Source organism: Zonotrichia leucophrys, chromosome 10 (genome assembly GCF_028769735.1).
Source record: "Zonotrichia leucophrys gambelii isolate GWCS_2022_RI chromosome 10, RI_Zleu_2.0, whole genome shotgun sequence".
Taxonomy (NCBI): Eukaryota; Metazoa; Chordata; class Aves; order Passeriformes; family Passerellidae; genus Zonotrichia; species Zonotrichia leucophrys.
In genome coordinates, this window is record NC_088180.1 from 18,610,839 (window position 1) to 18,682,239 (window position 71,401).

Consider the following 71,401-nt stretch of genomic DNA (forward strand, 5'->3'; position numbering starts at 1 on the left):
GGAATCTCCAGGTTTTCCTCTGTGATCCCTGTTGGGATTCCATGTGGAATCTCCAGGTTTTCCTGGGCAGGTTTGTCACTGCCTGCACTCTGTGATCCCTGTTGGGATTCCACATGGAATCTCCAGATTTTCCTGGGCAGGTTTGCTCAGTGCCTGCACTCTGTGATCCCTGTTGGGATTCCATGTGGAATCTCCAGGTTTTCCTGGGCAGGTTTGTCACTGGCTGCACTGTGAGATCCCTGTTGGGATTCCACGTGGAATCTCCAGGTTTTCCTGGGCAGGTTTGTCACTGGCTGCACTCTGTGATCCCTGTTGGGATTCCATGTGGAATCTCCAGGTTTTCCTGGGCAGGTTTGTCACTGGCTGCACTGTGAGATCCCTGTTGGGATTCCACGTGGAATCTCCAGGTTTTCCTGGGCAGGTTTGCTCAGTGCCTGCACTCTGTGATCCCTGTTGGGATTCCATGTGGAATCTCCAGGTTTTCCTGGGCAGGTTTGTCACTGGCTGCACTCTGTGATCCCTGTTGGGATTCCATGTGGAATCTCCAGGTTTTCCTGGGCAGGTTTGCTCAGTGCCTGCAGTGTGAGATCCCTGTTGGGATTCCATGTGGAATCTCCAGGTTTTCCTGGGCAGGTTTGCTCAGTGCCTGCACTCTGTGATCCCTGTTGGGATTCCACGTGGAATCTCCAGGTTTTCCTGGGCAGGTTTGTCACTGGCTGCACTCTGTGATCCCTGTTGGGATTCCATGTGGAATCTCCAGGTTTTCCTGGGCAGGTTTGTCACTGGCTGCACTCTGTGATCCCTGTTGGGATTCCACGTGGAATCTCCAGGTTTTCCTGGGCAGGTTTGTCACTGGCTGCACTCTGTGATCCCTGTTGGGATTCCATGTGGAATCTCCAGATTTTCCTGGGCAGGTTTGTCACTGGCTGCACTCTGTGATCCCTGTTGGGATTCCATGTGGAATCTCCAGGTTTTCCTGGGCAGGTTTGCTCAGTGCCTGCACTCTGTGATCCCTGTTGGGATTCCATGTGGAATCTCCAGGTTTTCCTGGGCAGGTTTGTCACTGGCTGTACTGAGATCCCTGTTGGGATTCCAGGTGGAATCTCCAGGTTCTCCTGGGCAGGTCTGTCACTGGCTGCCCTGTGAGATCCCTGTTGGGATCCATGTGGAATCTCCAGGTTTTCCTGGGCAGGTTTGCTCACTGGCTGCACTCTGTGATCCCTGGTACTGGTAACTGATCAAACATTGCTGGTTTTACAAATAAAGATACTTTTGCCATAAAAACATCGAGCTAGGGGAGCATGAGGCACTCGTGCTGGTGTGACCCCTGCTGCCTTGTTTGCTCCCTGTGTCAGCCCCAGATGTTTTCTGCAAAGATTTGGAGGAAGTGGCTCTGAAGAGTGGTAGCTTTCAGAAGCCAAAAATGCTCTCTAAAGTCAGGAGATTTTGTTAAAGACCATAAGCTTAAAGCAGATAAGTATGCTTTCAAAATTCATTGTTTCCTGGGTGTTTTAGAGTCATTGGATTATTTGTATCTGTTTTCTTCCAAACTTTTATTCTGTAATTGTGATGGAGAGAAGCTTCTTATTAAAAACTCTGAAAACAGAGCACTCTGAAAATTGCTTTTATGATTTCAGAAGCTTCTCATTTGCTAATAATACAAGGAATTATCCTAGAACAGCAATAGAACTATTTGGCCATCATTCCAGAAAAATAATGTATCTTTTGATATTAAAGACACAAACATGAATTAAATAGCATTTTGAGACTTTTGAGATGAAGTTCCTATTGCTTCATCTTTCATAAATCCTCTCATCATTTGATTGGGGTTAGTAATGTCTATGTGTCCATCTTAAGAGCCAAAAATGGACAAATGAAGATAAACACTCAAGGAATTTAAGCTTTCATTTTCATCTCACAACTTCTGTAACATGGTTAGGGTTTGTCCTGATCCTTCTGCTAAAACTCTTCCCCAGTACCAGGCAGGATTTGTGTCTGGGCCTCCCTGTCTGCCCCAATCCATCCCTTTCCCACATCCTTCAGCTGATGGAGTTTGCAGATTATTGGAGAAGGAACAGAGGAATGGGATGGATGACTTATTTATTACATCATGATTCTGTGCATCTTCAGTGGGACTAAAGGAAAAATCAAAAAGAGGGAAAGAAAATGAGTGAAAGATTAAAAACCAAAATATATTTAAAAACAGAGAATGAAAGAAAATAATTCCAAAGGCTGATTATTATGCTAAAATAAATCTATATATTCACCTGGGATAGAGGTAAGAAGCAGTGAAGGAGTGGGGAGGAAGGTGGGAAGAGCTGGGCTTTTCCCTGAACCCATCTCCTCATCTCCCTGCAAGTTTTGTGTGGAAATGCCTGTGATCACTCCTTAGGAATCCTTTCCTGTGTTCCTTCCTCTCCCCATCCACACCAACAGTAAATCCCTGCTGTCAGTCCTGCACCCCTGTGCTGAGCACTGACAGCTCCAGCCACCAACAAATGGTGCTGCACATTTTCCTTATGGTTTCCCAGCACTGAGTGTATGATTTAGATCCTTCAGCCTCCCAAGTGCTCCACTGGGTGTCCTTTAATATTGCATTATATTACTCATGATGCATAGTCGATTCCACTGCTTCCATTTACTTTAGCAATGATAAATGGCACAAACTGGACGAGAAGTTTATAAATTTTAAGTGCTTTGTAGGCAACAGTTACCCAGAGAAATTTTCAAACTGTTTGTTACTTTGGGTCATGGAAAAATTGCTTCCAGGAGCTTGGTTAATGAGTTTCAAAACAGGGCAAAATGCATGAATTCTTTATGACTAAGAAGCATATTAGTGTCAAGATTTTCCCTTCTGTAGGAATCGTCAATTCTGCACAGTTAATATTTAAAAAGAGTTACAAAAATAGAGCAGAAAAACTCAAGGAACTTGCAATTTAGTTTTTCTCACTGTAATGGCCTCCTAAAATCTGTTCAGCTGCAGGGGCAGGGCTGGAGCTTTGTGGCCCAGAGGATTGCTGTGTATGGAAAGCTGGGGCAGCTGCAGTAACCTGTGCCCTGGTCAGAGTGGTGTCACACCAGCCTGTGCCATCCCTCTGCTGTGTTTGGGGTGTCCCAGAGTGGAGCGAGCTGCAGTTTGTGCCCTGGGGTCTGGCAGTGCTGCTTCCCAGGGGGGATTGGGCACTCTGTGTGTTCCTGCTCCCTCTGGCTGTTTGTGGCCATGGATGAGCCACACTGCAGGATGGAAATGGGGCTCCTGGCCTGCTCTCTGTGCTGCTGGGATGGTAAACAGCAGCCAGCAAAGCAGGAGGACAAAGGAAATTGGGAAGGAGTCAAGGAGCATTTACAGAATAGAGCTCTTTCCATTTCCCATAAACAGCGAGGTTCGGCACTCAGTGAGAAGAGGATGGGGTGATGGCTTTGCTGCATGGAAATGCTGAACCTTGGGGCATGGAACACAGCCAGAAATGTCCATTCCTATTTAACCCTTGCAGGAAGGGACACTTGTGTGAGAGCTCACAGTTCCCAAAATTAGTCCTGAGGAAATCGGGTCTGCCCAAACCCCAGCAGTGCTTGAGAGAGGGGATCATGGCTTTAAACTGCCAGAGGGCAGGGTTAGATGGGATATTGGGCAGGAATTCCTGGCTGGGAGGGTGGGCAGGCCCTGGCACAGGTGCCCAGAGCAACTGGGGCTGCCCCTGGATCCCTGCAAATGTCCAAGGATGTTGGATATCGGGGCTTGGAGCAGCCTGGGGTAGGGAAGGGTGTCCCTGCCGTGGGGTGGAACGGGATGATCTCCAATGTCCCTTCCAACCCAAACCATTCCGGAATTCCGGCTCGGACGAGCGAGCGGTGCCAGGAGCCGGCAGCGACCGCACGATGGCAGCGTGGGATCGGCGCTGCGGCCGCGGGAGCGCCCGGGGGCACCGGGAACCGCCGGGATCGGGGATGGAGGACCGGGAACCGCCGGGATCGGGAACCACCGGGATCGGGGATGGAGGACCGGCAACCGCCGGGATCGGGGATGCGGGACCCCGCCGAGGGAACAGGGAACACCCGGCATCGGGGATGCAGGACCTTCCCGGGACTGCGAAGGGAACCGGGAGCATCCCGGGAACATCCCGGGGGAGCCGCTGCCCTGCCGCAGCAGCAGCACGACACAAAACGCCGCTGTGCAGGATAATCTTTAGCCCTGTGTTCTCCCACTGCAAGCAGCCGCTGCAGCGGGTCAGGGTTATTTTAAACGAGACTTTGACATTTTGCTTTCCTGTGTTTTGTGGTTTCCCTGCCCCCGCAGCCCAGCCTTTGTGGGGGTGGTGGGAGAGGTGGAAGCCCAAGCGATAAAATGGGAGCTCAAAGGAATATCGCAGTTTGCAGAGGCTCCTTTAGTGCACAGCATCCCCAGAGCCGGGCAGGCCGGCACGGTCCGTCCGGGCTCCAAAGAAACCCCCAGTAAAGAGCCCAGCCTTCAGAGCCGTGCTGTGAAAGCCCGTGGGTGATAGGCACTGGGGAGGATCTTTGAAAGTCCATGCAAAAATAATGCAGAACTGCTCATATCAGATCCATCTGGTAGAGCTGCACAAAAACATCCAGCCAGGCTCTCCTCTATTCCCTACAAACTGTGCTTACATTATATACATTGTCCCTATTGTGCATTGTAGGGGATGGTCTCTCTCAAATGCCAGCATCTTCTGGCTTTCATTTGTTCCCAGACCTCCCACCAAGTGGCTGCTGATTGAAACCCTTTTTACTCTGCTGCCAGGTTTAGCAAAAAGGGCTTGGTGTACTCCGGGCCTTTGATCTATCTGGGATGAACATTTTCATTGAAAGAGGTGGATGAGTCACTCTGTATTTGACACGGAGCTATCTTGGAATACCTCTGGATTTGCCCTTTCAAGCTCTTTTGTAGGTTTTTTTTTCTTTTTTTTTTTTTTTCATGTGGCTATAAATATTTTTCTCTGCGAGAAGCATGAAGCTCTTTTTTGGAAATGAAAGAGCCCTATTCCAAATAGGAAAAACACACTTAGCTAAGGTTTGTGCAGTGCATATTTAGTGGTGGAAGGTGCTGTGTTGGCCCTGCCTTGCTTTTCAATACAATATCCTGCAGTGTGAAATGAATGGCTGTATTTAGAGGTATCTGGAAGTGATGACTGATGTTTGGAGAAGTTACAAGGCTTTTCCTTTTCCACATGAACTCTCCAACCTGGCATTTCCACAGCACTGAAATACTTCTGGGGCTGAGATCATCTGATTATTATTTCCTGTGTCATGTGCAGAATTTATTATTTTGTTGAATATTACAAATATATTCTTAAGTTGCCTGAGTTTGGGGTTCTTCTGCAAAGTTCACTGGCATAACAGGGATATTGGACTGGCAAAAATAAGTTTCTCTTCTTGGATATTATTTTGCTGTGATTAGTGAATGAAAGTCACAAATGAAGGAGGGGGAAGGGAGAGTGAAATTCCCTAAAAATACTATGGAGATATTCTGTAAAATTAAAATACATATTTTTGCACTAATAACTGCTAAAAGCCAGAAATTTGGACTTTGTATTTGCTTCAGTGTCCAATTTTTTTTTTTCCTCTTTGGGAAAGGTGAACACTTCTGTGCTAATGCAGGATTATTCCTGGTCACAGCAGAATCAGTGCTGCTACTGGGAATTGCAGGGGGCAATGGGTTCATTGCCTCAAACATTTTCATCAAGATTTTAAATTTATTTTATACCTCTAAAATCTGAAACAAAACAGATTAAAATCTTAAATTGCCCAAAGGAGTACCAACCCAGGGCATTCTGTGATTCTATAAAATCCAGTAAAAGCTCTTCAGATAAATTGTGACATTAAAATGCCAATTAAAATGTGTGTGGGGTCCTTGCAATTCAATCAGGATATCACCAATAGTGAGAGTTATCTCCCATCTCAGCTGTTGTTTTAAAACTGGGCTTAATTCTCTAAAAACTGACTCAAATGCCAGATAGGTCTCTTGAGCTGCCTTGTGTGTGTTCAGAGTCTTTTTGGGCTCTTTTGCTTACAAATAGAGTGGGAGAATAAATAATTTTTAAAAATAAATAAATATTGGCATCTGCATTCTTGCAATTTGTGTATTTGTAACACCACCCATATTTCTTCCTCCCTTGTTTTGGAATACTGCATGGTATGTGGGTCTTCATTAAGGGATATTTTGTCCTTTGGCTTTTTCTGCACATGATTACACAGTAGCCATCCGTTCCCAACATCTGTGTTTATGAAAACCTTTCCAATAAATCTGTGCAGAAGGGAACTGTCCACATTTCCTCTGAGTCCTGCAAAAGATGCTGTTTTTCTTTGTGATGAATTGGTTAAAGATTACCCAGCTGAGATGTTTGGCTTTGAGGTGAATCCTCAGCATTGCTGCAGAAGCGGATTGGAAATGGACCTTGGGCAGGCAGTGCCTCCAGGGCTGTCCAGGACACCGAGTGCAACCCCTAAATCCTCATCCTGGATGGCAAAGCCAGCTCAGGGTGCCCCAAGGAGAACATCTAAGGAATGACCTGGGCAATCAGTGCAACCCCTAAATCCTCGTTCTGGATGGCAAAGCCAGCTCAGGGTGTCCCAAGGAGAACACCTCAGGAATGGCCTGGGCAATCAGTGCAACCCCTAAATCCTCGTCCTGGATGGCAAAGCCAGCTCAGAATGCCCCAAGGAGAGCACCTCAGGAATGATCTGGGCAATCAGCTGGTTTGTCTGTGTGCCACCCTCTGTTCCTGGGGGTGGCTGGTGCAGCTCCCACCCTCCCCACTGGATCAGAACCCCTTGGCACAGACCCTTGGTGTGGGATTTTGGCCACATTGCCAGCTCTGTAGCACAGGGCTGTTCTCAGGCAGATTTTTGGCTCCCTGATTGCAGTCACATGAGGGTGCACAGCTCCAGTTGTGGCTGTGGAACAAAAGCCACCAAGTGTCCCAGTGCAGGGAGGGAGCCTGTGAGAGCAGCAGCAGCCAGGCACAGCTGTGTGCTCTTGGCTGGGCAGCTCCAGCTCCTGCTCAGCTCTCACACCCAGCGTGTTTTGGAGCTTTGAGTCTCACCAGTGAGGGGCAGGCTGGGAGTCAAACCCTCCCAGGTGATGCCAATCTGGGCAGAATCGTTATTGGTTTATAGGAACCACCTGAAAACCATTACAGAGCTAACGAGCTTTGTCAGGGGCAGCAGTAGCTTGGAAATCTTTCTGTGGGTGAAAAGGTTTGAGGGAGCTCACCCTGCTCTGGATGTCCCCAAGGCCCAGCAATTATGGAGACAGCCTGGACAGTGTGTGGATTTTGAAAAGCTTCACCATTCAGCTTTTGATCAGTCAGGTAATGCTGCCTTTAACTCTTGGGGTGCTTGTGCTCTATGGTCTGTGGCACATTTACTGCAGACTAAATTCTCAGCTATCATCAGAACTATTTGTCTGCTCTGCAAAGCTTGCAGAAACAGAGGCTGGTGCCCTCCAAACTTCTAGATTGAGGACTTACTTACTGTTTTTCTTTGAGTAACTTTTGTTAACATTGGCAACAGGGCCTGGGTTAATTTATCGTGGGGCTGGGAGTGTTGAGCAGGTGTGAGGACAGGGGTGTCTGAGGTGGTTTTTTTATTTCTTTCTGTGTCTGTGCTCAGTGGCTTGGCCAGACCCAAGGATGGTGCAGAGGGGCTGGGTTTGGAGTTGAGTCATTTGACCTGAAGAGTTGCACAGAGATTTATGAATCAGGAAATGGTCACTGTTGGATTATGCTCAGTCAGATGGTATTACAGCATAAACCCTGACTCTTTGGGGCTGAGAGCACCTTCAGTTTTTCTAGCTCATAGTCACCAAGAGACAAAACCTGAACTACAAACCTGCTTCTGTTCCTGTGTGTTGTCCCTACAGCCATCACAGGGCACTGTGGAACCTCAAAAGATATTGAAGAAATTCTCATTGATACTCACTTGCTGGTCCTTGCACAAAGGATTTGTTCTCTGGCAGTCACTTGCCCATCAATAAAACTGCAGTATTTTGTTTCTAATCCCAGGGAGGGCCAGTTTTCATGAAATTAAGGAAATGTCTTGCTTTTCTCTGATGTGAAAAATCAGACTTTTGAGGGCAGTATATCATTACCTTCAAATTCCTAGGACTCCCCTTTTCATATAAGTAGTCCTGAGCTGAAAGCTCCCTGAGTATTAAGAAACAAACATTTTGCTCAGTTTCTCCTCCAAAGTCTCAGCAATTCAGTGGGAAAAAGGCTCAGGCCTTTGTGGAGATGTCGTTATCTGTCAGCTCTCTTTAAATTCCTTTGAGGGATTTTTATAACATTGTTTTTCCTTTCTTCTCATTTGTGTTTTACATACAAGTCCTGGTATTTTGGTTTAGCCCACAAACAACATGAAGCCTTAATTTTTCCTGCCTACTGCAAACCAGACTTTTCCCCAGCATCAATTATCCGGAAGGGAGCTGCGGATGTGAAACCACACCAAAAAGTCTGAAGCCCATACAAAAGTATTGGAGTTTCTTGTAAAAGCCCCTGTTCCTCAGTGTGTGTTGTCTTTGGGCACCTTGTTTTTCCCAATGGCAGAGGTGTTGCCCATTTTGCCATTTTCTTCCTCATGGTGGTTGCTCTGGCAAGCAGGAGATGTATGGTTGTTGTTGAGGAGAAAAGAGCTCTCCACAGCTTCTGTAGAATTTCTTATTTTTATTTATGCCAGGGAAACCCAACCTAGAGTTGAGGTTATGACAAACTGGTTGTGTGCAACTCTTCCTTCCAGTGAGCAGTGCACTGAAGTTTGGTTTCTAGGAATAAACTTTTCCAAGCCTGGACTTTGTTTAAAGGGATGGAAGTGTTTGTGTGCTGTGTGTGGGTTTAGCAGGGATGGCTGATGGGACCCTGTGGAAGGCATTCCTTGGTCACCCCTCTGCAGCCCAGCAGTTTCACCTGAGCTGCCACTGGTGGCAGTTCATCAATGCTCAGCCTGTACAATGGGGTGGGTACAGCCCACCTGTCCCAGGCTCTGGAGCTGCCTCAGGTGATGGCACCTGCAAGGATAAACTCCCCCTGGCTTGCCAAAGCTCCCTCAGAAAGAATCCACAGAGACAGCAGCAATAAATGCCATTCAGATCTCTCTGTTGTGCACCAGAGCCATAATGCCCAGTTTATTTCTTATTGTTTGTTTCTTACTAAGCTGCAGGGAGCAGGGAAAATACAGTCAGGAAGAAGTTCAGTCCACAATGCTCTGATATTTGCATTTTCTGCCCCAAAGCATTTGCTGCTGGGAGCCACTGGAGACAGGATGCTGTTCTATATGGACTTCTGATCTGATGCAGGTTGATTGTTTTCCTGCTTTTAAATACTTTAGGGCTGGATTTTGGCCAGATCTCCTGGGGCCTATATGAAGATAACAAATCAAAATGTCTTCCCCAAGGAGCAAACAATTTAAGCAGAAGACAAGAAAGACACAGGAACAGAGACAGTCTGGGGAGTATTAAGAACCAAGTTTAAAATTTCCAGCTATTAATGAGAAAGGGTCTTTCATTTTTCATCCAGCTCTGGGGAGGACATCTGAAGAGTTTGGATTTCAGTTTCACGGTCTGGGAAGCCGTGCTGGCAGCATTGTTGTTTATCTCTCCTGAGAAACAGCATGTTTCAAGTTGATTCTCTATCGAATAAAGGTTTAAGAAAAATATTTTGTTTGCTGCTTTCTCAGCTGTGCACAGTATTTGTCTTCATCCTTTGCTGGTATAATATTATAATAGTTTCTTGTAAGTGCTGATCCTTTACTGCTGACAGCTGCTGAGAAATGATGCTGTCATGAATCATGCTTGCAAACACAGTTCTGTGATGTGACCAGTTCTCAGCCCCCATAATTAACAGCCAATTACTTCCTCTCTGAGAAGCCAAAACTCCAACAGATGAAAGAAATAGTGTTGTGGGAGCAGATGTGTTGTATCAGTTCCTGTGTCCTTTGCAAACAAACACTGGCTTACATGGGAGTGCAGCAGTGGAAGTCCCTAAAACCACGCCTGGCTTTGGCCATCTGGGCTGGGAGTGTGAGGAGAGTGAAAGGGAGGAGGAGGAGGAGGAAGGCTCCGTCCCAGCGCGGCTGCAGTAACAGCAGGTCCCCACTGCGGAGCTCTGTGCCCGTTCCCTGGAGGGCACAGCCCGTGTTTATTAACGGGGGCGTGCACGGGGAGGGGGAGCTGAGGATGCCAAAGCCCGGCTGGGACGGTGCCAGCCCGGCTGCAGCCTTTGTTTAACCAGCACAGCCACAGCTGAGCCTTCTCCAGCTGCAGCTCCTGTGGCACAAACCAGCGTGGTTCAGGAGGCAGAGCTGGGACTGGGAGCCAGCACCTCCTGAGCAGAGCCTGCAGTCAGTCATTTACTGTCATTTAATTTACTGACTTTTTCTCCTCTTTATCAATTGTTTTATAGCAGAATTTCATTTTTCCTGGTTCACTTGTGCCACCTGTGCAGGACTGATTTCCTGGGAGCAGATTTAAGCCTGTAAGATGTTCCCAAACTTTTTGCTTTCTCTTTCTTCCATCATTGTTTATGTGCAGTACTTGACTGAGCAACTAAATTCTGCATCCTGAAAGGCTGGCTTGGAATAGGTAGAGTAGATTTAACTCTTCCTACTTGAAGAGTTAAATCAGGATTTCAAAAGGAGCATTTGCTCTGGATGTTTCATTATCAATCTTCCACATAGTCCTTGGTTTTGTTGACATCACATTCACTGTCAATAGTAATTTATATCATGAAATGTATGCAGAGACAATAAGGACCTAAAATTAACTAAAGGGTTCTCTTTTATTTGCTTTATCATAGCTGGTGTAAGGGTGATGGTGCCACCAACCTCCTTTCCATAAATATGTGATGGAATTTTAATTACAACTTTATAATGATCCTCAAATTGTAAGAATAAAAGTGGGTGTGAATGCTGTTGTAGTAAATCTGTGTGTGCCATGAAAGGAGCATTCTTAAATATTCTGCAGTATTTTTTAGCTCTGGATCTCCTCAAAACTGCTACCAACTGTCCGGTTTGGAGAAAGCTCCTTTCCTGCCTCTGCTGCTCCTATAAAATGTGTTCAGAACATTTACAGGAGGCTGGGGGAGTTAGTATTTCTGTAATTCTCTAAACATTTGAAAATGTAAAATATTTGCAGATGTAGTGCCATATGTAACTCCATAACAAATTTTTATTCCTTGTATACTAAATTTCTGAATAGCAAGAAGTCTCTTGGCTGGCTGCTCCTCAGCTGTGAGACTTTGGGAGATGCTTTTTGGGGATGAGTCATGCAGGCTGTGCTCCCAAGCCAGGCTTCACCACCTCCCGCCCCTCTTTGTTGCTGCTCTCACATCACGAGCGGTGCAAAGCCAGAGCCTGCTCCTGCCTTTGAGCATCCTGTGCTCAGCTGCCTCTGGGATTCAGCTCTGGGATCAGCCCCACTTCACAATGGATCAAGGAACAGGCTCTCTTGCCTTTTAACCTTCTGTAATTTGTACCAAGGCTTTCCTCTGCAGTTGCAAAATCTGCTTTGCTCACCAGCAAACCCTGTCAGCCTGACCAAAACCGAGTTTCATAATGTGTTATTTGGGTTATGAGAGTCTCCTCTCCCCACCACCCCTCCTCCACAGGATTCTAAAAGTTTTGTGGAGTTTAATGTGGCCTCTCCCCCTTTGGAGCTGCATGATGCTAATGAAATAACTCACAGCTCATCAGCCTTATCCGGCTGGGTTTATGGAGCATGGGGCATTCAAAGTCAGGCTTTCTGCTCAGCAGAAATCCCCACATCTAATGAACATATAGAATAGACAGCAATGCTTTGGATGAATGTGAGAGCCTGAGAAAAACCCCAAAATTGCCTTTTCTGGTTAATATGCCTGTAAGGAACGTGATCAACTTCCACAGGGCTCCAGAGGACCCAGGCCTGCCTTGTGCTCCTGGGCCACTTCCAAGTGCCATCCCAAACCACTTCCTCTCTGTTTAATGTTTTCCTAGCGTGCTTCCTTCCCATTTATCTTCATCTCCCTGCCACTGGCAGCCCAGGGGAGAAAGCAGCTCGTGCTGCCCATGGAGATGGGGATGTGGTGCTGGGTGGCAGAGCTGCCTGTGCCCTGGAGCATGGGGAAAAGGGATCCAGACTGGCCATTCCTCCCCATTCCCAGAGTGCCTGGTCCAGGGCAAGAGGAACTTAGCAGCCCCTGGTGTCCCTGTCAGAAGGACAGACCTGGAAGTGCAGTTCTGATTTTGGAGATGGCTTTGGGTTTTGTTTCTGCTGGGTCTCAGTTTACAGGAAGAGCTTTGTCAGTCTTTGGTGAGAGCTGGACCTCTAAAACCCATTGCTGGGAATGTTGTACCTGCAAAAGTCCCAGAGATTGCCCTGGAGGCTTCACTCACAGCACTGCTGGAGAGAGGGGCTCATTAGGCAGAATTGCTGTTTTCAACTTTCTATATCCCATGTCTCTTAAAACCATTGTAATCAGTTTATTTTAGGACAAGCTGTCCAATGACATCCTGGTCATTAAAAAAAAATCAACAGGAAATTCTGAATATGAGTCATGCTTTTGTCTTAGTGCTCTTCAAGGATTTTTGGAATTTATTAAAAAAAAAGAAAAAACCCAGAAATCCTTGATGTTGACAGAAACAACCTCAAAGTCCAAGTACTGAGAAGTCCCTTAATAAGGAAAGAATGTCTGTAAACTCCATTATTTACTTGGTGTCAAGTCTTTCTGATTAACCAAAACCCCACAACTCTCCCAAACCCCACAGGCTCATCCTTGGCTTTTAAGGGCAGACTCAGTGTCCTGGATATTTCTCTTCCACCTGGGAAAGCTGAGTTTAATGCTTTGGTGGTAGGAAGGGTCTGCACTGTGGGACACTGCAGAAATCCCAGATGTTCCTGAATATCAGATGCTTTAGGAACATGCAGGGATTAATCCTGTGCTCCCATCTGGAGCTCACAGGCTCCTGATAAATGCATGGATGTAGCTGCCAGCTCACTGCATTCCAGGGGCAGCAGCAAACTGCTGTGGAGTGTATGGAAAATGGGAGCACTTTGGGAGGCACTGAGACTCTACAGAGGATGGAGCACTCAAGCCAATCCCTGTCACAAGGCTTTTAATAATTGAAGACCAGGAATTATTCTCAATCACATGAAAAAAGCTTATATCAAAGCAGTATTGAAAATTTGTTGTAGGGAGCTGCATGATTTCCCTTGCCCTCTTCATGCCTTTCACGAGGAAGCAGCAGGAATTCTGCAGAGGGATGGAGACGAAACCATCCATCCTCTGGTTGTCCTGAAGTCCTTTGCCAGGAGATTTTAGGGCAGTGCTTGTTCTCAGGAGGGGCATCATCTGTTTTTTGTGTGAGATTAGGCTGCTAAGTGTTCATCCTCAAGTGAAGGACTCGTAGGTGATGGAATAAATTTCAAGTAAAGGTGAAGCTTGATTCAGACAGGTGTTGACCAATGCAGAAACACTTTTACCAACCCCAGCCACTGTGGAAAACCCTGTCAGGCTCTGGCATTGCAGCACTGCTGGAAGAATAACAAAAAATTGACAGGGAAGATAGCAAGGTGAGCAGCTGGTGGGGTAAGGGAGCTCCTTGGAAGAGGAGCCTCAGGTGGAGGTGGCCGCACGTGTGTCCGTGGCCAAGGTACCAGCAGATGGTGCTCCACAACGCGGAATGTTCTCCTCCAGAGCTCTGGAGGGCCGCTGGTTGCAGCCCTGTCGCTCAGCAGCTCTGTCACCCCGGCACTGAGAGCTGGCCTGGAGTTGTTGTGCATCCAGGCTTGGAGGGACAAACGCGTGGCGTGGGCAGAGCGCTGGGACAGGAGAGTCCCCAGGCAGTGCCTGAGCACAGCAGCGGGAGCTGGGTGTTGGCTGAGGGATCCCCTTGTCCTGTGGGACATGGACGTGCCAGCATTGGGGAGCACACCAAGCTTTGCCCTGTGCTCCTGACACCTCTGGAGCACCCCGGTCACATTCACTCCTGTGCTGCTCCTGCCGCTCCATTTCTGCCTGGAATCGCTGCTGGGACAGGGGAGTCTGGGCAATGTACAGCAGGAAAATCTCTTTGGTCGGGGCTTGTTGCTGTTGCTTTGCCATGGGTTTGTTTTTTTTTTTAAACCCCTACTGTACACTTGGAAAAGGGATCCTGTGCCCCGAGTCAAGTGAATTAATGTTTTGTAGGAGGAGGGTGTAATCGTTTATTAGCATTGTGCTGGACAAAGTTCTTTGTCTTTGGAGATTTGGCCGAGTGCCCAGACTCAGGCAGCCTCTGACTTTTGCTTTAGTCTCGAGATAAACTCTCAATGAAACAAGGCTGGAGCTGCCCCAGCTGACACGGATCCAGGGAGCAAACCCTGTCAGGAGGAAGGGCTCGGAGCAGTGCCAAGCCCAGCAGAGATGGCAGAACCTGTCACAGATGTTTGGGGTGCTGTGGGATGTGGCCTGAGGGATCTGCTCACAGCCTGAGCCCGGTTCTGGTCGGGTTTGACTCCACTGAAGCTGCTCTGCTCGTCCCTGTGACCAGATCTGATTAGAAGGGTCATTTTTCTATCATCTGTCTTTTTAATATTTTTTTTCCTGTGGAGTATTGAATTTACCAGTGCCCAAATATCACAACGTCCCTGGCTGGTTTTCAGCACTTGACTGTGGGCTCTGTTTCCTCTGGACACTCAGCCCACGTCTGACTCGGGCTTTGTTTGAAACACACCGGCAGCTTCAAGGGCAGAGCCTTGAGCCTGAGCGCCGTTAATTCACTCTGAATGTCACTTTGAGCCTTTTCCCAACGTAATCTCTCCAAAGGTTAATCATAAAGTGAAGGAATGTGCTCTGGCTCCTGACACAATGCCTGACAAATATTTTCAGCAGGCCACCGCTAAAGAAACACAGGTGTGGTCTCGCTCTTAATGTCTCCGTGAGAGTGTTGTATCTTTGCAGAAACAAAGATAAATTGAGAGCTTAACCCATTGGCTTCTTGGCATTTAAAAAAAATTAAACTTCCACTTGTCCTGGTTTTGCTCATCCATAATTCCCCGGGGGAGATCGTGTTTCAGGGGGATGAAATACACTTGATGTCTTTATGAAAAATGCAAACAATGTGTTATTTCTAATGATGCTGGAGGTTTTCTGTGCTGTTGAGTTCAGCAGGATGCTCAGAAGCCCAGTATTTACACAGTGAACTTTAACTGTTTTGGACTTGGAAACAAACAGTTTAAGGAGTTTAAATAATCTTACTGAAATATATTAATGATTTCTGGGATGATTCATTATTTTTTTAGTTAAGTTTTATCTATCATCCAGCATGCTTTTTTAAAAATAAATGGAAGAAAAAGGAGTAATTCTGAAATTGTTTCAGTTTTGCTTCAGTACCAAAGGGGACACACAAATCTGCTTTTAGTAACTGGGGACATCTTGGTTTTTCTTTTAAAGTGCCACACTATTTTTTCTTAATATAACTTGTCATTTCCTTCTTTAGAACCTAGAATTAATAGATTTTGTTTTGTTGTGTTTGTTTCCTGAGATAGGATTGTATAGAGGGAAATGGGATGTTTTATGGAAACATAGGAAATCTTTCCAGCTCCTGTCCTGGTCATGAGCACAGCTTTTACTGAATTATGTAATGTTTACTGTGTCTTGCATCCTCAGAGTAGCTGCACGTCAGGAGTTGATATTGTGCTGTGGGGAGGAATTGCACTGAACTCTGGTGCTTGCACGAGTCATTAGAGAGATGAAAGGAAGCCCAGTGCAGAGTGTAAGGAGGTCTCTCACACAGCAGCTGCTTTCCTTGTGCAAGCAATTTTTGGTTTATCCTTTTAATTGTCACTTGAGGCTGCTCTCAACCCAAGCACGTTCCTACCCTTTCCCTGAACCCTCCCCTCGGAGAGGGACAGAAGGCAGCAAGGAGAACTCTGCTTTTTCCCACCACAGGCCCCTTGGTGTGGCTCTGGGAGAGAACACTTCAAAACCCTTTATCCCCTCATGTTTTACCTTTGAGGAGATTGCTGTTTGCATTTATGAATCAAAACACTGCTTGAAACCCCTCAGTTGAATTTTGGTCCCTCCACTGCATTTCTCCGTGTGTCAAGCAGCGTTGGTTGCAGAAAGTTATGGTCTTCTAAAACCTGGGGCAATCACACTTTGATCAGGGGCCCAAATTTTCTCAGCTCTTTGGTTTTTATCCTTTCTGTGACTCCATGAGGTCATCTTGTTACTCCCTTATCACAGGTGTGAAAGTAAACCCCCAAAAGAGAGAGAATTGTCCCCATTTCATAGAAAGTCTGTGGCAGGCCAAGAAATGAAATTCAGGTTGGTAAAACCCTGGGTTAGAGCCTGAGCTCTGGCCCTCCTTCCCCTGGGGAAGGTCCCAGGGAGGGGAGGTCCCTGCTCATGGAGCACTCTCACAAACCCACCCAGGAATGTGAGTTTTAATGCCATCCTTCAGTCCCTGGACTTTCACTGAGGAATTCTTTCCCTGAGACACACAGTCTGGGCCTGACATGAAAAACTGATTAAAGTAGCTGAAAAATAGAGCAGTACTTTGCAGTTTCCTCAAGGATCAGTTCCATTTTCCAGTGTCTGAAATCTGGTCAAATTAGAATGTTGCCTTTTGGAATTCTGAGGGGGGAAACCCCCTCCTACTGATAGACACTCATTCAAGGCGTGCTGCAAAGTGACCATTATGATATTTCATTTGTCAGCATGTGCTGCACTCACTTGTTCTGGATCCCTTGGGCAGGCTGCCTTCAAATCAATATTAATTATGGACCACTAGACAGTAGCTAATCTGAAAGAAAGAACAGGTTTCATTTAACAGCTGACTGATGGTTGCTTCTTCCTTGGGGTTTGGTTTAGTTCTGGTTCCTTTTTTCCCCCCTCTTTTGAGAAATCTCCTATCACAGTATTGGAGCATTAATTGTGGTTTGCTTTATTTAGTAACATTTTTAAAAAGTATCACTGTGTTTTCCATAAATCTAACATGGAATTCAGAATATCCAGCATGCTCCTGACTGAGATTCTGTAAGATCCATCAGCACAGTTCAGCCCCAGCTCCAATGCCTTCAGAGAGCTCACCCCTGGGTAACATTTTCATTCCTCCTGGCAGCTGTCCAGTGAACAACAGAGGAACCTGACAAAAGTGGCTTTGAAATGTGTGTTTATTGCATTGTCATGGTGCCAGAACGAGCAGTTTGTCTGGAATTTGTAAAACTGCTCCTCATCCTGGTGTCTGAGGTTGTGCAGAGTGATCTGTGCTCGCTGAGAGCTGGATGGGCTGCCTGAGGCTGACAGCTGATTCCTGACAGGGTTGGATGTGTCCTGCTCCTCCTTCACTGCCAGTGCCAGCTGAGACAGACCTGGATTTTAGAAGGTTTATTAGCAAGCGTGTCAGTAATCAGTGAAGTGTGGATATTGGATATAAATTTGTTGTTGTGAAATTAGTTATGTAGGACGAACAATCAAATTAACCACTGAATCATTAAGGTTGGAAAAGACCTTTAAGGTCATTGGATCCAACTGTCACCCTGCAACACCCCCACGTCCACCAGAACCAGGTCCTCAAGTGCCACATCTACCACGTCCCTGGGCAGTTTTTTCCAATGCTTTACTACAGGGATGGGGATGTGAAAGTGCTCAGGAACTGGAAGAGAAGATTGGGGAGTTCTCAGATCTCCCAGTCCCTTGCCATGGTCACCTAGACCAACATCACTCCTGACAGCTGTTTGTCCATTCTCAAACCTCCCATGGTTACAGTTCATGGTCTCCCCAGCTGGATCAAACCAGACTTTCACCCCAGGGCTCCAGCAGCTTCCTGGCAGAATTTTATTATCTTTTTTTCTATTTTAGCTCTGTGACTCTGGGGCCAAAACCCATGAGAAGCCTAACTAGTGCTTCTCTTGAGAGAAGAAACATGGAACAATAACTAATTTCCATCTTGCTTCTGGTCAGTGCCTCAAATCTGGCACGTGCCTGGCAGCTCATGAAGTTGGAAGTTGTCTCAGTGCAGTTGCAAGTGCTGATATTTAGAATTTTTCTCCCATGAGTCGTTCCTGGATTTGCAAAGAACAAAGTGTTACTTGATCTGGCCAGAGTGTCACTGCTACCCCCCATTGCTGCAGCTCTGGTTGCCTCTTAGCCCTGCCCCTGTGCTTTTCCAGCCGTGGGTTTTGGGCCTCCTTTCTGGAGATTCCAATATCTATTAATCAACATTCTTGGGTCTTCCTTCATCGCCATAACTCACTCGAGCCTGAGCAAGAAGAAAACTGTCAACTCTCCCTGTAAACTGAGCCACCAGAGTCCTGAGTAGTGCTGGAATTTTATTTATTGAGCAAAGACTCTTGGATTTCTGGCTTTTGCTTTGGAATGGTAGCCGGGAAACTCAACCCTGCTCGCCGTGTCCCTGGGGAATGGGGCCTGGATTGAGCAGGCAGGGCAGGGGTCAATCTCATGGCAGAGGTGGCCCAACCACAGCTGCTTTTCAACAGCTTTTAAAGGAAGGAGGGTCTTCATGGAGCTTAGCACAGAGTCCTCCATGCCAGGGAAGGAACATCTGCTGAAGGAATCATAAGGGAGAGACAATTCCTGCTGCTCTCTTCCTTATTCCATAGCACAGTTTTGCATCTGTTACCTTTAAATCCCAAAGAAAAACCTTTAAAAAACAATTTCAGTCTTAGGTGAAGGTATGGCAGAAACTCACTTTGATTTTTGGGGTTCCATTTTAGGCAGCAAACTGTGAATACTTTGAAAATCATAACACTTAGGATTGCATCCTAAAGACATTTTGGGAGTGGTGTGGTTTGTGTGCTTTACATGGAATGTCCTGAGCTGAAAGGAACCCACAGGGATTGTCAGACACCCCAGGAATCATTTCCTTGCTTGCTTTGCCATCCATGTCCATGGGAACAAGGGTTCTCCCCGATGAGAGACCAGCAGTGCCATTATCATATAGATTTCTTTGAAAATTGGGGGGAAATGAAACAATGCAGCAGTGTGAGCACTGAGGAATGCTTATCTTTCCATTCTCAGTGCTTTAGGAAATGTCCCTGGGGAAGCTGTGGGAGGTAGGCTCTAAACTCTCCAGACATTTAGATTAGGGGATCTAAGAATTTAGGGAAGTCTGAAATTTTTTTAAAAATTGGAATGGGCATCATGTGCTTCCCATAATCAAGCATATCTAAACATGATTGTGAGTTACTCATTAGGCTATATCAGAAAAACCTTTAAAATTAATCTTTGTTATCATTCTGTGGTCCACTTTCTCATATCTTATGGTCCTTAGTTGAAAACACACACAATTGGGAGCAGAAGTGACTTCCCTTTTTAAAAAGGCTGTTGTAAAAATAAAAGTTTTGTGCTTCCACTTGTATGAGCACAGAAATAAGTACAATTGAAACATAAAAGCAATAAACAAACATTCACAGCTTGGACTTCTCTTTTATTTTTGTTAAAAAAATTTAAAACAAACTAGGCAACACTCCAGGAAATGGTTCTTGGTGTTTTAAATATATTGTTTTAAATTTAGGTGATCCTTCACTTTATTAAGTGGGTGGGGGGATTAAGAAACATTGTTGTACATTACCTGTTTATAAACTCTGCCTCCAGAAATAACTGAGGGGCACAATTCACATCAGCACTATCAGAAAGCAGATCATCTAAATCAAAGCTTAAAGCTGAAATTCTTGTTTACCATTGTAACTTCACCTCATTTACTGTGTTTCTATTCAGATGAAGATGTAAATAAGATACAAAAAAGAAATTGTTGTAGGCCGGATGTGAACTGAGATGCAAACCCGTTTTCCAATGCTTTGTGTCCTGGTTTTGACCTTTGCTTGTGCAAATGCCTGCCTGGATTTGCAGGCACAGTCACTCAAACCTCCCTTGTTGTGTTCTGTACAATTTTTGCTTGGCTCCTCATGGTTGTTGAATATCCAGAGAGCTGTGGCTGTCCCACCCCTGGGAGTGCCCAGGACCAGGTGGGACAGGGCTTGGAGCACCCTGGGATGAGGGAAGATGTCCCTGCCCATGGCAGGGTGAGGGGTGACCTGGTCTGTAGGGTCCCTTCCAACCCAAAGCAGGCTGGAATTCTGGGAATATCATCAGGATGGCTGAAGCTGAGCCACCTTCTCAGGCTGGTGCTCTGGGTGATCTCAGAGATCCCTGGCCCAGCTCCTGTTGGCTTGTGGACTTGGCTGGCTTGGGTTTATGAAGCTGAGTTGCCAATGTTGCCCATCCTCCTGAGCTGGAAGCATTCCCTTGCCTTCTCCTGCCTGTTTGTATCCATCTCTTTTCCTGTTCCAAACACAGGCTTTGGAGCCAGAGCTGTCATTTTGAATAGCACACTCTCAGTGCCTGGTTGATGACCAGCAGTGCTGTGCATCATTGAGATGAGTCCCAAGCCTCCCAGAATTGAATGTGCTGGAGAATGTGGGTCTGGGAGAACCCAAAGAGTGAGACATTACAGTCACTGAGGGAGTCAGTCACATAAAAGTACAAACAGCTCTTGGGTTTCCACACGTTCCTTGCACACCCAGCTGGGCTTGTCCACTCCTCAGGCCGTGGATCTGCACACTTTGCTGGATATTTGCATTCTTTGCATGTTAAAACTCTGGCTTTTTCCTTGAATTCTTCCATTAGCAAAGCATTTTACATTCCTCTGCCATCTGCAGTTTAATATATATTATATATAAATCTGGATTTATGGGAAATGTCTTTACTTATTTTTCAACTTCTTTTGGGACATTTATTGGAGAAGATGCATTTGGCCTGGGAGGCAGGGCTGGGATGCAGGACAACTGGGGTTTGCTTTCAGGAGAGGAGGTCTCTCTAGAGAAGCAGGATTGTCTCCACTGAAGATTTACTGTCTGGCACAGCCCAGCACAAGCCTCCAAACCCTCCAAGAAAGAGCCACAGCAAGACTCCAAGACACAAGGCCACAATTTTCTCCCTTTCTGGGAGAATTTTTAATCTGGGCCAGCACTTCATTTTGGGTTTGGCTCAGCAGTGGAAGTGGAGCTGCTCTCTAATTTCTGGATGTTAGATGGTGACCTGGTTTTTGGATGTTTGCTGTGTGGACATGTTGCTGTAGTTTAATAGGAGGCTGCCAGGGAAAACAAGCAGCAAGGAGACAGAGTCCCTGGGTGAGCCACCCAAATTCCTGGTGCTCTTTGGGACAATGGCAGGACTGGTGGCTTGGAGGAGTCTGGCTCAGCCTCAGACTGTATTTGCAGAGCTCCTGTGGGTGAGCAGGAATGGAAGGAACAAAGCAAGTCTGGCCAGATTATAAGGGACCCCTTTCTGCAGAAATTTGGCACTGTGTGAGAGCCAGGTTACCACACGTGTCACTTGGAATGTTTTGAAGAAACCAATACTGCTGGAACTCTTTAACCTGTTTCAGAGAAAGCAAGGTAAATGCAATTATTTATTGGCTGTGGAATGCTGCTGGTTTTTGGGTTTACAGATTAATCCCTCCCAGTTCCAAACTGCCTGCAGGACTGAGACACTTGATATAAGCTGAAGTGAGAGAGGAATCACCTTGTCCATGTCCAGCCCACCTCCAGGTATCATTTTCCCTCACAGGACACCACCATCCAAAGTGTGAGTTAAAAGTAGGTGCTGCAGAGCCTGTTCTAGCCAAGGAACCTCCTGGGAGCACAGAGGATCTGAGTGCCATGGGAACAGGACAGACACTGATGTGTGGTTTTCCCAAACGCTGCCCAATCGAGCCAAAGGCTTGGTCTGGTGCCCTTTGGCAGCTGCTGAGGTGGGAGCATGATTTACCCCCTTGCAGTGATACTAAAGCTGTAACCTATATCTACAAATTAAAGTCAAGGATTTATGAACCTTGGAATATTTTACCCAAGCCTCTGAACTGCCAAGTGGAACTATTCTGGGCTGTAGCCCAAAAAATAGTTTACTGAAATTCCACTGCTTTAATGATGACTTTTTTTTTCCTATAGAAAACAATATGAAACATTCTGCCATCCAAACATAATTACATTCTGCATCTGGAATTTGTTGATGTTTCCTTTTGCTGCTCATACACATTCAATTCAATGAAATGGTTGGTGAATGCTGTGTATCCTAAATCGTGGTTGCTGTCGGTGGTTACAGCTCTTGCATTACAAAAGAGAGCTGTTGGATGGTGAATTCCAGTGGCTACTGTGTGGAAGGAGCCCTGTTCTGTCCTTTTTCTCAGAGGGTTTGCAGAAGTAGGTCAGTCAGGCTGCAACATGTCTGGGGAATGAAGGTGAAAGCAGTTGGGTGTGCATCACTCCTCGTGGTCTGTGCCCTGTGTGCACAGCCAGGGCTCCTGCAGCTCTCCCTCAGCAGGGATGCTGGGATCACACTGGGAATGGCTCCTGCATCTGCACCTGACAGAGGCAGGAGTGTGAACCTCTTACAAAATGTTTGGGGGTTGCTGTGGCTGCTGGGAGAGCAGGGAGATGCCACAGCCCCCAGCCTGCCAGTGCCCTGAGGAGAGCCCTGCTGGAGCTGGGCTGGGGAGATTTTATTTTGTGTGTGTTTTATTTCTTTTCTGTTAGCCACAGCCCCAGGCATGTCCAGGAGAAGTGTCCCATGATGAGGATGGGACAGGAATTGGGAGATCTTCAGCAAGCCTGATGAGTGAATCTCTGTTCAGCAGTTGTGCTTAGACGGGAGAAAAATGTGAGAGCAAAAGTGATTCGATGGAATTCCAAGGATCCTGCTGGCATGGATTTCAGCAAACCTAAGCTTCCCTTAGCTCTAAAGAGCTCTGCAGCCCTTTAACTACAGTGGAAATCAGGCTGGCCTTGGGTAGGATTGTGTGTGAAGGGCATTTTCTCTGGAATGCCTTAATCCGATGTGGTTGAACAGGAGCAGATCCACGAGAGTCAGAAAACCCAGGCTGCTTCCTGCCTTCTGCCCGTGCTCTTCAGTGCTTTCAGGGTTTCTCTGTGTGTTTGTGTCTTTCAGCATTTTACAATGAAGATCCCTTTCAGCCAGGGCTTTTCTGAAGTGATTTGGCAGGGCTGAGCTCCGTGCTCCTCACTGTGAGCTGAGGTTCAGCTCTGTCTGTCAGCAGCAGCCACTTCAGCCCGGGCTGAGGATGCAGGCTCTGCAATCCCCCCGGGCTACCTCTGCTAAAGCAAGATGCTGACAGGTGAGGGAGGCACATTGCAATGCCTGGAATGAAACCCAGGGGAGTAAATGGACCTTAAACCTCCTCTGTGCTTTTATGAAACCTGCAGTTGGCTTTGTAGTTACCTGCTCAGTGTGTGCTGCTCTGCTGCCCTTCACTTCCAGACACTGAAGTTTAATCAGAGAGACCTGGCCAGGAAAAACATCTTCAGGGAAGCACAGCAGGACTCACAGAAGCAATTCCAGGAAATATTTCAGTGGGGCAGTGCAGTGGTGTTATCACCAGTGTGTTACCCCAGCAAACTGCCCCTGTTGTGGCAGCCCCTGCACTGGGTGAGGGCTCTCACCCTTCCTTCTCCCATTGGATCCATGGGATCAATCAGGGATCTGTCATCTTGTAAATGAGGCTGGTAGGGCTTGAGAGAAGGGCAGAGGCCTTGATGAGCAGCCCAAAGGACACAGCAACCTCACCTGCACCAGCAATGTCCACAACAAACACCAGCCCAGTAAAAGCACATCTATCTCTGCAACTTATATCCTGCCCTCTGAGAATACTCCCATCATCTTTTCAGTGATACCCTTGGAGTTCACAAGCATGAATCAAATGCCAGGATGTCACCCTGGCTGGCAGGAAGGGGAATTTAGGAGAACATGAAGCACAAATCCAAGGTAAGAACTGAGAAAATCCAGTCCCTGCAGTCACAGGTCACTACAGCCTCTCATCTGTTCTGTGAATTTATAAACAACCATTTTAAACCACAGTAACATTTTTTGTGTGGTTTCTCCCATCCTGTTGGAAGGCTGTGCCAGAATCTTTCTGCACCTTTTTCTCATTTCTAGCAGAAATTTATTAAGAGCTGGCTTGTAGCCACTGCTTGTTGTGCAAATGTTTTCCTTCAGATTGGATGAGCTCTTCCTGCTGATTGCCCTTCTGATTTATCTGCAGAGAGCCCTGGGTGCCTCCTCTCAGCCTCACTTCTGGTGCATCCTAAAGGTGCATCTCTGCAGTGCCTGAGGGAGTGGTGCAGAGAATTCCAAGCTACTGGTTCCAGGTTGTGGGGAATGTGCTTTGCAGCCAGGTCCAAGAATCTGTCTGTGCTTCCCAGCCTGGGTTTGTGTCCAGGCGAATTCCAGGTGTGCTCCCATTCAGCTTGGACACAGCAGCTGGAGTGAAGGGAAGATGAAAATGTGGAGGTTGTACCCTGAATGTTCTCCTGTCCCATCACCTTGGCTTTGTCAGAGCTTTGCAGCAGATCCTCCCCAGCCCTGCTGCCGTTCCGTGTGTGATCAGGCAGGAAGGGCTCACCCAGCCCTCAGACTCCAGCAAACCACACACGGCTTGGTGGGATGGAAAACGTGGGAGTTATTAAAGTGCAATCACATCTCTGCCCATGCTGAAATTTGCTCAGCAGACAGGAAGTTTCCAGGAATAATTCAGAGCTCAGTGTGGTGCTTGCCAGGCAGTGTCTGCTCAGAGATGGGACAGAGCAGCGCTCACCTTGTCTGTCACTGGGAGATTTTCTGTGTCCTTTACAAGCACTTGACACAGGGAACTGTGCTCACAGCAACAATTGCATGGTAATGCAGGTTAATAGGAGTTCATGTGGCTCAGGCTTGAAACACTTAGCTCTCCTTTTCTGTCTGCCTGACAGCTTTATTGCTGCAAATACACTGAGGAGCCAGTTCAATAAGCTGAACACTATCAAAAGATTTTTCTTTATGGTCTTAAGAGGGCTTATCTGTAATTCCTGGCTGCACAGTCTTTGAAAACTATAATGTTACAGACAGTGATTTTTTTTTTCCCTTTCTTTTCTTTCTTTTTTTTTTCTTTTTTTTTAACATGTGGTTTATTTTGAAATAAAGACCTTCAGGGTCATCGTTAACTCTTTTTCTCCCTCAGGTCTTTCAGGGAAACTGCAGATTTGACACAGTTGCTTTGTTTTATCAGTCAGTGGCAATTTCATTGAATTGCTCAATTTGAAAGATTGCCTCAACAGTGCAGAGAGCTGAAATATTTCATAGTGAACTGAACAAGTTTTGCTGCCATTCCCTCCACTGAGCACAGTTCCTACCTGGCCAGGGCTGCACTAGTTTGAGATTGCTCAGTCACCTTTCATTGTTATTGCAGTGATTTGCTTGTTCTAGCTGAGGATTTGCAGTCCCAGTTTGCATCAGGAAATACTTTAATTTCTGATCCAACCTGCTGCCATCATGCTCCCCTCTGGATCTGGCAATGAGTGGCACACATAGGACAGGAGGGAGCATCATGGCAGGGATGGGATTCTGCCATGGAAAACACTGGCTGGCAGCCAAGGAAAGATCCCTGCCCAAAGGCCTTCCCTTCCTTTTATCCTCCCACTTAGGAAAGGCACAAAGGGGCTGAACTGGTGGGACTTGAGCATATCCCACCCATGGGACTTGGTGATGTGGGCACACATCCCAGCCCTGCATGGGAGCACATCCCCAGCTGCTGCTTTGGGACTCTCACAGGGATGCCTGATGCAGCATCGAGCTGCAGAGGATGAGTCAGGCTGAGTGTGGGCAATGAAACACCTTCCCTGGGGCTGGCAGGAATCCCCAGGGGCAGAGAGGAGCTGCAGGAAGCACCAGCCCTGCTGCCTTTGATCCAGCAAGGGCCACACCTGAGTGTTATTTGTGTTATTTGTTATTGACACTTTTACCTTCATCTGCAAAGCCTGAAGACTGGTTTTGAAAATGATCCTTCATTGTGTCATGGGTTCCAAAGGAGATGTCTTTGAAAGCAGTACCTTGAATCTCAACATCACTTTGTTATGCTTTTACAACTCAAATTTCATCCCTAGAAGAAAAGCAAGGATTGCATGTCATGAGTAACTGCAGAAAGATCTAAGTAGAATAGGAAAAGCCATTGAATTGAGTGCTGACACAACTGGGATGTATGAAGTAGCTGTAGCTGCAAATGTATCTACAGGTAACCAAGGCACTGGAAATGTTTGATGATCAGTGTGCCCTCTGTGGTTCTGGGCTGTCTGGAGAAAGGTGACTTGGAACTTCTGTGTTCTCACCACCTGAAAACTTCAAAATTCTTCAAGGTACCCAGGCTGAGCAGTTGGTAACTGAAATGTTTGAAATCAAGCAGTTTCTGTAAAAATGTAGGGTTTGGTTTTACAAAATGGCAGTGCTGATGTCAGAGTGGCTGCTCCAAGGTGGGGGTAAGCAGGAGGAAGGAGAGGTTGCAAACCTGGCTGTACATTTTTCTGCTTCATCTCATTTGAAGGAATATTTCAGATTATTGTCAATGAGGAAGATGCATTTTACACAAAGTCCACGTGGAGTCCAGCTCTGAGGCAGAGGAGGAGGCACTGCCTGAGCCAGGGGTTATGGGGAAACTTGTTCTGACTTTGTGTTCACACACAATTAAACCTCTGCAAGGCAGCAGCTCCCAGGGGGAGCAGCTCTCACTGCTGAGAGGGAGATGAGGGGGAGAACAGACTGTTCTGCTCCTGCTTTGTTTCTGGACACCAGGGAAGTGCAGCATGACCTTAATTATATGAAGTGGGCAGTTTCGACATCTTTTTCAAATTACAGAAATGGCACTCTCAAATCCTTGGAGTATTCATCTCTTTTTAGCTTTGGTGAGCTGAGGAACTCCTCACAGAGAGATGCTCCTTCCACATCCTGGGTCTGCATGGGGCTCAGCTGTGTTCCAAATCCATTCTAGTCTTGGAATACACTTCAAAATAACACTCTGAAATTCTTGGTTTCTTCCTCTTCCAAAAGCAGAGCCATCAGTGCTTACTGAGAACAGGGCTGCAGCCAAATAAATACTGTCTTTCTATAGCAAGCCACACTTTTGAGATATGATGTTCCCAGAAATGGTAGCAGGCTTTTCAAAATTGAAAACCTCTGGACATTTTATTTATGCTCCTCTGTGAACAAATGCCTCATTTGATTGCTTCTAAATGTTGTGTTTCTGGAATGAAAATAGAGTACTGGCATTTAATTCTGTATGTGTTATTATTTCAGCTTAGGAGAAGGCTGGGAGATGTTTTTTTAAAAAGACTGGATTGTTTTAAGATCATTGTAAAGCCAAATGTTTAAATACTGACTGTTTTAACTTACTTCCACCACTCTTCAGTAATTGGTAGAAAGCCTGAATCTTTTTTTTCTGTGACTTCTTAAAAAGTTTTTAGTTGACTGAAAAGTTTTTTTTGTCAAAGTCTTGGCTAACTTGATGTAGAAGACCCTGGTGAAAATCTCTTGCAATCTGGGGTTTCTCTGATTTGTGGTGTTGCCTCTTCTGATAGTGAAAAATCAACCTGTGGGCAATTTGCTTGCCATGAAGCCATGCAGAAGGAGGATTTGGGGATATTTTGGTTTACATGTCTGATACAGAGGTTAGGAGGAAAGGGAGTGGATGTCAAGCACTGGAATATAATGCTCTGAAATGAATATTTCTCTGATTTTTGGGAAAATGTAAATCTCCACCTGATGTGGAGCAGGTTCTGTCCATGCTTTGCATGTGAGCAGTTGTTGGTTAGCCAGGACCTTTACCTGGCACCCAGGTTTTTGCTCTTCTGTGGACCTGGACTTGTCTGAAAGGACCTTTCAACTATCCAAAGGGCCAGGTCAAACAGTTTTTTCAATTTACCTTTTTAAAAATGTACTGAGAAGTAAAATGATGTTCTCTATCAGGTGAAATGTCATTATTAGTCTGTGCTAAATTCTGCTGTCGCGTGTCTGAGATGGAGGGTTTTTTTTTTCTGAGATGGGATTTGCATGGTCAGTTGTAGGAAAAACACAGGTATTTACATTCCTATTCCACTTCCAGATCTCCAGCTTGTCCTAAAAATTAAGGGATGTTTTGGTTTTGTTTTTAATAAGTATTTTTATAGTTACCTGAAAAGCCTGAAATGAGGAGCGAGTTAGAAAACATCCATCCAATTTTTTCTGTGTGCTGAAAAGAGTTAGAAGCCTTTGAAAAAACTTTGTGCAAAGTTTTTAATTGGCATTTTAAATGTTTATAGCTACTTTACTCATAATTAGTGTCTAAATTTGTCGGCTCATATGGCATAGCTGCAGCTTCTTAGATCAGAAATACTTTCTGTTTTCTCTCCAGCTGGTTTCCTGTAAAGGGCTGAATTATTCTAGCTTTTATGGGTCATTGTTAAACATGGCAGGAAGGGTCATTGTTAAAAATGTTTTCAGAACTTTGATAACCAGTTTATCAACTGATTCACATGTTTAATCAGTTAATAGGTTTTCCTTTTCAGTGCATGGGAATTTCTTTGTTTATCTTAACTGAGTAACTGTTTCTACAGTGGAAAGAACTGTAGTTGACTGATAATCTTTTCAAATATCTGGAGTTTGCTCTTGTGACACAACTTGCCTGGACAGATCCTGCACTGTTACTCCTAAGTCTGTGTTAATAGGGAATATTCCATCAGAGCAAGGGTTTGCATGGATGCCCCAGAGGGTCTTGTATTGTGGGAATACAGGGCATGGAGCAAAAGTCATCAGGCATTTTATGATAAGGCTTTTGAAGGTGTTTGTTTATTAAAAAAAGAGGGACAGGTGCTTTTGAGAAGTGCCAAACATCCGTGGTTCCTCCAATACCTCGTCAAGAAGTTTTTTTGCAACACACTTTATCAAAAGTGTCACAAGGCATGTGTTCAGCATGAAATACCTCCAAGAGTCACCATCCTGTGGCTCTCTGGGCACCTGTCTGGGGGCTGCTCCACCTTTCTGCTGAAAAACCTTTTTGCTAATCTCCGATCTGAGCCTGCCAAAGCGCAGTTTTTGATGTTGCCCCTTGTTCCAGCATCTGTCTCAAACAAGAAGTTTGGCTCTGTCATCACTGTAATTTCTCTCCAAGTGAGGGAGTTGTATCTATCTCCTCTTAGATAACCTGTTATTAAATCACCATCTCTTCATCAGGCCCAAGAGGCCAAGGCCACCCTCAGATGAAGCCCCCACTTGCTGAGAGCACTCTTGGCTCAAGTTCAGCTTGAGGAAGGTTTTTTTCTGCCATCCCCCTTGTAATAAGGCCAGTCTGCTCCTGTGTTTATAAACAAACTCGAGGCCAGGCAGAATTGTAAACTTTAGTTTGCTTTTTTCAGAAAATAAATTCAGTGATGTTTGCTTTCTACATAAAGCGCGACTTAGCATGGAATAATACACAGCAATAAAGTTGCAAAATTTGAGTTTACATGACATTTATCTGCCTTGAAATTGCAGATATTTGGAGAGCCCTGCAACCCTCAGCTGGGTTCACAGGAGAACTGTGTTCATGGAGTCACAGCAGTTCCTGGGAATTGGCATTTGTGAGAAAGAGTCAGCAGCTTGTTCTGTGTATCTGGGATATTTAGATGTATTCATTCCTGTTGCTACATGAAGGAAATGTGTTGAGATGAACACAAACCCAAGTAAAACCCAAATGACACTGGAAACCCAGACATGGGGGTTTTGTTGGGATGCCCTGGGCTGAGGAAGGCACTGCACACATTGTGGCTCACATCTCAACTGTAAATTCCTCCCATAAACAGAAAAGAGGTCAAATTCTTAGACATAAAAAAGGAGTTTTTTCAGTGGGGGTGGTAAAACCTTGGCATGGGTTGCCCAGAGGGGTGGTGGATGCTCCTTCCCTGGAAGTGTCCAAGGCCAGGTTGAAATTGGTGGAAAATGCCCCTGCTCATGGCCTTTAGAAGGTGCCTTCCAACTCAAACTGTACCATGATTCTTTGAAATGAAGTCTGTTCTGTCCTGTTGAGAGAGTGCTGGGAATTCTGATAGAGAGCCTTGGTTGGGAAACACGACTGGGCCTGGATATGTCCCAGAAAAAAGGTTTCTGGAGCCTGCCAGTCCTGGGTTGTGTTAAACCAAGGCAGGATTGTGCTGCCAGCCAGTGACTGCTCTGCCACTGATGTGAGGGAGAATGAGCAGGGGGAAGGCTGCAGGGATTTGTTCTTTCCTGTGGCCACCAAAAAGCTGGAGTTTATGGGAGGGAAGCAATGGGATCTTGTGGATGTGGGTGAGAAGAAAGCAGAAGGTCAGGTGAAGGCAGTTGTAAAACATGTGTTGATTCAGCCACTGTTTCATATGGAGCATTAATTCAGTGTTTTATTTGATAAAGCAAAAATTCCTGAGCCTCGAGCAGGATATTTAACTGTGAATATTGAAAGCCAGGGATACCAATCCTGCTTATGCTGTTTGAGTAGTTACCTGTTAGAAAAAATATTTTATCAAAAATGATGCTTATTTTAAAAATACTGCTGTGAAATGTGGGGAAGATAAATGAAGTGTTACATTTGAAACCTTTTTTAAAATTTATTGTCATTTTTCTGTTCTCTTTAACTAAAAAACTGCTCTGTGGTGGAGAGCCAGGAGCAAATATGATCGTCCAATTTGTTGCTGGAGCTTTCTGAAATTTAAACCCAATTCATTAGGTACAACGTAGGTGTAGAGCGTGGGCAGTCATTAGGATTTCAACAGCAAATAATGCAGCCCATGAAACATCAGACTTATTTCCTTCTCATGTAAAACACAGTAATGCGTTTCACCCTGGCTAAATGTGCTCTTGAGCTTTTATGTCAGAGTGAATCATGATCTAACGCTCACCAGATTAAATCTAAACGTTGCAGTATTTCCTTTCTAATTCTGGCTCTTCCCACTAGGATAATATTATTTGTCTCGTCAGTTATGTGCAAGTGTGAATGAGGAGATGGAGTTTGTACATGTGTGCAAACACCCATGGAAGCGCGGCCCGCGGGGCCGGGGCTCCGCGAGCAGAAAAGCCCTCTGGATAATTAGGTAAAACGCATAATAAGATCCATGTCCACGGGGCCAGCGTGGCCCAGAAGACTTTTATTTGTGTGAATTCCTGGTACAAACGGGAAGGATCTCGCTGCCTCTCCGGGGAGGACCTTTGGGCCCATGCCCGGCGGGCCCCGAGCCGCCGGCGCAGCCGAGCGGGCCCTGAGCGGCTGCGACAGCGCGGCCACCGCGGCCACCTGCGCCCGGCCTCGTTAGGGCCCCTCAGCCAAAGCCACCGCCGCAAACGGGCCCAATTAGCAGCCCTGAAAGCCCCTCTCCAGCCAGCCATCACTAACACTCCAGATAAAATTTGACATCTTCCCCCCGCTCCCCCTGCCCCAAACTCCAATTAATTGAAATGGTTTTACTGAGGGAGCGCGGCCCTGCTGAAAAGGCAGAGGACTTTGCTTGGGTAATCAGCTTAAATAGCGGCCCGTTTCCTGCCCTCGCTGCTCCACACTTCCCATTTGGGAGACATAAATACTGGTTTTATTTTAAAATCTTTTTTATCTCCAATTTCCTCCAGTTTTTTGATGGGCCTCGTACACAACTCCGTTTCAAAGGGCAGGATGGTGCAGCCAGTAAAGTGGATGCAGACAGGAACTTTTAAGTTCAATGTTGATTGCCTTTATTGGAAGGAGGGGGTAATGAGGGGTTTCACATGGAAAAGGTACATCTTCTCTGACAGTCACAAACTGGTGATAATTAGGAAGAAATCCACAGTTTCATTCATTTTTCTGCTTTTTAAACACTCGTGCCTAAATGAGCATTTTGAATCTTCTGCTGCAATATATATATATTAATTTATCAATTTATATATATATATGTATATAATAGCTGAGCAATAATTTTTTTGAAGTTAAAAAGAGGTAACAGCTCATTGTGTACATTTTTATAAATATATTCTCCTGAAGCCATGCCAAGATCTGGGCCAGCTGTAAGATAAGCTTTGAAATGTCAATATTCTGTAAAGAAGTTGTTAAAGAAGCGTCTGTAATTCAGTATAATACATAGTTCAGTTTCTGCCAGGGCTGGATTCTTCACTTTTCATTACTCAAGGGAGTTGCCATGGAGTGCATGAGCTTTGTGGGGTCAGGGTCTTTGCTCAGGTGAAAGACTTGAGTGTGTTTAATTTTAGAAGGGTGAAGTGTGAAAATATTCCTGTGCTTCAAATTATGTGTGCACACCATTTTATTCCTGTATTCACCATGAATTTTTTGTCCATCAGACATAAACTGATGGGGAAATTCTGTTTTCTAGGAGGAGAATTAGGGATCAGTTTGGGATCACTGCTGTTGGGTGTGTTTGTTTCTTTTAAATGGCCAATATTTCTCTAATTTAACATTCTCTCATTTTCTTAACAGGCAGTAGGAGTTGGCCTAGAGGACAAACTGCCCTCCAGCCACAATCCCACCCTGTGGCTCATCCAGAGCCTTGGGAATCAGGCACATGGTGACCTCCAGAGATGGCAGCCAGCAGCAAACCCACAGGATCTGCAGTGACAGAGCAGGTCAGTGTATCACCCTCTTCCCACAGCTCTCAGAAATTCCCTCTCACCCTTTTTAGGGATCTGCTCAAACTGTCCCAAGGTTTTACACCAGAGGCTGCAAAGTCACACTGCACAGGAGTCAGAGAATCATTCATGGACTCCACACAGATTTCTGGAGGCAGGTACATGTCACCTGTCAGGGGAGGTTCATCCTCTCTTTAAAGCCCAAGTCAGGACCCGTGTGGCTGCTCTGGGATTTGCATGGATTGGCAGGAATTGTGTTAGGAACATGGTGTGGAGTTGGCAATCTGTGTTCAGGACCCAAATGAGATCTCCTGAGGAGTGCTCAGAAGCTCCTCCTATGTCAAGGAGAAGTGATCTGTAGGAAAATCAAGCTTTTCATCCCACCTTTTTATTTCAAAAGGAAGGGGCTGGCTGGTGTTGATGTTAATCAGATTATTTGACTGGAAATGGCTTTGGGTTCCACATCCAGAATTTCCCATCCAACAGCTGGACCCAGCTCAGCCCCTGCAGGGGCACTAAAATAAATTGACAGACGTGCAAGAATTGCACAAGAACTTCCAAACTCTTAGGAAGCTGATAACAGTCAAGCTTTCCTAAGCATGAACATGTTAACAGTAATGGTTGAAGGGTGATTTTTTTCTGGGAGGGAGGTGTCATGTTCTTCATCTCATGGCAGCAAAGTCAGGATCCCTTTCCATCTGTCCAAACCAGAAATGGATAATATCTTTTCCTGACTGGGTTTTAGGGGAAAAGCATGCTGTGTTCCCAGGTGTTTGAGAATTGAAGAATTACCTTTTTTTAATGTATTTTATTGATGTCAGTTTATACATTTATTACCTTTTTTTAATGTTAGCCCTGTGTGTTGCTATTTCTCCAGTGCCAGTTTTCTAGCACAGTTTAATGATGAATCATGAACATTAACTTTATATATGTGTAATGCTTTATATATATACACATATATATTTATATAAAAATCTGGGTGGTGGCAGGGAGAGACGAATTCTGTCTGCTCCATCTTTTGTTTGGATCTAGTTGCCATAGGAACACTAGGATCAATTTTGACAGACTGAAATACTACAAATTACACTGTCGGATGACCTCATTCCAGAGCTGGCACGTTGGATTGCAGCATTGCTGAGAGGAAAAGCGTGAACGCTGCAGGAATTTCTGCTCCATGGAAAAATGTTATTTTTGGATTCTTCAGGAAGGCGTGCACATAAAACCACCGGTTCCCTGGTGAGTGACTGGTCCCTGAGACCAGCACAACTTTCATCTTAATTTTTGGTTGTGGTAGGTGATGTCATATTTGGCCATACAGTTCCTTAAGCTGCAACTGGCATCTCACTGAGAAAGACCTTCATGTTTTCCTGTTAAACACTGAGGCAACTGATTTCTTACAGGAAGACTGACAGAATGAGTCTTTCTTCCTTTTTTGGTGTCATCTGCTACCTGTGTGCCTTGGTATTGATGCAGCTGACATTGGTTTTGTGGTTTTTTACCTTCCTGATCAATTAAGAAGTATTGAACTATGCCTTGTGTCTCAAAACTGGTTCATGCTGGAAACAAGTGCCCCTTTAATTCCTGAGCAGTGTGTTTTGGGATGGATTCTCAGTTGCAATAGGAGATCCCTGCTGCATGGGGACAGCTGTGACATCTCTGGGTTTTCCTTCCATCCCGTTTCCATGCTGATGTGGGCCTTGCAGTTTCACTCAGGGAAATGTCTCGTGCAACTTTATTGCTGTGTAGTAAAATACACATTTAGTCCTGGGTTTTATTTAGACTCATTTATATGTTGGTATTATTTGTACACAGGGAGGCAATGTCTGTGAGCTGGCAAACAGTTCAGCCATTCTGTTTTTCTTCTAGTCAAGAATATTACTCTTGCTCTATCTAATCTAGAGTTGTAAATTGCAGCAGAGGTACAAATCCAAAACAAACATTCTGAAGAATTTGAATGGAGTAGAGCCCCAATTTCCATTTCAGTTCTCTCTCTGTTGTCCAATTTGTTAAACACAAGTGGTCCCATGTGCGAGTAGCATGACTGCCAGAAGCACTCTGCAGCCATCTGCTTTTCTGGTAAGTCTTTGATTATTTCTCTGTCCAGTTTTCTATCCAAAATTAGAACTGGCAACTCAATTGGTTGATGAATATTGTATTTTTTATCATTTAACATTTCCAGCTTATGGCTAGGAAATGTCATCAAGGTCATAAAAAGCACCAGAAATGAACTTTCCTTCTCTAGACCAACTTCACCATGGTAGAACTTTTTTACCACATTGTTTCAGCCCTTCAAGAACAGCAAGAGAATTGAATAGAAAAAGTTTTGCTGTTTAAGGGTAACACCAAACTGGAAGGAAAAGACAAAACAGCCTGGATTAATCTGATGAGCTGTCTTGGACATGTGAAGAGTTGCCAGGCACTGATAGAGGCATTCACACACAGCTGAATTTAGAGCCAGCACTGCATATAAACTTACAAACCCCAACTAGGGGACTAGAAGGAACCACTGGATCTTTAGAGTCTGTGGTTTATTTGGGCTGAATTGTGGGGTTTAACACATTGAAAGTGGCTCTGAAGGGGGCACCCCAGGGGATTCCTGAGTCCTGGTACATGTTGTGGGCAGAGCCCTGCTGTGTTTGTGCACCTTCAAGGTTTCAGTTCACGAGTTGCATCAGTTGACAGAAACTGAAAGGTTTTAGATGCTTAAAGCAGCAATTCTCCTGCAAACCCTGTGAGATAAGCAGAGGGTGAGTGAGAACTCTGGGTCATTGCCCTTGTATTTACTGCATGAACTCCCTGGTGCATGACACGGGGCTGTTGGGTCAGAGCGTGCCGGGCGTGTCCGAGGTGTGAGCCAGAGGAGGCAGAAATGGATGAGCCCTGTGCTGCAGACTTGGCCACTGAGATTGCATGGGAAACAGTAACTGAGTATTCATTTGGTTGGTTTTTTCCCCCTTTTAAAATAAATTGCATCAGAATTTTGGTCTGAGCCAGCTGCATCTTGGGAAGTGCAGCAGGTTTGCAGGACAATGGTTGAAATCTCACATGCCATATGGAGAGGTTTGGTGTTTCCAGCACCACCTCAAACTGCAGATGGGGTGGGTGAGGAAGGGAAGGGCTCTGGGGTGCAAGCTCACCTTGTGAAATGTGCCATATTCTGATGTCATTGATGGGGAGGTGGCTGGTCCTAACACAACCTCAGTCCATACATTCGTCCTTGGCATTTTTCTGTCGGTGTAGACAACATCAAAATGTTTCTTTCAAACCTAAAGATCTCTGGAAACTGAACTCCCTTTGCATTTCCAGGACTTTGCTGTGACTGGGTGGGAGACATTGGTTTCTGTGGCAGTGTTCTGCAGAAAATCAGGAGTTCACCAGACTCTGGTGCTTTCAGGGTGCTGTTGAGGGAGGGCAGCTCTGGCTGGGCTGCAGCTCTCCATGCTCAGGCAGCTGATGGCCACAGTGACAGGGAAGGGCAGGCACTGTCCAAATACACAAAGACTCAACACATTAAAAATATTTTTGTTTTAAATTATAATGGAGGAGAGGAATAATTTAGCAAGTGGGGAATGTGGTGGGAGCCAGCCAGGCTGGGCTTTGCTGATATCTGAATTAGGCTGTTTAAAAATGTTCTAAATCCACCAGAAGGTCCTGAAAGTTCAGTTTCCCCAGTTTAAGTTAGTGGTGACAGGATTGGGCCCTCTATTACTTTTTAATGTGGTGTTAAAAATGACTTTCCCATATTTCCAAAGCCATTCTTGAATCTTTTCAAAGCACATTGTGAAATCATTGTGTGCATTACTTGTCCATATGTACAGTAGGGAAATACAATATTTGGGCTTTTCCCTTTTGTTTGGCTTCTGCAAAAGAAAGGCAAACTAAAAATCTTTGCTCCTCTTCCCATCTGATTTTTTTCCAGGTAGAATGATGGCAGACATGCTCAGCTCAGTTCCATATAACATACTGCTTACTGGAATAACCAATTTAGTTCTCTGCCCTTTTACTGTAAACTTGGGGGGTTTTTAAATGCATTCGTGATTTCCTTTGAACCATTTATAAACAGGTTAGAAATACCATTTCACCACTCTATTAATAATCAGGGCTCTTTATATGGGTTCTTTAGGAACAAACTATGATAAACAAACACCTCCAAACTCTTCCTGCTGCACAAATATTCACTGCATTGTTTGGTATTCCTTAGAGCATTCTGCCTTTGGTCAAAATGTTATAGTCAGGGATTCAACTGGTAATTGTTATTTCCAGGAAGATTTTTGTTGTATTGTTCTTTTAGAGTACAAAAAGAAGTCATTTTTGCAACAGCATTCATGGTGCGTGATAATAAAAAACAACTTTAAATATTTTTGGACAATTGTGAGAGCTGGGATGTTGGTGCCAGATGCAGAAGGCTGCAAGGTTTGCCTGCTCTGCCTGAGTGCAGAGAGGGGTGGTGTCACCCCAGACATTCTCTCCCAGGTCTGGAGGAGTTCAGCAGCAATGAACATTTTCTTAGTGCTTTCTTCTTTTTAAATGTAAAATTCAGGCACCAACTTCTCAGCTGTGATAACCTTTTCATGAACTGTCCTGGCTCTTAGGTTTTCACCTGTTAAAATAAAAGACATTTATTAAAAACCCCAGTCACAATAACACCAAACCTGTATTTTTTTAGGGTATAAATCTCCCACTTCAATTGCAGGAGCCTGTCAGTGAATTTCTGACACCAAGTTATGTTATTTAATGAGTGCTATTAGGTAGTTCTGTCACTTAATAGGATTGAGGGTTGGAAATGCCATGTAATATCACTTCACTGGAGAAAAAATCAACAAACAGCCCTCACTAAAAACCTTGTGCTGCCTTTGAAGTCGGTCGGAGCTGCTGTCACTTCAGAGGGAACCCGCAGGGCTGTTTTCACTCCCATTTTAGGGGAGGCAACAGTTATTCTTGGCAATTTACAGTAGGGGCACTCAGAGCAATCTCCCACCATCTGACTGGGAGTGAGGAAACAGAATAGTTATGGCGAAAAAGGGCCTTTGCAGGCCCCTGTCCATAATTATCATCTCCTCCTAGGAAATGGCAGTATGGGCTCTGCCAGGTAAAGTGCTAATGGCCATTATTGTCACGGGTTGTCATTTGCACTCAGGTGCCACCCAGAGTCCCTGGGTGAGGTCTGGGCTGCCTCGTGTCCCATGGAATCAGTGGGAGCTGGTTTTACCCTGACAGCTTGGTGGTCATGGAGTCACCTGTGTCCCTTTGTGTCCCCCGTGTCCCTATGGCTGCCCTCTGAGCTCAGGCTGCATCTTTATGGGAAGAAGGTGTGCAGGAAAGTGACAACAGCCAGGAGAAAGCAAGATGGAGACTTGGCAGCTGAAATTCTGGTTTAGGTATTATTTTGCAACTTAAATCCATCAGATTTTTATCTCCTGGTGTTCTCCCCTGTAAGGAAAAAAGGCTTTTTCTCCAGGGAGGATTCCTCACCTCACTGGGAGAGCAGACACCAACTACAAGTACTGAGGAGAGCAGAGGGAGGAAATGTCCTGCCCTTGGAGCCTGGGCTGAGCGTGGTTGGTGGCACTCTCTTCATCCAGAAAGTCAAATCCTCCCTTTGATGCTGGTGAACAAAGTGTAGCAAAGGAACTAAAATCCCTCTGCAGCAGCTGAGCAACTGAAGTCAGTTAAAATCAGAAAGATTAGATTCCCTGGGAAAGTTTAATGGAAAAAGGTGTTCTGCCTTTCCTATTGGTTTCATTTGGAAGTCCCTGTGAGGGTTCTGGGGTTAAACACGCTGTCAGTACCTTCATGAGGAGTCCCACATGTCTTCAGCTCTTTCCTAAACTGGGCTTCCTGTGTTTGCAGGCTGTGAGCTGCTGACTGGTGCAGAGGATGACTTTGTGTTCCATACATTCTGAATTTCTCAAGGCTACAGCCCTGTGTTCACTCACAGGATGCAATCTGTACCTTCTGGAGCCTGTGTGCAATAGCAAATAAAATCCCAAACCATTTGGAATAAGGGCAGCTACAACATTATATCCAAACCAGTTGTACTGGTTTGCTTCTGTAAATCTACCAGACTGGGGGGAGAAATGAAAAATGCTGGATAAAAGGTGAAATATGTGTAATACAATAACAATTAGAGACATCAAAACTTTTTAAAGGCATGGCTGTGGAGGGCCAATAGAAGGAGCCTGTGCTGGTACTGGAGACAAGGAGCATTCCAGCAGTGAAATACAGCTGCCCTGACATCCCTGACACCAGTCCCTCTCACCTCAGGGCAGTCAGGATTCCATCACAAACCCCACTGAGCCCGTTCCAGCCCCCACAGGCTCCGTGCAGTGGAGTGAGAAGGTCCTGCACAATGGATGCAGTGTTTCCAGAGGGATCTGGAAGCTGGAATTCGATGTTCTTTGGTCCTAAGCTGTACTTCAGGGGTTGAGATACACTCCACTTCTTCCTGTAACAAATCAGATTTGTCACTACTTGAAAAAGTGCTGATAGAGACCTAGGGAGAAGTTAAACCCTCTACAAAACTTCATGAAATAATAGCAATGGCAATGTTTAAAAAGTGAATTAGGCTGCAATATCCTTATTTCTTCCCTTATTTCAACTGTTTTCCTGCATGTGGCAGGTTTTGGCAATAAACCTGGATCTGGGAATTGAGGCTCTTTCAAAGACAGGACTTTTTACATTTCATTTTAGATGCTTCAGTTTTGCAGAACTATTCAAATTTCTGTGGAGCTGTTAATTAGTAGGTGTCCAGTTCCAAGTGGTTCCAAGTGGGATTTGTGATTGAGGAGAAAGTGGGTTAGGCAAAAAATGGATTTGTCAGTATTAAGTTTGTGCTCTATTGCAGCTGAAGACAGGCTGCATAAAACTTGTCCTGTGGGTCAAAATAATGTGTGTGTGGAGAGAGGGAAGTGAAATCCCAGGGTCTGAACCCTCAGCATAAAGAAGGTTTATTAAGTGCAGATCTTTTTTTGGACCTGGACACTGGGATCTAAATAGAAAGTGCCCAGCTAAGCTCAGTAAAATCCTGCTGGGATAGGTCATTTTTGGAATAATCCAAACATGACTTGGGCCAGCTCTTTCTGTTCAGGAAGCTGCCCAGGTCCCTGGTTTAAACCAGACCCTTTTTAAAGGGATTTTCTGTGTAAAAGCATTGCCACATGCAACCTCTGTATGAAATCATTGGATAAATAGCTTTACTGTAGGGATATCCAGGTTGAGCATACATCTATTCCCTCTGATTAATTTATTTTTGAATTCATGGAATGCAGAAATGCATTTCACACCCATGAAATCTTGAGGGCAAACAGTTTTCCGTTGGGAGATGTTTCTGCAGAGAGTGAGATGGGAAATGAGTGAAGGGTGATGTTTGTGTTGCCTCAGGGGCAGCTGCTCAGCTGGACTGACAGAGTTACCACTCATCACATCACCCCAGAGCCAGCACAAGCCTTCTGCCTCCTTAGACATTGGCCATTAATATTTTGACACATATTTTGGTTCTTTCATCTCAGAAAGCAATTACTGTGTCCAGTAAATCAAAACCACAACCGTGCGAGGCCTCACCCTGACGGGACCACCTTGCTAAAACCACACTTAATGTGATTCTAATTATGAACCACGTGTTGATAAGGAGCTGAGATTTCGGTGTCCCTTGTGAAATGTCATCCTTGTGGCTCAGAGACTCTGAGCCCCTGCTGGGAGAGGCACGGGGCAGTGCCACTGGGCCTGAGTGCTGCCAAGCCTTTGTTCCCTGCTTCACCCTGGAAAACCATTCATGAGGGTTAAACAGGGCTTTCAAAGTGCAGCATGAGCTGATACAGCACACTGAGCCAATGGGAATCTGAGAGAAACAATACAGGAGTCTTCTGTAGAACACTCCTGAACAACAATCTTCTTCTTTTGAATCCCCACATTTCTTATGGGAATCCATTTCTCTTTTAGAATATTCTCTTTCTTAAAAAGATGTATTGCTTTGGAAAAATGCCCAGAGTGCAGTTTGTGGTGGTGGTGTGTCCAGAAGATGTTCCCAAAAGCAAGCGAGGCTGCTGTTAGGTGTCACTTCATCCTGAAATAATGATCTGCTGTTGGCACATCAGAAATCCCATCCCACTCTCCTCATCTTCCAGATGTTTGCTGCTGCTGCCTCCCTTGCTCCAGCGTCAGGGCAATAACTTGGACCAGAAAATGGATCCAGCTAAGAACTAGCCAAACAATAAATAAATCAATAAATAAGTCCCCAGGTTGGCTTTAGGCCAGAGTGCAGTGCCTCTGTCCTTGCAGCAGGACAGAACCTTTAAAATTTGCCCACAAAGATCCGGGTGGGAGCCACGCTAAGGAATGGGAGGAGCTTCCCAGTGGGAAATGCTAAGGAATCTCCAGGTGGGATCCATGCTAAGGAATGAATCACTGGAAGTTTGACTCCTATCCCAAAGGAGCTGCTCCTGGCCAAGGCCAGTGGCCACAGCCACTCACCAGAGCGGTTCCTCCACGTGGGAGCTGCCCTGCATTAGCATTTTTTCCATGGGCTGAGGCTGGCAGAGACAGGTTCCTTCCCATTCTCCTGGACGTGCATGAGAACAGCCTCCAGGAAGAGCTGGAGGCTCCAGAGGCTCCACGAGGAGCAGCTCCCGAGGCTCTGGCTGCTGTCCCAGCTCTCAGGAGCTCCAGTTCTTGGGATGCTCCTGTGCAGAGCCTGGAGGTGATTTACAGCTCCTCTGTTGGGAAACAGCTCTTCTGTTAATGGGGTTTCCTAGATAACCAGGAAATTTTGGAGTCTTCTGGGACTCCTGGGTTGAAAGCCTTTGGATGTTTATTTATTTTTCCATTTGAAGCAATGCTCCTCCTACTTGTATCCTAAATAGGAAGCACTTCTGTTTCAGAAGAATTTTTTTTTCATATATTCTGTATAAAAGAAACACAAGGGTGAATTTGGTTCTCCATCTCCTCCCTGGCCATCAGTACATCCATATTAAGGACTTGTTTGGATTTTAGAAGATACATGACTGATTTTTTCAGTTCTAAGAGGGAGGTTCTGGCTTCTCCAAATCCAGCTGTGATGTGGGGTGGGGATGGCTGGTGGTGAGACCCTGAGCAGAGCAGAGCTTTTCCTAAGGCCAGAGCCATTAGGCTGAGCCTGCTGGGTCCCTTCCAGGCAGCCTGCGTGATATTTCCTCTGGAGTTTCAATTGGATTAGATATTCATCTTCTCTTCCTGTCCCAAACTGTTGTTTAGTGCTGATGTGTCCTCTTAAGCCACTGCCAAGTTCCAGCACAGTGGTGGTGAAGCCAGTCCTAGTCTGTGCTGGGGTTTTAAACATTGGGAGGAGTTTAACCCTTTGTATCCATTGAAATCAGGGGGATGTTTGCACCTGAATCTCTTAAAGGCTTTGGGAATTCCAGCACTGAGCCAGCCTGAGCCCAAGGCAGCTCCAGACCCTCCTCCCTCTGCAAGGTGCAGAGTGATCATTTAGAATCTCTGGGAATATCTGCAATAATAAGGGTTAATATTTCCCTGGCAATTTAATTGGCAGAAATGTTTCATAAATGACTATTGTTTTCCAAAAGGAGCAGATTCCTTGTGCTGTTGGGTTTTTAAATCCTTGGAGATACAATGTATACATACACCACACTTGGTTATCCACATAGACTTCATTTATTTGTGTTTGCCTGCTTAGTGCAAACTCATTACTCTCCAGGAAAGTCCTTTGTTGACACAAAAAGGCACTGGGGAAATACAATTTTTTTTTTACAATAAAGTCTTGTATTCATATAAAATGTTTCTCATTGGTAAAACAAAATAAAGAACCCAGAAGCACTGGCATGCAGAAGTTCACAGCTTTTAATACAGTACATGTGTCATAGCACAGCGTGGCCACCTAATGAGGGGCCTAATACATTTTAAAAGTCTAATAACAGGACAGCTCAATGACTTTGAAAAGCCTTAAAAACTCATTGTCTGAGAGCATGAGGATGAATAACTAACAAGCTGAAATGTATTTACCTTTAGAACAATATGTTTTGTTCCTCTAAGTGCAAGCCTTTGATCCATTGAAAGTGCTCTGCTCATTTCTAAGGCAGGAATCAAACTGGAATTCAAACTTGGTTAAGGAGCTGTATTACAAGAGCATTTTGCAATTAGAAAAAGGCTGAAAATGCAGCAACCTGCTGCATCCTTTAGGAAATGCACCCCTAAGAGAGAGTTTGGATTCTGGGAGCTAACACACACAGTTTCTGTTCAAAACCCCTTTGAACAAAACCAGAATGGTTCGAGTTGGAGGAGACTCGAAAGCTCCTCTCACTGCACCCCTGCCAAGGGCAGGGACACCTTCCCCTGTCCCAGGTTCCACCCTGGCCTTGGGCACTGCCAGGGCTGGGGAGGCCTCAGTGAGGAGTCCCAGGTGCACAGGGAGCCTTGGGGAGGATGAGGAGGATGCCCAAGGTGCCAGCCCTGCCACAGGGCACCGTGCTGGGGATCCGTGTGCAGCACAGTGCATACTCTGTTCTGCACTCCGGCTGCTACTGGCTGCTACATTTACAGACAAGAAACACCCTGCGTGCCAGAATGACATAAATCTGCTGCTTTCCTGCAGACTAAACCTCACACTGGGGAGGTGTGATTACCTCATGCTCACCTCTGCACCTGGGGAGCACTGGGGGCCAGCAGGGAGCCGAGCCAGCAGAGCTGCAGCTCCCGTGTGTGCAGGGCAGAGTTCAGGGCAGGGGCACCGCGGGGCTCCCAGGGCTGGCACTGTGCAGGTCAGGCTGCCCAGCACTGCCCAGAGCCAGCTCTGCCTCTGCTGGGCACAGGGACAGGCCCTGCTGTGTCCCCGTGTCCCCAGGACAGGCCTCGTGTTCTTTGTTATATGTTTGAAAAGATTTTATTCTATTATCAGTCTCAATGGAAGATGAGACATAAGAGATGTAAAACTTAACACTATTCCATCAGAAGCCAACCTATGTCTTGGTTATAATACTTTATAAATCAGCCTATTAGCTTTTGCCACACAATGCTGCTATTACTTCTAACAGTAATCACAGAAAAAAAGCTGTGGGAGCTTTCTGTCAAGTTTCGAGAATTCTTTACAAATCCATTTCTCACAGTGGGAGTGCCCAAGCTCTGTCACCTGCCCATACAGAGTCCTGGTTGCAGCAGGGACCAAACAGGAGCTTTTCTGCAGGGAAGGGCAGCAGGTGCTCAGAGACAATAACAACCAGATCAGGCCAGCTTTGGTAGTGACAAGAAGGGCTTTTTTGGCCCAGGCAGGGCTTTCACAGTCATTTTTTGTTTGTGTTAAAATGGGATGATTTTACATCAGAATAATCTTTCACGAAAAAGAAGAATGCATTTACCTTTCATTAAGTAAAAGTTACTTTCTCACTGTAGTGAGCAATCAAAGCAAAGCCAAGACTGTTCTCCCTATGGAACAGAAAGCTGACCTGTGATAAGGACCCCTCTGCATTCTTATCTGCTCCACTTTTGCAAAGCATTTTGAGCAGCAGGAAACCAGGTCAGACTGAAACTTACTGAATTTAGAGGAAGTGCTGCAGGGTCTCCCCTACAAGCAGCAGAACACCCTGAGTGTCTCCCCAGAGCCCTAAAGCCAGGTGGATTTCTGGTGTCTCCAGAGCCTTGCAGCTCTCCCAGCCATTCCAGAGGTGACTGGAGGATGGCCAGTCCCTTCACTCTCATGGCACCTCTCTCTGAGGCTGTTTGGGAGCTGGTTTTCCATGGAAATGTTGGTTTGATGCTGTGTGTGTGTACAGACAGACGCAGCTGAAGCTGTTCACCAAAGGAGTGAACACTCCCCGCGTTCTGTGATACAGAGGAGCTGCCCTGACAGGGGAGATGCCGTGAATATTCTGGCTTTGACAAGCTCTCACACCTTGCTGAACACCCCAGAATGCACTCAGGACTGAGGCACCACCACGACTCCACCACAGGCTGTGTCACAAACCAAACCCAGCCAGGCTTCCCCAATTGCTGTGCTCCCAAATTACTGGGTTTACTTTCACCCATCTGCCTTCTTGGTGCTCCTCAAGAATTTTGGGACACTCTCCTTCCCTCTGTTCTTTTCCACTGCTCCTCAAGTCTTGCCTACCCTGCAAGGCAGAATATTTTTACATAATTGACTTAATTAGCCCAATCAAAGGAGCGATGGTGCAATGAACTGAATATTCAAGCTTTCTTCTCCAAGAATGAAGCTGTGCATGTTCACTGGGGTTGCAGCTCTCCTTTCATCCCCTGCCAAGCACTTGACTTGGTTTGTATCGTGACTTGATAAAGAAATGACATCATTAATACAATAATAACAAATCATTTCGATGGAAATCAGGGGACCTTCTACCTGGATCATTTTAATGATTGCCCTCCAGCTCACTTTTTCTTTCAAATAGCATCTTTGCATCCAGTAATAACTATTTGCTGATTTAATTCAGATTATCTTGGACTTGATGAAGGAAGCAAATAGGGCAGAACCCTTCAGAAGCTCCAGAATCCAAAGAAATCAGGTTATATTGCCTTTTTTCAGGTTCTTGCAGTTTTGATTCAAGTTCTAATTTTGGGGTTTTTCCCTGAGTTTTTGAGATTTGGAATCCAAAGTATTCCTTTATCATTGTTACCCTTGTTCAATTCCCAGATTATTTTATGCTTTCTATAGGAAAGCAATGTTTCTCACAGTTCAAGTTGTCTCTTCAGTAAAATAAAAGGTTTGTGGTGTGATCTGAAGTCAGGTGAATTTCTCTTGATGGAGAACATTCATTGGGGAGAGTTTCCTGTCAGCTGGGACTGGAACTGAACCTTCCAACCTCTTTTCCTGCCTCTGCCTCTAAGTCACTGTCTGGATCTTGTAATTTAATTAACTTTTTAGCATTTGCCTGCAAAACAGGAATGATTATTTTATCCTCACAAAGGAGTGTTAAGAAATTTAATTAAACTCTGCCTTTAAAGTGCATCCCTTCATACACTACAAAAGATCAGTGAGCTAACATATATCACATGCATTACATATAAATAGCTTTATTCCAAGAGCATTAAGGGAATGTGTACTTTGGAAAAGGCCTTTGTGTTCATCTCCACTGTGGCAGGATTTTATGTCAACTCACTTCTTTGAGTCAGAAAGTTAAACGTGGTAATTAATTTCTTTTTGTGCCTGAAAGACAAAGCTCCACAATTAGCAATGTGCAGGTGATAATTAACTCTGTTCAGTGACAATCTCAGCTACCTGGTCGTGGCTGATATTTTAGGGATGGGCAGCGAGGAGCTGAAATTGTTGTTCAAAAAGATGATTTAGTCCTGTAGGAATGCAGTCATCTGAAAAGTACCTATGATAGATGGGGAAAAAATGCTTCATTCTTCCATAACGAGGTCTCTGCAATGGCTCCCTATGATCCACATAACACATGTCAAAAACTGAGTTGACGTGGCCCAAGACTTGGCAGGTTTGAGTGCCAAAGCCATGCAGTGCTCTGAGGAGCTGAGGCAGCCCACACTTAGGTGATAATTTATGGCTACCTGTAACCTCCTCGAAATAGAAACCATTCATATTCTCTCCAGGGAAGGGAGAGGTGACCAGACAACGTGAGTTCAGCCAAACCAAGACTTCATATAACTCCGCAGAAGACAAACTCTGGTACTGACATTAACAATGCTGTGGGCTCTCAGAAAGGGTTCGCCTGTAGGTTTTATTTATTTTAGTATTGTTTGCTTGTGTCATTTCAGAAACTGGCAGTTTATAAGAGCTGAAGTCGAGTTTTAACTCTTGGACTTTGATTCTGTTTATTTAAAGCATAAAAAGGCCTCAAGAGCAGCCCAAGCCAGGGCAGGGCCATGCAGTGGGGTTTGTGCTCTCCTGACTCGCTGAGAATTCCAAATGCGTGTGCTCCTGACACTGTCAGTCCCTGATGCTGTCAGAATCTGTCCCAGAGCTGCAGAATTCCTGCAAACACTCTGCTCAGCCTGCCCTGTGGATTGGCATGGCTCTGCCCTTCCCTGGAGAGCCCCTGCCAGGTTTGGGGGTGCAGGCAGGGACCGCATCCCCCAGGGGCTGGGGTGCTGCTGCCTCCCCTCACACAGAGCTGCTGGGGACTGGGGGACAGCTCTGGGGAGATATCAGCGAGCAGGGCTTGGTCTGAGTCCTTGTGCCACGGGCACTGTGCCACCCTCCAGGTGTGGGGCCTTCAGGGAGAGTCTGAGCCCTGCTGGGAGATGGATGAGCTCAGGCTGTTGGAAAGGAGGAAAGGAGAGTTCTTCCTCCACTCACAGCTCCTCAGCCTCCTCGTTCCATGTGTGACTCCCACAGCTGGTGCTGTAAAGGAGTGGGATGTTATCCCTGCCCACAGTCACACACTGGAGTTAACAGATCCAGACTGAGAATCTCAGCTCAGCCTTTTCCTCCATCCTGATTTATTCATGTGCTGAGATCAAGGATTACACATCAAATTCCCTTAATTCTGTGGGTGCTGATGTTAATTTTGGTCTGAGCTATTCTCTGCGTTGCTGTTTATCTTTGCACATCTGCATATTTATACATTATTATTTATGAAAGTTCTTCCTCATCCTCCTGAAGAGGGTGAAATACTGGAAGGGGACAGGGTCTGTTTATTCCTCGTACAAAGTAATGCAATACAGCTTTTAGATATCCCTGAAACTCAGATTATTAATTCCATTGTGTTTAACCAGTGAGGAAAACTTTATTGTTTTACAGTTCTTTGTGGTTTATTAACTTCTCTTTTGTGGACCAGCAGGTTTAAGTCTTCTCTCTCTCTTTTTTCTTTTTCTTTTTTTAAGTTTTCTTTTTTTGTAACTGTTAAGCAATTCCACCTGGAGATGTGAAAACTTCACAGGCTATAAAGCTTATATCCTGCAAATCTCCCTATCCAATATTAAAACATCTAAAGGAGGGGAGGCACCGTTGAAATATTTTGAGCTATGTTTAGGAATGAACACAGGGATTGGATTTATTCAACAAAATAGCCTTTGTGGTTTTAGGAACAGCCCAGTGAATGAGTCTGGTTGCAATGGAAGTATGGAAAATATCTTTTACCAGGTAGTGGGATGAAAGAACTTCTTTAAAACTGGGTAGAGTTAAAGCCAAATGGAAAAGATCTTAAAAGCAGAAGGGACAGTGGCCAGAACTGCCACTGCCTTGTGTAAATCCTGGAAGTCCTTCTCTCCCACTGATGACCTTTGAAAAGATGCTTTTCCTTGCAGAGGGGAAACATCTGTTTCTCATGTAAGTTAATACTTAACCTAAGATACACAGTAGAAATATCTTATCAAAAATAGGATGGAGGCAAAGACTGCAGGGATTGCTTTATCCATGTGGAATCAAGGTGATGCTTTCACTTCAAGGAGAAGAATGTGGATTTTAGGTCCAAAACTATCTTATAATAAGCATGGGATGGTCTGTGTGTATATTTGTGCCTGTAATATGTAATTAGTAATGCTTCTCATAGGTTATGCTTTTGAAAACACTGACCTTTGTGTTGTTGCTCTTATCCTCAGATTTATTTAATATGCTTGGGAGGGTCTCTGAGTTACACTGAGTTTCACATTTGTAACTTGCAGGAAAATATTCCAGTTCCACTCCAAACCCTCCTTCCCTTCCCCTGCCACCACACACCAGTGCATGCCATGCTCCTGGGCTTCTCTGTGGGGACAGAGGGAATGCAAAAGCAGATGGCACTGAAGGGATCTAGAGCAAATCCACACAGCAGCTCATAGATGAGCTTGCCGAGCAAGGAAAAGCAAAGTCTGGTGTCACAGGACTGAGAAAGAGCATGTGAGTGCACAGTGGTGTTATTGAAGTCTCACCGTGTCTCTGCTGAAGTGTAGGCTGCAGTGTGTGGAGTTTTGTGGATCTTTATGCCTTAAAGGAAAACCTTAGAACTTGTTTTCTTCCGCGTTGCCATAACACTTTGTATCTTAGCAATAAAATTTGGGTAAATTTAGTGTTATCACAAGAAATTTGTGCTCCAGAGATTTACTGTTCCACTCCCACAGTGCCTTTAAACCCCATGTCAGGAGTAGGACAGCAATTCCTGGCCTGTGTTAGGACCAATTTACCTCATTTCCTCTGCTTCAGCAAAGTGAGATTGAAGAGGTTAGAAAAATAACAAACATAAAACGAGGAGGAAAGCGATTGCCAGTCTGTGAGTGACTCTGCCCAAGTCACCCTGCAGGACCAGCCCAAAGGTGCTGAGGGGAAATCATTCTGCTTCTCCCAGCAGAGCCTGCTGGAATCCAGCTCGTCCCTTGTCACATCTCATCTGGGTGTCTTTAACACAAATTAAAATATTGCTGTGTTAAGGACCAAAAAAAGCGAGTGGAAAATGCGCTCATCTGCGTCCCTCACTTGTGCCAAAGAATTTTTCATTCCCACCTCAGCTCTAATTTGAAATGTGTTAAATAAAAATCTCCAGGAGAGTATCCAGAATAGATAGGCATGTTTGGGTCAGCCTACAACTTGGCATTGCTATGAGCCTCATCTCTAATTACTAAAGAAATAGTGAGTTAGTGAGTTAAAATACCCAGTGACTGTGATCTAAATCATTTCCACTCTGGATACCGGCCTGAAATAAAAAGGGCTTTTCATTAGCATGGCACAGATTTAGTGTGGTGGGACACAGTTTGTGCTTGGCAGGAAGTGTGGTCAATGGGCCATTAAGTTCAGAAACAGGAGGCAAGGCATCCTCTAATGCAGCTGACAATAAATATTGGGGAATGGCTTCCTATGGATTCATGGCAGCCACGCCAGAGCCACTCAAGGCAACTCAGATTTGTGATCCCTGAATGTGCACATGCAGCCTCCACATAATGGAGGGATCGTTTGCAGGTCCCCAGGGAAATCTTTCCTTTCAGCCCTGGAAGATGAGAAACCCACTGGGAACTCTAACCCAGGGCAGGATTGAGTGGCAATTACTTGTGTTGGGGGATTTGCTTTTCCCCCGTGGAAAATAAAAATGTTCCAATTAGAAAACAGTCACTGAATTTTGGCGGTTTTCTGTTTAAAAACAAGCAAACAAACAAAGCTTCAGAGGAAGGTTTGCACCTTGTGGGTGTGCAGGGAAGGCTCCAAAGCTGGGCAGAGCAGCACAGGGACCCCTGGAAGCAGGGAGGGATGGGAAGAGTTTCTGGGCTGTCCTTTGAAGTGGTTCTGACTCCACATGTGAGTGTTTTGTGCTTATCTGTGAGCTCAGGAGCTCTGCAGCCTCACCTGCCTGGGTGTCCTTGTGGGAGGGGAAGCCACCCCACATGGGAGAGAGCTGCTCATTTAATGGGCTGTGTGTTTGCAGGGTATTCATTCTTCCTCTTCATCCTCCACGTGGGCAAGGCCATCCTTGCAGCAAGCTGGGAAAACTCCAGTCTGGAGATCCATTTCTCATGTGTTTGCATGGTTTTCACCAGTTTTTCACCTCAATGCTTCACTAAGATGACTGGCTTTCTCCAATGTTTCCAATCAAGAGAAATGGGTTTTTACCATCATTTAGAGGTAGCTCAGGATTGTTTCATAGAATAAATAAATATAAAAATAAACCAAATGAATAAGGGTGCCTAGTCTGAAACAGCTAGAATCCAAATTTTTGGAATTTGTGTCATCAAACACTTTAATGCAATGCTTAACTTTATATTCCTGTCCAGAACAATTGAGGTTTAAATGACTGTGAGCAATTCAGCTAGAAACAGACACTTGCTTGGAAGATCACAACCCAAATGTTGAAAGTAATCAAAGAATAATTAGTAGGAAATGGTGTTTTGCAAGCGAAGCAATGCTAGTAGCAGGCTCTGGGGATGGCTACAAGTGAATGCTACAATTTCTCTGACTTGGAGGAGCTGAAACCATTGTTTGATGGGCAGCTCATCCAGCCTGCTCCTTGCAGAGCTCACAGGTTGTGTCCAAGGCTGCACCCTCACCAAGCCCATCCCTCTCAGCCCATGGTCAGAGGGGCAGTGCTGGGTCAGCTCTGGGATGTCCAGATGTGCCCCCAGCTCTGCTGCCCCTCACTCTGTGAGCAGCCCTGCAAGGGGAGCAGAAATCCCTTGAGATAAACACATCCATATAGGCAGAGCCACATATGGGGCATGTGGGTGAATATATGGGCATAAAAAGGTAAAAGAAATCTACAGCTCAAGCACTGCAGGACTATTTCTCTCAAAGAAATTATTTAACTCTCAAAGAATGCAGAATGTGACTCTTAAATGACATTAAAGTCTGGTTTTCTTCAGGCCTGGCCTGGCCTGGCCTGGCAGCTGTCCCTGCTGCAGGCAGGGCCCAGGGGAGGGATGTGCTCACTGGGCACATCTGGCAGAGTGGCGACAGCCACTGCTGGATCCTGAAACCCAGGGGCTGCTTAAAACCCTCTCAAGTGGCTGAAATTCTCAGACAAACTCAAGACAAATGGGCAAAGAGAGTCCTGGATCCAGAGTCGGCTGAGCTGTGGCCCAGGTGTGGGAATAACCCGGGCAGGAGCTTGGCTCCAGCTCAGGGTGTGCATCCCTCCAGCCTCAGAGCTCCTCAGAATTCCAGAAGCTTCTGTGCCTAGAGCAGATGGAGGCAGTGAACAGCTCTTATCTGGAGCTGGCTGTGAAATGCCATGGCCTGGGGGAGGCTGGCCCACCTGATCTGGGCACTTTGCTGCTCCAGCAGCATTTGGGGCTCAGAGCTGCTCCCTCCCCACGGCAGCACAGGGGCTTGAAGGTTTACCAAATAAAGATGCTGGGAGAACAAAAGGTACCCCAGAAATCCAGTTCTTCAGTACTGAAGGAATTATTTATGGGGCTGGAGAAATACCATGGCTGCCTCAGCAGAGCCCTGGCAGGGCTTGGCATTTCCAGCCAAGGAGTGGAGCTGAAGGCAGAGGGGGAGAGGCTGCCATGCCAACCAGTGAGGGGAATGAGCACACAGCAAAGTCCCACCTGCCTCCAAACCATTGAAATGTGCCCAGATGAGTGACAAAAAGCAGCTGCTGGAATTGTGCAGCTCTTTGGTGGCCATCCTTGCTGCTACAGCTACACCCAGCCTGCAGCAGTGGTGGTTCCCAGAACCTGGGCTACAGCCCCTGCCTTCTTCAGAGGTGGTTTTTATCGATGTGAGCTCCTCAGATTGTGCCATACTGCTGAAAACATTTGGAAATGGAGCTGTAATGCATGAGCTGTGCAGCTGTTCTAACAAAGTCTCCTGGACTTTGCCCATTTTGAAAAGTCTTTATTCAGGAAAACAGCAATGCTAATGGGAATTACAAATCTGAAGGCAGGAGAATTTGTCTAAGTAAGGGCAGAGCTGCAGGGAAGAGCCAAAATTTGCAAGGAAACATTTTGCTTGGCTCCAGCAGGATGTAATGGCATCATGTGGGATGTGGCACCTGGAATCCTGTCCTAGAGAAAAACACAGGACACTGGCTCTCGCAGGCAGGCCTGCAGAATTCCTGGGATACTGGAAGGCACAACACAGCCCACGGGGTGTGGGAGAGCTGCTGCCCAATCCCAGACTGGAGCTCTGGAAGTGGATTCACCTCCAGAACGTTCCCATACTCAGGAGTTGATCCAAGGATTTTGGTTTGCTACTGGCTGAAAAGATGAGGTGATTGTTTTTAAGGCAGCTGTGGAGCTGGAAAACAACAGAAGGACAAAAATTGCTCCTCAAAAATTAAGATAGTTGGCTGTTTCCAGCTTCTCACGAGCACCAGGGCCCCTTTGATCTGCCTGGTGTCCTTGTTCCCAAAGCTGGAGCCTGGAGAAAGGCCAAAGCCCCTTGTGCATGTCCCCCTGCCAGGCTGGCCATACCTGGCACACGTCCTGGGAAAAGATGAACTTGGGGAACATCCCTGGCAGAACTGGTCAAGGGAAAATCTTACAGTGCCTGTGAGAGCTGCCTGGGGGCTGCCTGCTGATCCTTTGGTTTTGGAATAACAAATTCACCTTCAAAATTTAAAAACTGAGAGTGTATTTCAACCCAGGGTGTTTCAGTGCTTGTATGGAAAACAATTTTCTGCTCACTGTATTGATATGTTTGGAGCTCTGTGCAAAGAGTTAAGTTATTGTATATTTTAGTTTTTTAATTGACTCCATATCTGCTGGCAGCAGAATAGACATTGATCTGTTTTTTTCCTTCACTTTATTTAGGAAAATACAGCACAGAGTGTTTACTCTGCCTCCATACAGCATTGCTTTGTAGGGTGAAAGTGAGGGCGAGACCACAGTGAAGAATTCCCTCATTGTCAATTTTAAAGGCTTCATAATAAATGGTAGGCTTTTTTGGATGGGAATCAGAAATGTTTTCATGACAGTGTTTTGCTTAACTTTTTGTATTCAGCTGGGATTTTCTAAACTCTTTTGAATTTGCTGGTTTGATCATTTAAACATCTTCTTTCTGGCCACCAACTACTTGCTCAAGTTACTGCAGTGACACTGTACCTGACAGCTGCTCAGTAGGGATTTGAAAAGCTCAAACTCGTGAGTGTAAATTAAAATTTAGTTGTACCAGGCACCATTTCCCTGGAGACAGCACCCAGCCTGCCTTTCAGGGGGAGAGGATGAGGAGCTGGAGCAGTAACTTAGCATGGGGAGAGGCAGAACTGAGTTTGACTGAGGAAGGAAGTGCAAAGGAATGGATGCCCAGTATTGATCTGCTCCATATATTCCAGCTGAGCTATCTACTGACTTTGATTTGCATGGGGCCAGGCCAAAAACATTAATTAGTGGCACTTGGCCCCTCATGGCTCTCCATTTCAACACAGTTTGTGTAGCTGAGAAGCTGAGTCCTTGCAGGGCCCCAGCAAGACCCCTGTGGCTGCTGATCTTTGTGCTGCACGGGGCCTGGGGGCACAGCAGGATTATATGATTATATTGAAGTTTTCCATATTCCCCTGGCCTTGAGGCAATGCTGGTTTGCTGATCCCTTCACAGTGGTCATGCAGCCCTTTCAAGGGTTACTCTTGCTTTCCTCTGAAAACTCTCCAGGCCTTTTGTTTGTTTTTCCTCTGGCCTTTTTTCTTGTTTGGTTTTGGTTTTGTTTTTTTTTTTCTGGAGTGCTCTGTTGCTGGAGGTCTCCGTGCCTGCTGCAGCCTCCCCTGTGGGTGCTGTACGCAGCCAATCTGAGCAGTTCTGCTCTGGAAAGGCTCCTTGGCGTGGCTCTGCCTCCTCACAGCCCCACAGCTCAGGGCTGGCCCGCTGGAGAAGGTCCTGAGCAGGGAGAAGCTGGGAGGGAAGGAGCCCTCTGGAAGGCATCTGCGTTTTCCCCAACTGTAAAGCACAAAGCAAAGTGTGATCCCTGTGATGGATGAGCAGCTGAGCTATTGATGCCTTTTTCCATGCAGTCAGTCCTGAGTTCATGCATCTCCTGGAATGACCACTGCTGGTAATGCCTGTTTCTTTCACTTCTTTTTTAAACAGCAAAACGCCCTTTGAGAAGGAAACCTTGTTACCCTTAATGCAATGCGAGCCACCCACGGAGCTCTCCGACAATCCCGGGGTCCCTGTGTTTATTTTCCCCAGGATCACTAACAGTCCCAGGACTATTTTGCTTGTGCTGCTGAAAGATGTGCTGGAGATGTGTTTTATCATCGTAGCACCACAAGCTGCTTTCATTCTTTCAGGCCTCTTGCAGAACAGCACGCGAGTGGCAGGACATGTCCTGCATGGGGGAATTTTTATGAGGCAGAACCTCACTTGGGAGGTTTCATTTACTCCCAGTGGTACTGAGGGAGTAACTGTGGTGGACTGAGCTCATCACCCATTTAGTGCATTTAACCATTGGAATACACCTTGGTGAAGAACCATTTTGCTGTTTCTCCGTTTTCCTGGTGGTGTAAAAATTCTGCTTCACCGTTGCATTTTCAGTTTGAACCATGTGGGCTGGTGCAGAAAAATATCTTTGGTTGTAATAAACAAGTTCCACTTCAAGGAGTTGCCCTGATCAGTGTGTTTGTGTCAACCTGCTGATCAGCATCTCCAAATTCCATGGTTTTGGGGCAGAAGAATCCCATGGGGTTATCCAGTTACTTCAGAACATGAATTAGAGCTTCAATACTGTAAATGCTTAATACTTAATTCTCTCTCTCCCTTCCTGATGGCTACAGGCTTGGGGTTTCCTTTTTTTTCCTTCCCAAAAAGCTTTGGGGAAGAGGGTGGTCAGTAGTGATGCAAGTCCCCAACATTTGTGTTGCTGAGCTGGGAATTTTTGGTTTGTACCTTTTGCTCACCCCATGAGATCTGTTTTTCTCCTCTCAGTGTATGAGAGTGTTTTCCCTTCCCTGGCATAGAAATAATATACTCCAACATGTTTCAGTACAGGAAATCCTATATCCAGCATGGGGAGGAAAGGCCTTAATCAGTACAAATTCCATTGTGTTTATATCAATGCTGACCCTTGGTGTCATTGGGACAAAGCTTTTTGGTGTGGGCCCCAGGCACTGGTTGGTGCTGCTGGTTCACAGCCACGTCACTGCCAGCCCACAAGGCCCAGATTTGCCAGATTTCTGCTCCTGAAGTTATTTTTTAGGGAGGGGCTGAGATGAGGGGCAAGTACTCAGGGAGCTCCTCTTAATTGCAAGCTTTTCCCTTCTTTGGAGGATAGGTTAATCCCCCAGCATTTCCTGAGTATGAAGGGCTTTCATAAGAGAAAAGAGGATAATTCGAGAGAATTTGTGATGTATTTCACAATCCTTATCCCCATTTTCTAGGCCAAGCTGGCTGCATCAGGACCATGGTCTAGAGGGAAGGAGCCCAGTGAGATCCTGGTCCTCCCTGAGCTCTCAAAGGTCCTGTGTGAGAGCAAAGGTCCATGGTGTGAGTGTTTAAATCAGCAGGAAACTTTCCAAGCAGCCTGGCCCATTAGTGGAAGCTTTAAACAGAGGATTGACTCTCCATAAAAAGAGCCCTGCACAAACAAACATTCCAGCAGCACCCTTCCTTCAGCTTTCAATGTGTTTTTTATCAGGCCTTGAATTAAACCACTGTCCAATCATTTGAAGGCATGATTTTCAGGAGTCATCCAAAACATAATTAATGACAAGGCAGTGCATTCCCTGGGAGGGGAAGGAGGGACTCTCCCTGCTCTGGCTTAAAGAGGCAGCTCAGTGGAGCTCTCCCATGGGTGCTGGGCCAGCCTGGGAGGGGCCTGGATCCCCTGCCTGACCCTGTGGCTCTCTGCGAGGTGCCAGAGGTGACCAAGGGACATGACTGAGGACAGGATGAGCTCTGGCTCCACCCTGGCTCCAGCCTGGTGCTGGGAGTGGGCCTGGAGCAGCTCCCTGAGGTGTCTGTGGGCAGCCAGCAGAGACCTCTGCCTTATTTTCCCTTCCTTTGTCCCTCCAGCTCTTTCTTCAGAGCAGCAGCTCCCCGGGGCTCCTTCCTGGCTGCGGGCAGAGCAGGATCAGCTGGCACGGTGCTGCTCTTGTGTGTCCCTCCTCCCCTGGCTGCTGCCCCTCCATCCCTGTCCCCCTGGGGCTGCCCCTCCATCCCTGTCCCCCCTGGGGCTGCCCCTCCATCCCTGTCCCCCTGGCTGCTGCCCCTCCATCCCTGTCCCCCTGGGGCTGCCCCTCCATCCCTGTCCCCATGGCTGCTGCCCCTCCATCCCTGTCCCCCCCTGGGGCTGCCCCTCCATCCCTGTCCCCCTGGGGCTGCCCCTCCATCCCTGTCCCCATGGCTGCTGCCCCTCCATCCCTGTCCCTCTGGGGCTGCCCCTCCATCCCTGTCCCCCCCTGGGGCTGCCCCTCCATCCCTGTCCCCCTGGGGCTGCCCCTCCATCCCTGTCCCCCTGGGGCTGCTGCCCCTCCATCCCTGTCCCCCCCTGGGGCTGCCCCTCCATCCCTGTCCCCCCTGGGGCTGCCCCTCCATCCCTGTCCCCCCTGGGGGCTGCCCATCCCTGTCCCTGACCCTGCTGTGTCTCTGGCTGAAATCTTTTCTCCCAGCTCCAAATCTCGCTGCTTTTTTTGGAGAAAAGGCTGTGGTGGTCTCCTTGGGACTGTCCCATGGCTCAGCCCAGGAGCTGCCAGGAGCTTTTCTTTGGGAGCAGCCTTGTTCCTTTTCCTGCTCATTCGAGGCATTCCCACACGTGGCAGCTGAGGACAGTCTTTAATATTTTCATCTTGTGGGGAACAAAGGAAAATAAGTCACTTTAGCAGCACTTTTCTGAGTGTTTAATTAAAGCTGTGCATTTATGACAGGAAATGGGAGCCAATATTCGACCTCTGAAGTGTTTATACAATTGATAAATCACTTTTTCTTACCTCATCCCCTGTTTGTGTACAAGATTCTCTGTCAGTACATTCCCAACACAATGCGACACTTCATTATACAATAGACATTTAAATAGCAAACTATTTCTTTAATAGTCAGGGGTATCTGCTGTAATTCTTGGCCTGCGAAATGGGCTGGCCAGAATCTTTAGATGCAGATGGCATCAGTTCAGGTACTAGTATTATTGTTATTTTTTGCCAAATAACCAAATTAACATTGAGTAGTTTGGCTTGATGCTGAAAAATTCACTTTTGGAAGTGAATTAGGTTGGGCTTTTTTGCCTTCCAAGTCCTGGCACGTGTTGCAAGGGCCTTAACATTGGAAGAAATAGATTTGGATGCTCTTCAAAGAACTCTGGTGTGGTTCTGCCATTTTTAACTTTTTACCTTGCTGTTCTTTCTCCCCACCTCTTCCCAGGGGAACTGAAGGTAAATGATTGATACTCTGTCTCTCCTGCTCACTTTCTTTTTTTAAATCTCTTTTGGCCAGACTTCTCCAATGTAGAAATATTTACCAAAAGGAAAATCACAAGGGCGGGGGAATGGAGGGGAAAAAAAAGAGTTGAGCAATAAAATCTAAACATTCAGCAGCCCAGGATGGTGACTTTGTTGGGGAAAGAGGCCGAATTGTTTGTAGAACCTAATGAGATTTAGGATTAGATTTCCTGTATCAGTGGGCAGCCACTGGGGAAAAGTAAATTCCCTGCACTTAGAGCACTTTGCAGGAGAGGCATTTATTTAGTGCTGTTTGCAGATGGCTGTACCTGAGGGGTCCCAGCCTCTGGAGGTGCCTCCCCCAAAGACATTCCAGCCTACAGCAGTCACAGCAGAGAAAAAGGCAGGGAAAGGACATAGGGGCATGGAGGAAAGGGTAGCTGAAGGTGTTTGCTGGGAATGCTCATGGATGGGGTGAGATCTGGTCTGTTTACAGCTGGATTGCTCCAGCTTTAGGTGCCAGAGTCTGAATGTCGTGGGGATTTCTCAGTGCCTGGAAGGTGACTTTGCAGGTACACCCTTCAACTTTACATGAATACTTTTTTACCTGACAGGCACTCATCTTTTAGCTGAGATAAAATATTCCAGGTTCAGAGTTGTTCTCCTACAGCTTTCTTGTAAGGACTGGAACATTCCAATCCAGGAACTCACCCAGTGCAGTTCTCAGTTCCATTGGCTCGTGCCACATCCTGGCTCTGTGTAAACTGAGTCCCCAAGAGGGATGGAGGTTGCTCTGTGGGACAGTGTCCATCCCCAGGCAGGGGACAGCAGAGCTCTCCTGGCTGCATCCCCACCAGCTTCAGCCTCAGGGCAGGTGTTCCAGCTTCTCCAGATTCCCTGCCAGGCTGAGCAAGAACAATACCCCACAGAATCACAAAGTCACAGAATAAATTGGGCTGGAAAAGATCTTTGAGATCATGTAGTCCAGCCTATGACCTAACATCACCTTATCAGCCAAACCACTACACTAGGATGAAGCTCTACATTTTAATCCTTTCAAATTAGACTCTTCCCACCCAGGCTTTGGAGGTCTACTGAGGCCGCCTGAGCTGCAGTGGAAACCAGGTACCTGGGAATTCTCCTTGAAGGACCCTGGGCACCTCATGAGTCACCCTGACTTGTTTTTCTGTAGTTCTACCAATAGATGTATTTTTTCCTCTCCTCTCCTAAGCCACAGATCACACTCTTGCTCCTTGGCGTCATTGGAAGTTCTGCTTTTCACATCAGACTATGAAAATAGTCTTGCCAGATCAACTCTGGCAGCTGTCAGCAGCCTAAGGTGCAGGAAATTCTTCCTTTTGGGAGACCTGGCTCAGTGAAATGTCATCTCTGACGTTAAGGTAGATGCAGAAGGTCCAGCAACAGTAGGACAGCACTTTGAAGCCTGTGGCTGTTCCTTGCCAGCTGGAGGTAGGACCTCTTGCTGAGTGCATTCCTGAGGTGCTTAGAGCTCTGGCTTGGGAGGGAGGGTGGGAGAGGCACTGATGTTGGTTTCTAGGGTGCAGTTCCCTCCTCTCAGCCAGCCTCTGTCAGAGGAAATTCCCGGGCTCTCATTGCAAGGGTCAGTGGAGCCGTGGCTCTTCTGCCAACACAACTGCAGTCAGCTGCTTTGGAGAAGGAGCTGTCTTGCATCATCCATGGGCTGAGGAGGCAGAGATTCACCCCTCAGCCCTGGGGAGCTCTGAGACACCTGAGGTGCAGCTTCTGGGCTAACCCCACACTTAGCACAGGCCTTGCTAAGAACATCACACTTATTAATCCTCAGCAACATCATACCAGGCCATTGTGATTGCACTGCACTAAAAATGTCCTCGATGTCTTGTTTGTTTTTTTAAGCCAACCTCTGTTTCCCTTTGTGATACAGATCCCTTTTCCAACAGTCCTCCTCCCCGCCAAAATAAAATTCTTCCTGAGACTTAGTAACATTTTTTAATATACACACATAAAACAAATTTCCTTCCCCAACCGTTCGTGTGGTTTTTCAAATCATTAAGGGAGTTTCCTCATTCTGTGATGTCAAGAGTCACCCAGATCAAAGCCTTTACTGATATTACAATTAAGCACTCTGCGCCATTAAATTCACTTTCCACACTGTAATTTTTATAATAGGTCGGGAAGGAGCTTCATGGTTTGATTTCAGTCCAGCCATGGCGCCAGATTCTGATTTCTCATTAGTTCCTGCACCGAGGTTTGTGAAATCCTGGAGTTAACAAGGAGCCTGCATGAATATTGGACTGGAACCTGTCCAGCTCAGTGGTGTTCAGTGGACTTGGTGCATGTGGGATGTCAGGGAAATTATACAGTCAAGAGAAAGGAGCAGCTTCAAGATAAGGATGAGGTAATCCCTCTTCTTCTCCCAAAATCCATTCCTGGGTGAACCGAGGCTGTGCAGAGCAGATCCAAGCAGTTCCTTCAGTTCTGCATCCTTGCAGTAGAAATGTAAAACAGAGAAAAGAAACTCTGAGAGGGGAAAAGGATCAGGCTGTATTGGAATATGAAAAAGGATCACACCTGGGAGCAAAGGGGGGAAATACTGAACAAGTTAGGACACTGGTCCTAAACCTGCATCAAACATCACCACCTGATCTAAGAGGTTCTGCTGAGCCAGGACCAGGGCTTGGTTCTGCACCAACAAGATTTACAGCCTGAGCATGCTGGGTTTAGCTGCAAACTTTGCTCTGAGCTCTGGGTCCTGTATTTGAAAAAACAGAAAAGTGTTTTCTAATGTGTTTGTCCAGGAAGTTCCCTCCGTGAGCATCCCCACTCCAGATGCAATTTCACACTGCAGCCAGACAGTTTTAAGGGCTGCTACTGAGCTGGGGTGGTGACAGATGATACCTGTGACAGCACTGCTGCTGTGCATGTCACTTCTGTCCCCACTGCAGTGAAAGGGCCATGCTGGGGTGCAGGTGTGGCTGCAGTGACTGGGATTCCTCTCACTGGTGGCTGATTTGTGGGAATAAAACTGTCATCTATCAGTTTTATTCATTTTTTTGGGACTAGGATGTGGACTTGGGAACCTTCCTACTGAAAATACAGTTACAGCCCCAGAGCCTCAGACTTTGGGGAACCATCCATCTCCCCTGAAGAGCCAATTCTGAGCTGAGATTCATTTCCATGGTGGGCAGAACCCAGCCCCAGATCTTCACTGCTTTGGCACTGGAAATCTGGTCCCTGCTTGGAAGGAGTTTGAGCCATCTCTGCTATCAGGAGCTTCAGGGACTCCAGCTCATGGTACTGCAAATTAAATCAGGCTTTTGTTACACACCCTGAGTTCATAAACCTAAAAAGGAGATACAGCCATACCTTAGCTGAGTTACCTTTGACAGAATCATGTGGGTAATAGTCATCATTCAGTTTGGGTGATACTCCTGGAGAGTTAATAATCCAAGCCTCATTTAGTGTGAGCAGCTACAGAGCACAAGACAGAGCTTGTTGGTGGATCCAGGTCGTGCTGACCTGCAGTGGGTGTGAGTAAGAGCTCCCACTGTGCCCCAGGAGCTCCAGGGAGGCACAGCAGCTCCCAGGTGGGAGGCAGGGGCAAGAGAGCACATCTCATGTGGCACACACAGGCCTGGACATGTGGCCACATTTACTGCTCCTTTCCAGCCCTCTCTCTCAGCCAGGGAACCTCTGAGAGAAGAGAAAATGTTGAGGAGCTGTTTGACATTGTGATCTCCACTCTTGGTGCAACACTTTCTCAGGGCTGTTTGTTCAGACAGGATTTCTGCCTCCTCTCATTTATCTTGTCCCTAAAAGTGTGGGACTCCTCTGCTGGGGCTCTGTCCAAATTCAGAGCAAAGGGCAAAGCTTTAGTTGAAAAGCCCAATGATAAATTTTCCATCTTCTGTTCAAACTTCTGTTTGCCCAGAGGCCAAATGCCAAGGTGTGGCTTTGCTGCTTTTGCTGTTCAGCAGCAGCACTTTTTTCTCCAGTGCTACTGAAAAATCTCAGTGGGTTCCTGATCATAGCCAAGATGACCTTCCTGTGGCAGAAAGCAGAAGTGCTGCTCCTTGAACCCTCTAGAAAGATGTTTTTGCAGGAATTCTCTGTGTCAGGCCTCAGTGCTGCTCTTTGCTTTTGCTTGTGGCTTGTTTGGCATCTGATTTCAATTAGAGGCATCTCAGTGCCTGGTTTGACACGGATGTGGGGATGCACAGGACAGAGGCTGTCACTGAGCCACCTCTGTGCTGCCACTCCTGGTGGCTCCTGAGCTGCTCTGGGAGCTGGGGAGGATTCAGGGAATTTATCCCTGCTGCAGGTGAAAATCTGAGAGCTTTGGAGTGGGAGCTGTGCCTCAGGAATGAGCTCCAAAAGATAAACCAGGAGTGGTTCGGGCTGTTCCATTCATGGAAGCTCTGAGGAGCTGTAACACATCACAGGCTCAATAACCTCACACTTGCACTTCAAACAAAAAGCCTATTTTTCCTATCTTTTAACAGAAATCCCCTGGAAACTGCAGAATTGCCTTTTATCTTTTTTTTTTTTTCTTTACACATTCCTGCAAAAAGTAGTATGAAACTCTCTCTGTTTTAGGCAAAATATTTTGCAATTTTCCAACGACCTTGCCAATAAGCAAATGATTCCCCATATATCATGGGAAATGCCTGCTTTCTCACAGGGCTGCAATGTTCAGCTATCACCAGTGAAGGATTCTGCTGGCTGCAAGTTTGGCAGGAACACGAAGATCTTCTGGTATGGTACATTACATGAACTATTGACTGGAGAAAGCCAAAAGCTTCACCCCACTTTAAATGAGCTCCATTTTTTAAACTAAATCAGCATATGAATCGAATGTGTTTCTTCCAGAAAATGAGAGTCTCAGCCCCTGTGCTGGGTTTACATCACTGCGCTTTTTATCTGGAATCACTCTGCAGTTAACGGTTGAATTGCTTCATCATCCCATCCAACACTTGGGCTGAATCCTGTGCTCCCAGGGACGGTCCAGTGACCCCTCTGCAGCTAAGTGTTAATATTCTCCTGACTAGACATGTCCCTTTCCCTGGCTGGGGGCTGGATGTGCATGCCAGCAGCTATTCATTATGGATGAAGAATGGTTTGTGGTTAAAGTCCTGGACTGTGTTGTGGGAGATCTGAGCTCAGTCCCAGATTCTTCTTCCATTTCCCTGTGTGCCTGTGCTATGAGCAAGTTGTTTAATCTTTCAGTGCCTCAATTCTCCTTTGGTAAAATGGGAATAATCCTATTTCCTTTCTTCCACCCTTCCCTTTTACAGTGTTTGTTTTCACAGTTGCTTGTTGATCACATCTGTGGGACACAGCATACAGTAACAGGAGTGTTAAAGCATTACAAAACCATGAATAATAATTCAGCTTTTCACTTAATTTTTCATATCCCACTTTTAAATTGAGGAAGATAAGGAAAGCTTGATGGCAGTGCTGTCTGTTTATGTGCTATGACCTACTTGTCCCAGAAAGCAGCATGGCCAAGAAATTGAAACAAGATCTTGTGAAGTGCCATTGCAAATAAATCTGCTCCACTTCCCTTCTGTCAAGGCATCTCACGCTAGGGAAGACCACTGGGAGTCATTAATTCTATAATGGATATACTGGATTCTTTAAAAGGGCTGTTTTCCCAAAGATTAAAGCAATTATGAGCAAAGTGGTTTGAAAAGAGAAAAAAAAAAAAAAAAAGAAAAACACCCTAAAGCAAACAGTGTGGATGATAATGGGGAATGGTTTAAGAAAACTTCAGCAGATGCTGTAGAAGTCACAGTTTTGCAGTTGTGGAAGAGGATTTTGTCAATGGGAACCAAACACCCCCTTCCCCTCCCTCAGGCCAGCAGAGAAGGGAAATGGAAGCTGCTGTGTGAAAATGAGTATGAAAACAGGCACTTGCATATATCTGAGTGCAGGAATGGAAATAAAGGGGAAATAGGAGACTGCTAATGAGGCTGGGAAATATCAGTATTTATGAGCTAAAGATGGCTGATGAAGGAAAATAAGGAAAATCATAAGTTGTTGATGGGCAGTAGAACTGGCTACAGCAACACAAAAATAGAGAGGAAAATGTGCAAAAACAACAACAAAAATCCCTGGTGAACTTTCTCTGAACACTGTTCCACATCCATGGAATTAAGGTAGGAGTTTCCCCTTCCCCAGGTGCAAGCTCCATTCTGCAGCTCAGGCTGGGGTCACCATCAGAACATGCTGGCATTGTGATGGAGACACCTTTCCTTGATTTCAAATTTTTCAAGGTAGGAGCTCAACTTTTAACAAAGGAAATACCAGAGAAGAAAGGAATTGTAACTTGTGAGCTTTCACAGACTCCTTGCAGGTGTACTTGGCATTTTCATGAGGGTGGTGACACATGAAAGATGCCATTAATCACTCTCAAACTAAAGCTTGGCAGAGAGCACAGTGCCACAAGAAGTACCAGCTAAGCTTCAGTTCATACTAAAACAGATCTGGAAAATGACCTCAAACCAAATCAACGCCATCATCTCAGTTCAAAGAAAAAAATCATCTTGGAAGCACAGTGACAATTCCATGTGTTCACCTGGACATCAGTTCAGCCTGATAGTTTGGTTTGTATAAATAATTTCTGTTCATTTAATTCCTTAAAGAAGGTAGTGGCCTCTGACTCCCATATCTGTGAATGGCAGAGCCTGGGTTCCTGCCTGAAATTCCTGCCATAAATGAGTGGATCCTCCCTTTACAAGTACAACAGCATGAAATGCATTTTCTTGAAAGCAAGATCCAGGCCCCTGATAGTGCAGGGATGTAAACCAACCCTTAACCTGAAGAACCTGTGCCTCTGCACGTGATCTTGTTAGTTCTTTTTTGAAGGACAGCACAGGAGTAATAATTAGCTTTTGCAAAATGTTTTGAAGGAGCAAAGTCTTTCATCCTGTCTGGATGCCTTTGGAGCCACAGAAATGAAACTGCAGAACTTGGGATGGACCTGCAAAGCCACTCCAAGTGTGCATTTATACAGGAATTCAGTGATCCAAGTGTGCATTTATACAGGAATTCACTGATCCAAGTGTGCATTTATACAGGAATTCAGTGATCCAAGTGTGCATTTATACAGGAATTCGCTGATCCAAGTGTGCATTTATACAGGAATTCGCTGATCCAAGTGTGCATTTATACAGGAATTCAGTGATCCAAGTGTGCATTTATACAGGAATTCAGTGATCCAAGTGTGCATTTATACAGGCATTCACTGATCCAAGTGTGCATTTATACAGGAATTCAGTGATCCAAGTGTGCATTTATACAGGAATTCGCTGATCCAAGTGTGCATTTATACAGGAATTCGCTGCAGCAGCTGCAGTGACCCAACAGCTCTGGGATTGTTTATATGGTTCCTTTAATCTGGCAGTGGAGCAGGGTGGTTCCTTCCTCCTGCCTGCTCTTCCTCCGCATCCCAGCTCCTCTCCTGTGCTGGCATCACCCTGTTGTGGGTTGGGTCAGTGCCCTGCTCAGGATCACAGCTCAGCCAGGACTGTGGGGCTGGCACAGCAAGGCCAGCAGGGATGGACACGGTGCCAGCAGTGACCTGTGCTGGAATTAATGACCCTGCAATTGCATCCTGGTGTTTTCTACAGCTTTTCTCCACCCCTTTGTAAAAGCTGGAAATAGGATGGAAGCAGAGAGCAAAAGGGTTGTGTGCAGAGTTTGGTGTGGGTACTGGATTTACCAGTCCCAGTGACAGAAGGTGTTGGATGCAGAGATAAGCACTTATCTTAAATTCTGTGTGCTCTGGTCAGCTGAGGGTTGGGGCCAAATCACGCTTGAATTTTGATCTCTTTTCTTCCTGTTGAAATTTAAAAAGCAATAATCAACAGGAAATTTTTATGTTGAGGTTTTGTTCTCCTAACCCTCCAAACCCTGTTCTTGTGACTCTCCAAGCCCCCACTACAAGCAGCCTTTCAGAGCTGGAGAAGTACCTGTCTCACAGAGCTGCCTTCACCTCTCTGTGGGGCAATAATTCCATTCCAGGGCTCCCAGAGAGGAGTGCACTCATAGTTTACACCCTTATGCAGAAGCCATCAAAAAGGAAAATAATTTAGGCTTAAATTGTACCTCAGTTGATAACACAGCAACTTCTTCTTTTTAACTTTCTTCAATCCAGAGTGTCCACATCTCCAAGAGATGCTCTGTGCTCATGCGTGCCCAGGTTTTGTCTTTGCATTTTGGTAGATTTAATTTATTCTTGCATCCATTTCAGCTGGGTGTGAATGTGTGCAAACAGATGCTCAGCACCCAGGGATGTGCTTGTTTTCTCTTACATCCAAACTTGAGCTGCCTTAAAAGGTTCTTTTTGTGCAAAGTCAAGTGCTTGGCAGTTCAGAACTGTCACAGTTCACCTTCAGCTGACCCCCTGGCACATGTATTGTGTTATCTGTCTTTAATGACAGGTTGCCAGGGGGGTTTGTTCCTTTGTTTTAACCCTTTTCCTCTGAAGTTGCTGAACCATTTGGTTAGGAAAAAAAAAAAAAAACCCAACCCAGTACTTAGCACAGAAAGCTTCAGCAGGAATGGTTAGCTTGGCAGGGTGACAGGAAATTGTAAAAGGGTTTCTTTTTGGCAAACTTGGGGAATCTTGATAAAAAGAAGGGTTGCAACCTGCATGTGAGCTAATAGCTCCTGCACAATTGTTCATTCCCAAATAAAAGCAAGGCAGAGACCACTATTTATTCAATAAACAGGACACGTTTGATTAAGCAGAGAAACAATTTGGCAGAACCGTGATTTATGTAAAAAGTTATTGAAAGTACAGCTAAATTTAAATTAAAAAGAACACATCATCACCACAGTTAATATTTTTCTGTAGCCTAGTTTTGAAAACCATTAGTAGTAATAAACTTTCCTCCCATAAAATTTCTGCCATTTTAATTTCCAATTAGAACTTGCAAAAGATATATACATGGCAGTAAAAGTAAAGAAATTAAGTCTCAGCCCATGCTGCAGCCTGACACAATGATGCCCCAATGCTCATAAATCAGTTTCTGTTTGTTGTGAACCTCTTAAATCCACACTGGTAAGAGGTGTAGAGGTATTTGTCTCCCATGAAAACATTCTCCCACACCCTTTGTAATTAAAAGTAATCTTAAATTTCATCTAGTTCCATGAGAAAGAGCTTTCATACAGTAATTTGAGTTGGACTCCAGAACGATGGAATGCGAGTTGAAAGTTTAATGAATTTACTCTATAAATCTTATTCTCTGTTTTTCTTGTCAGTTGTATCAGGGCATTACACATATTTTTCCTTGCATTGCTAGCTGGGGAATTTTTTTAAGAGAACCTCAGCGCGTGTTTTTGCGCGGAGCCGCGTCTGCTGAAGTTGGGTTTATTAATCCTGTAGCATGATTGCTGCTTTTGGGGATCAGGGCTGGATGCCATTCTTCCCATGGAACAAGACTGGGAAAGCTCCTCTTGGTTAAGTGATTTCATGAGTGTTGTTTTAGTTTATTGGCTCTGTAGCCCGATAGCACAGCAGAGCGTTGGTTGTGCTTTCAGCTGAGTTATTTATCCAGTGGGATTTACTGAGAGCAGCCCTTGAGCTCTTCCAGCCTCTAGAAAAGGCTTGAGCATGGAAACCTGCTAAGAAGGAGTTGCTGGATATTGTTACCTCTTTTTGCAGAGCAACTGCTCCTGGAAATCACAGTGTGAGCTCAGTTGTGCTGACAGGTGAGGAATGGTCCCTGCTCAGCACAAAATGCACAGAGCCCCCAGCAGGGCTCTGCCTTCCAGGGCATGGGACAGGACACAGGGAATGGCTTCAAACTGCCAGGGGCAGGGATGGGTGGGATACTGGGAGGGAATTCCTCCCTGGGAGGGTGGGCAGGCCCTGCCCAGAGCAGCTGGGGCTGCCCCTGCATCCCTGGCAGTGCCCCAGGCCAGGCTGGATGGGCTTGGAGCAGCCTGGCACAGTGGGAGCTGTCCCTGCCATGGCAGGGGTGGCACTGGGTGACATTCAAGGTCCATTCCTACACAAACCACTCTGGGATTCTGGGATTCTTTACTGCTCAGACTTGCCATGTGCTTTTCTTTAAGGGCTTCATTATTGCTCTTGAAGTTGCCCTCACGTGTGTTTCCTTCCAGGTGCGCTGGAATTGGGATTAAAATGAATAAAGGAACAAGGGGAATGATGACAGGATGGAGCAGGGAAGGGGAGCAGAGGGGTGAGGACGAGGAGAAGGTGGGAAAGATTGCCAAAGGAGTTTGGCAATTAGGCCTTTGCAGTGACCTCACCATTCTCCCACGCAGAACAATTTTCTGAAACAAGACAGATTTATAAGGATTATGGGAAAGTTTATTTTGCACTACCTACTGCATTTTGTTCTATGTATGTATATAAACAGAGCTGAGAGTTCCTTAAACATCTTTACAGAACATAATTCAGCAGTGGCCAGAAAGATTAAAAGCATGCAGGAGGACTTTGTGTAAATAAAAGAAAATGTTAAAAGAAAAAGAGATGAGCAGGGAAAGGCCAGAGGGGGAAGGAGGGAGTGCTGCTCCCTGTTACCCCACATGTTACAGGGAATACAGATGAGTTAAAATCCTCTCTGTGGGAAAACTGGAATGGGGATGAAGGAGACATCTGGGATTTTCTGTTACCAGAAGCTGTCCCTTTTCTGGTGGTATCTGCAGGAATGTGGAGTGTGGGTAAAAATCCACCTTGCTGCAGCAGCACAACCCATTTGTACCAGCACAGGTACCTCATAGTAAGTTACAGAGAGAAGTTAAAGTTGAGCTTTCCATCACCCCAGCTGCTTCTTGAAGGATCAAACTATGAAACATTAATTAACAATACACACAATACACAATTCCCACATGCTGCTGGCTAAAGCAAACAGAAGTGGCTCTTCTATGTTGACAGCTTACAAGAGGAGCTCTGAGCTTTGAATTTTTTAATAATAAAAGTGATCATAAGTGATCAAACAGAACATGTCAAAACACACAATCATAAAGGGCAATTGTGTGGTTAAACAGAGAGAGTCCCTGTTTTGTGCTGGCCTTTTGTGGGAGTGCTCCTGCTCCTCCAGCTCTCTGCTCCGAAGGAGGCACAGCAGGGACTGACAGCTTTATTTTCCTCCTTCATCTTTCAGTTTGGGAGAGCACAGTCTGCCACCTGTCAACAGTATCTTTATTATATTGGAGAAGCCAGGGGGAAAAAAACATGCCTTGAGGTGTTTCCATATCAGCAGACGTCTCAGTGTGGTCTTTGTAGCCAAAAATATGTTGAAATATCACAGGTTTTTCTTACTGCTACTCTCCCTGTTCCATCTCCAGCAGCCTGCCCTCAGATGGAAGCAGGCTCTGGCTGGGATGATGTCCCTGTGTCTCAGAGCCCAGCTGGGCCCTGCCTGGCACACAGGCTCAGGGCAGGGCTTGTGACAGGGCCACCATCCCTGGAAGTGTTCACCAACCCTGCAGACTTGGCCTTTTGGGATAAGGTTGAGTGGGAAAGAGGATATTGGGCAAAAGTTGGGCTTTAATCGTCTTGGAGGTCTTCTCCAGCCTTAGTGATTCTATGACTCCTCTGCAGAGTTGCCCCTGACAGATAAAATGAGGCAGGTGCTGGAAGGTGGAACTCAGCTGCTCTGGCAGGAGGTTCTCCACTGCTTCTGCCACATCCATCCCTCAGTGCAGCTGAATCTGGCAGTGTCCTAGCCCAGATTGCTGTCACCAGAAAAAAATGCGATGTATTTTGGCTTTGCAGGCAGGAACTTTACCAACTAACTGATTTTCTTGAACCTGAAGACTCCTGTACCCCCAAATGTATAAAAATGGAATTGTGAAGTGCAGCCACGGGGATCAGCAGCCAGGAGAGCTGCTTCTCTATGCAAAACTGACTGTCACAAATGCTCTGTTGTTTTTTGTCAGGGGTTTTGCTCTCACAAACTAAATTCTCCTCCTTTTCCATCCAAAAAAGGGTGAAAAAGTGCAGCAATATCCTGGTGAGAGTGGCCAACCCAACTCACAGATCCAAGCCCGCTCGAATGGCCAGCAGCCCATTCCATCCATCCCATCAACAACTTCAGCAGCACTCAGTCCAGTCCCACTATTTAGATTTCTTTATGGTTAAAAAAAAAAAAAAAGGCAGCAAATTGTGTTGATTAATGTGGACGTCCCAGGGAAAGCAATGGGTATAAAGGGCTCTTCATTTTTGACAGGTGCATTGTGCATTCTGGGCTCCCAGCCAAGACACATTGTCATCAAATGTTAATCAAATCTGCAAATAATATACAAAGTATTAAATTGTGCTTATTCTCAGAGTAATTTGAGACATAAATTTATCAAGCTGTGCTATATGTTAAGGTCCCTTAAAATGAAGAAAATCAGGGCTATGAGGCAGATAAAGAGATTGTGACAACAAAGGGCTTTCAGTGAGCCCTGGTTCAGGAGAATGAAGCATTTAAAAGCTCTCAGTATTTTCCTTCAGAAAAGGTTCTGATGTAAACAAGTAAATCCATAAGTAAAGAGAAGCAGGCTGGGATGAGAACATGTGAAACCTCTCTACAGCTGCGCACTTAAAATAGTAATTTCAGTTTTCTGCATGTGGCTGTGCCCTTCCTCACCAGGGCTGTGGCTGCAGGTCCCACCCCCAGCAGTTACTCTGCACCTGAGAAAAACATCTGTATCAGGATAAGAAACTCAGTTTTCAGGCTGGAGGACCTTCTGCAGCTGTGTTTTGTGTGCTTTTGGCTGCTCACCCTGCTTCCTGCCAGGATCCTGGTGCAGTTCTTTGGGATGCTCTCAATCTTCCTCTTTGGCACTCAGAGCCATGCTGTCCCCAATGTTTGTGTCTGAGGGACAGAATTCAGAAAAGTTACTGAATTGTCTGCCTTTGGAAGCTCTGCTTTAAAAAGTTTATTATTATTTAAATTAAATGTTCTTTACTATGCAATTAAGAAATAGTCAAAATTAAATATGATGGGCAAATGAAATGCAGTGTGAAGATGCTGTAGATCAGCCTGCCAGCCACAGGAGGCCTTTCCCACTGATCCAAGGTCTGGGCTGCTCTTCCCAAGCCTCCCAGGATGAGGATTTTCAATTGTATTTCCTTTCCCTTCCCATTTTCTGCTCTAAGCCCACCCAGAAGGGATTTTCCTGGAGTAAGCTTCTCCCCCACTGGTGCCATGGGATGGATGGGTAAGAGTGTAACAGTGAAAGTGCAGGTGAGAACCAAACCCTGGCACAGAAGCTCTGCAGCGAGGCCATCAGCTCTCTAATGATCCATTTCTTTTCTCTGCTGGGCTTTGGAGAGTGGAGTTGAGCTGTTTGTATCCAGCAGGGAAATGAAGAGGGGCTGCAGAGCCCTGAGTGCTGCCCTCCCTCCCACCTTGCCTGCCCCATCCAGCACAGGGCAGCTCTCCCAGCCTGTCTGCACTCAAGAATGCAATTGCTTCACTGCCTATCCCCTTAGCAAAGCAGAAACACAGCAACCCAAACTCTTCCTCCTCAAGAATGTGCCTTGCCAATGGCCTTTGTCAGGGCCAGGTTGTTATCAGGGTAATGCCTGGTGTTTACTTTTCAGTGCCAGTAAATAAATCTCAGTCCTGCTTGACCCTTCGCTCTCTGGCCTCCCCCGAGCTGAAAACAAAAATGCTGTTCTGGATACAATCAACCAGTTTGGTTCAAGTCCTGCTTTTCAGGATCTGAGTCTGAAACTGGTGGTCTCTGAGTCTCTTAATGCCATTAAAGCTCAGATTTCAAAGATGTGTGCCTTGGAGCTTTTGGGTTTGATTTAAAGATAAGCCACTCAAGCTATGTTGATCAAGGGAGTGTCTTTATGTGAATTTTCCTTTTCAAATAAATCCAGGCCAAGATTTATCGGATCCTTCTAAAGGCATTTGTTACTGGAAAACATTCCTGCCTGCTCCCAGCTCGTCTTTTTTCTTCCTTTAAGGAAGGATCCTGCACTGGCCCTTTCCTTTCTCACAGCACCAGGAGCTCTAACTGGATTTTAGGCAGTCCATAAAACAATGACATCTCCTCCTATGCTGGGGCTCTGTGTGATTTGTGAAGCCTCCGTGACCATTCCTCACTTTCCCATTCCATTTTTTAAAAAAATTTTGTTAAAATTTATGAGAGTCTTTCCACATGCAGCAAAGCAGTGGAAATAGCCAGGAAAGTGGGACCTGGTGGGAATTAAAGGCTTCTCATCCAGCAGCACAACGGGAATCACTGGAGCTGTCTCACCAAAATGCCACAAGTGATGCTTGTCCTCCTCTTGCAGATATAAAGTGTCACTCTGAGCACCTGCAAATCACCCCTGCCTGAGCTGATCTGAAAAAC

At 45.8% G+C, this 71,401-nt stretch overlaps 1 long non-coding RNA gene across 2 annotated transcripts; it reads left to right on the forward strand.

Moving 5' to 3' along the window:
* Window positions 1–7,194: 7,194 nt before the first annotated feature.
* Window positions 7,195–54,181, forward strand: LOC135452345 (uncharacterized). 2 transcript variants are annotated; one of them, XR_010441590.1, is made up of 5 exons: window positions 7,195–7,331; window positions 32,257–32,402; window positions 33,514–33,641; window positions 52,521–52,642; window positions 53,790–54,181. It is a non-coding gene; the product is annotated as an uncharacterized LOC135452345 (long non-coding RNA). The 2 variants fall into 2 exon arrangements; XR_010441591.1 differs by lacking the exon at window positions 52,521–52,642.
* The last annotated feature ends 17,220 nt before the right edge of the window (window positions 54,182–71,401 follow it).